The sequence below is a fragment of the Physcomitrium patens genome, chromosome 14, assembly GCF_059467195.1.
Source record: "Physcomitrium patens ecotype Gransden chromosome 14, ASM5946719v1, whole genome shotgun sequence".
Taxonomy (NCBI): domain Eukaryota; kingdom Viridiplantae; phylum Streptophyta; class Bryopsida; order Funariales; family Funariaceae; genus Physcomitrium; species Physcomitrium patens.
In genome coordinates, this window is record NC_143423.1 from 13,815,120 (window position 1) to 13,885,876 (window position 70,757).

Below are 70,757 nucleotides of genomic sequence, written 5' to 3' on the forward strand. Positions count from 1 at the left end.
AGAATACTTTTTGATAGAAGTGCACCTATAAATCCGACTTGAGTAAATCCATCAGATTATTGGAAAGGATGCAACTTTAAATAGAACTTGATGTATTACAAAAATCCTTGAAATTTTGATCTTATTCTATCAAACTTCTTGGACATATTAATCATTGTTTCTATTATACTTGTAGAAGTAAAACTTCCTTGATTTGATTGTGAGATTAATCTACTTGCTTCCTTCTGTACAAATTTTTAATGTAGACTATGAACTTCTTCCATAGGCATAGGAATAGTACCTCCATGATTCATGTTGGGAATATGTGAGATTTCTATTCTTAGAATATTGACAAACTTGTGAAGATGTGCAATAGTTGTAAATCTATTTTTACTTCCATTGAAAGTAGCATCTCTAATCTTTCTTTCTATAGGCAACTCAAAAAAATTCAAAAATTAAATTAAAAGAACATAATCCATAATTTCTAATATCAAATAAAAATTTCTATAAAGAAAGATAATCCTCTTTCTTTAAGAGAAATAAATTAATGTTAAAAAATAAGATTTTTTTTGAAGGTGGATAGTTTGTAATCTTTAAAATATAAAAATAGAAATAAGATAATTCACTCAATTCTAAAACAAGAAAAAAATAATAAATTAGCACTCTTGTCAAACTATCAAAGATATGAATCTTGAAGAAAGAAATTTTTAATATACTCTTGTGTTACTCAAAAATTAGAAAGTCACTCAAAGATAATATGGTATTAAACTAAAATAGCTATTGCCAAAGACAAAAAAACTACAAAGTCTTGAAATAAGAGTAAAGACTAAAAAAGCCTTGATAAGATTGAAGAAGGCTTCACTCTTACTTTTATATATACTCTTAACTAAGAATTACATGTCAATGTCCTATAGGACCTCCAAAACATGTTGACATTGTAAGACACGTATCTTAATTTGTAAGGTAAGTTTTCTATATGTATGCTTCTTTAAAAGATATTATAAAATAAATCAAATTTTATCTATTTTTACTTAATCATATAAGTAAATATTAGAATAAATATGTATATACATGATAGTCTTATAATATTGGCATTTTTGCACAAACACTCTTATTTTCAAATAAATAGTTTTGTAATTCTTCATTGTTATAAGTTATTATAAAATATCTTATTGGAAGAAATTTCTTATTTTTTCTAAACTTTATAATAAGCAAAAGAAAGCAATGTACGTAAGATTTTATAGTATACTATCAATAATACAAAAGAAATTGACAATTTAGACTAAGAATGAATTTAGTCTAACAAAAGCATTCATTCAAAGCACTATTTTTGAGATCTTTAAGATATCAAATGAGTATACTAATATGACTCCAACAGACTTGAAGATGAAGTAATGATACATAGTAAATAACCTAGAAATGGAAAATGCTTTTGCTAACTTGATGTTGCAATATAAGTAAAAAGAAATCTGTTTGTTTGGTCTCTTTATTCAAGCTAAGGCCAAAAAATTTGTCAATTATTTTTCCATTTTCAAAGAAAAATAATTAAAATTTTTTAAAAAATAACTTTAATCCTTTTAAAATTATCACAACTTCAAATCATTTTACATATAAAAAGAAATCACTTTGATAGGTGTGATTGCAATAACTTACAACTTGTTAGTGTCAAGGATATGAATTAAAAGAAGATGCATAAACCTAAAAAATTTGTATTAAAAGAAAATTAATAAAATAGCAATAAAATAAGATGCATATTAAAAAGAAATTGGAATGGTTATCACCAAAAGACAAAAAAATTAAAGATTCTTAAATCTAAAGTAGAAGCAAGAAAGAAATTGATAAGAATGAAGAAGGCTTCACTCTTGCCTCTATATATACTATTTAACTATGACCTACATGGCAATTTTCTATAAGACTTCTAATATGTGTTGACTTTGTAAAATACATGCCTTAGCTTATAAGGCAAGTTTTCTATGTGTGGACTACATAATTAGCTTATTCTTCAAGCTATCAACATGTGTAGCACATAGCTAACTTATTGACCTTATTTTTGACCTAAAAAATTAATTATAGATACCTATAAAGTCAAAATAGTATCTATAAAGCTTCTAGAAAGCATCTATAGAAGATATTTTGGAATTAATCTATTTTTATCTACTTTTATTTAATCATATAGATAATTATTAGTTTACATGTATATGTCCGTGATATTATTCCTCCTTTAAGGGACAAGTTCGACGAGGAATGATTATTATATGTTGAAAAAATCTAAGATACAACAAATTTTATTTGCCACATACTCTGATCTTTATTCTCTTCAAAGATGGTTGATAGGGCCTCTCAACCATTGATAGTGTCTTATACCAAGGTAGGAAGACTACCTAGTTACTTGATTGTTATTGAGGCCTTGATAACTTCCTTCAAATAAAATATTTGGAACTTATCAAGAGTTGTTCCTACCTCTAGTAAAATCACCAAACATCGGGAATCCCTTTCAAGGTCGTGATACCAAATATGTTGTATCTCGCCATCTATTTGAAGAAGAATATATCATTCTTGAGGATCTTCATCTCAATTGCGTTGTCTTGAAGATTGTGACAATTATAATGTCTCATCTAATAAGTCAATAAATGAAGGCTCTTAAGTCAAATCTACTAGTTGTTGGTTCTTCTTTTCTTTAATGTCACAAATATAGAAGAAGAAAGAGGTGGAACTTGTCTTCTTTTTGGTATATTCACAATCTTGTATGATTTAAGAAAAAATATGTGAAAGATAGGATGAATTTATATTAACTCCGATAGATGTAATTGATAAGTAATTGGATTGATTTGTTCACAAATAGGAAAAGGTTCAAGCCTGCAATAGTCCAAATTATTACAAGGACGAGTAGTTTTGATATTACGATGAAGTAATCATACCTTGTCACCTACATTGAATTGTGGTTGTTTCTTTTGATAGGCATCCATGTTGATCTTTTGTCATTCTTGAACTTCCTTTAATTATACCTTCATTGTTGCATGTAGCTCTGACAAATAATTTGCCATATCTTCTACCACAAGATTATCAACTTTTAAAAAGTCAAAAGTATCAAGTTGTAGATGATAACCATAATTGACAAAAAAATATATTTATTGTATAGAAGAATGCATCGTATTTTTATAAGCAAGCTTTGTCAATAGCAAGAAGGTTCTTTAATCGTCTTGTTGATAATTGATGGTATATCTTAAGTATTGTTCTAAAACTTAATTTACATGCTGTGTCTATCCATCAGTTTGAAGGTGAAAAGTTGAAGTTTTATGTCCATCTTAAAATCTTAAAAAGAGTTCTCTCAAATCTTGATACAAATTAAATCCCTCCAATTTGATATAATATCTTTTAGCAATCCATAATATTAATAGATATTATTAAAGAAAATCTTGGCAGTTTCTTTACTTGTGATAGATTTTATGCATAGTACAAAATATACCATTTTGATAAAATGATCTAATATTATGAATATAGAATCAGACGAACTTGAGACTAGAAGATCCATAATAGAATTCATAAAAATAAAAGACCATAATTATTCTAAAATAGGTTTTTGATCTTGAACAAATGTTACATGATTGAACAAAGTCTTTTATAGTCTTTTACAGTCTTTCACATTTGTAGCTATCAAAAATCTTTAGATATTAGTTCCAAAGTCTTGTTATATCCAAAATATCTTGTTGTAAGAAAGTCATGATGAACTTGAAGAATATATAAATATACTTATTTTTTTGGGACATATAGGTATTCTTTGAAATAAAGTAGGTTGTTCTTGAACTCAAACTTAGAAGTATCATAAGACTTAAAAGAAGTATTCTTGATATCATAAACAAGAAGATCAGAGGACATACTTGATTGAATTTATTTGAAAAAAGTTGAATCAATAGTAAATGTTGATTTCACTACTCAAAGATAAAATTGTTCTAGCTTCAATAAAATTATCTTTTATTAATTAAAAGTTGTATTTTTTTCTTTAGGTGCAAGATAATAATATTTAAAAAGTGATTGAAAAAACCTTATTGTTTTTCTAGTCAATAAGTGATATTGAACTCAAAACTTGATAAAAACATGCTCCAACAAGCTTAACAACAATTCAAAATACAAGCTAACATGAAATATTTGAAATTCTTGTGATTTGTATACAAAGTAATTGGATTGGAAGCGACTACTAGATAATGATGCTATTCTTGAAAATAATCCACAATTGCAAGAAGCTCTTTTTTGTGGATTTCATAACTAATCTTAGCTACTAAAATTTTTTTGGAATGAAAAGCTATTGAATGAAGTTTATCATCTATTTCTATTTGTAATAATATAGCACCAAAGCAAAGTTTGATGCATCTATTTCCATAAAAAATGCCTTTGAGAAGTCAATACAATATAACATTGGTATAGAAAGAAAGTTTGTTTTAAAGCTTCAAATGTTGCTTTCGCTTCTTGATTCCATTGAAATTTGTCTTTACAAGTCAAATATGTGAGTGGAGCTCCAACTCAAGAGAAGTCTTTGATAAAGATTTGACAGTAGTTAACAAATCCCAAAAAATATTGGACATCTCATATCATTTTTAGAATCTTTCAATCTATAATAGTTTGAACTTTCTTAGGATCCATCATAATTCCATCGTTTGAAATGATGTAACCTAAGAAGTCAATTTTAGTAGTATGGAATATATACTTTTCTATTTTGGTATAGAGTCCTAGATTTCTTAATTTTTGTAATACATGACAAATATTAAATTCATATTCTTGTATGTTTTTAAAATAAATCAAGATATTTTCTAGATAATAGATAAAAATATCATCCAAACACTCTCAAAAAATATCATTCATAAAATGTTGAAAAGCTGCTATTACATTTGTAAGTCCAAAAGGCATGATATTACATTCAAAATATTCGTACCTAGTTTGAAATATTGTCTTCTATTTATCTCTTTTTTTGATGCATATCAAATTGTATGCTCTTCATAGATCTATTTTTATATAGATCTTAGCTTCATTCAACTAATCAAGAAGTTTAGATATTAAAGGTAGTGAATACCTATTTTTTATGGTGATCTTGTTGAACCCTTAATAATTAATACACATCCGCAATGATCTATCTTTTTTCTTCACAAATATAATTAAGACTACTACTAGAGATTTGGAATAGCATATGAAGTTCTTGGCTAGATTTTCTTCAATATACTCCTTGAGTTTGGCTAATTTATTTTGTAATAAATTGTAGATTGGTCCAAATAATAGTTGTGTGTATTCTTGAAGGTCAATTCAACATTCATAGGGACGATGTTTTCGAAGAGTATCCACATTTTTTTTCAAATATATCTAGAAATTCTTCATATTGGCTTAGAATGCCACTTGAAGTCTTTGCACTATTAGAAAGAGATGTGGTATAATAGATACAAGGTGATCCTTCTTTTGCAGCATGTAAGAAAGCTCTTAAACCTACAAGCATAGATTTAATTGTATCAAACTTTTGATTTTTTACTTAATTAATTATACTCTTAGTTATATTTTTTGAAAAGTTAAGAATATAAGAAATCCAAACAACTTGAGGATTGTATTTTTTAAAACATGATAAATCTAAAATGATTGGATTAAAGTGAGATCTAATGATATTAAACACCACAAAGCTATTATGACTATTAGCTATTACTTCTATAGGAAGGATTTCACGTGTAACATCTCCAAAAGACAAAAGGCAACCATCTATGACTTCTACATCAATAGGTTTAGTTTTCTTTACTAAAGATATGCTGAGGCTCTTAGTAAATTTTTCATCTAAAAAACATGCTAAGGCTCTTGAATCTAATAAGGCAAAGGATTTGTAATGTTTAAATCCTAAAATAATATGTAATGTAAAATAAGAAAAGGATTTTGAGGAGAGAATAGAACCTTCATTAGGTATTGTATAAGGTTCCCGCCGCATGATCCCTATTGTACCTAAATGAACTCATTTTCCAATATATTGTCTTCTTCAACATTTGTACTCCTTATTTTATAATTGTGTCGCTTCTTCAAACAATATTAAGCAGTGTGCTTAGGTTCTCCACAATATAAGTATAATCCTTGCTAATGGCAATGAGTCTTTTTTTGCTCAGTAAGAGGTTTAAAACATACCGCATCAATTTGTATATCTTCTACTTTTGAATGTGTGTATTGAAGAGGTGTTGGTGTTGCTATTGAATTATAGTAATGTTGAGGCCCTTTTATCTGATTTTCTAATCAAAATTCAAAAAGTTAATTGTCACACTTCACAGCAAAGTCAATTACTTCACTCAATGTTTGAGAATTAGTTAAGTTGATCATGAATTTTTTTACCTTATATTATAATCCATAGAGAAATTAGCTAATAAGTGCAACATCATTCCACTTAATATTAATTATAAGTTGTTAAAATTTTAAAGCATATAATATTATGGATTAATTGCTTTGTTGTAAAATATGGATCTTGTTGATTACAATACAAGATATATCATATTCTCCATATATAGATCAAAATTCTACTATAAAAGCTTCTAAATTATCCAATATTAGATCTCGTCATTGAAGAAAAGATGAAAATCATGATAATGTTAAATCTAAAAAAAAATGTATCAATAAATCTAACTTGTGATCTTAGAGTAAGATAGCTTTAGAGTTGAAGTTCAATTACAAGTTGTACTTGATTGATAAATCCTCAAAACTTAGATTTTATGCCATCAAACTTCTCAAGCAAGACAACTCTTGATTCTCTAATACTGGAAGGATGTTCCATTGTAAGAAAAAAAATATGATTGGGTGTAAAAGTTGAAGCAGCTCCAATCATATCTATATCTTTACTTCCTACCATTCTTGTTGCTCCTAGTGGTAGTAAAGTGAGTTGATGCATCACAAGCATTAACTTCCTCAATTGCTCTTGCATTTGTGTCATTGCACTTTTGATTTCAATAAGCTCTGCCATGATAATATTTAGAAAATAAATGTCTAATATTGTTCAAGACAAGTAGAAAAGGAGACTTGAGAACAAAGAAGATATTAAGAATTTTATTAGTTTAGAAGAAGATAATCTGTAACTTCTAATATTCTTAAGTCTTATCAAGAAAAATGGATAATCCACTCTTAATCAAGAGAAGACAAAGCTCTAATATTGTAAGTGTACTCTTGTCAATCTATCAAAGACATGAATTAGAAATAGATGCATAAACCTGAAAAATATGTGTTAAAAGAAAGGTGACAAAATAGCAATAAAATAATATGTATATTAAAAGAAAACTAGAATGGCTATTTCCAAAAGACAAAGAAACTAGAGACTCTTAAATCTAGACTAAAAGCAAGAAAGAAGTTGAGAAGAGTGAAGAGGACTTTATTCTTGGCTCTATATATACTATTTAACTAGGAGCTACGTAGCAATTGTGAGCTAAAATAAACCTCCATTAATTGAAATTTTATTCTAACTTACAATAAGTGAATTAATTATGTGAATTTAAAAATAAAACTATTATTTAAATTCTAATCCACTTATTACTTATTCTTCTTAAAACACCAAGTTACTAATCAAATCCTCTAACATTACTTACATTCACAATGATAATTCACTCCTTAACTTCATACAAAATAATTCTTTCTTCTACTTCTAATTAGATAATTTGATTTAATTTTTTATTTTATTTTATTTTATTTTATTTTTATTATTATAATTTTTTATTTGATTATTTTTATTACTTTTTTTTATTTTATTATTTTATCATTTTTAAAAATATATAAATTTTTACTTATTAAATAACTAATATTAAAAGTAATTAATTAAGTGATTATCCTTAATTCATAGTAATTATAGTTTTTTTAAAGATTGGATTAAAAGTTAAAAGTTAAAAGTAAAGTTTAAAAATTAAAAGTGAAATAAAAAGTAAAATTAAGTAAAGGTTAAAAAAATAAAAAATAAAAGTAAAAAAGAGAAGATTAAAAGTTAAAAATTAAAGCCAAAAGTGAATGTAGAAGTTACAAGTAATTGTAAAAAATAAATAAATAAATAAATAATAAAATAAACAGAGGTACAAGCTGTGAGTGTAAATTTCACCCCTCTATCCAAATTACAAGATGGCCTCAATTAAGAGTTGCTTGTAATGGATAGTGTGAAGTAGAAGATGCAATGAACAAGAACAAAAGAAGAAAACAACACAAACAAGTGAAAGAAATGTATACAAACAAATATACACTCCAAAACTTAGTCACAGTCTGTTCACTGTGTTTTTGCCCAATAAAAAATAAAAAGTAAAAGTAAAAATTATGTTTTTAGATAGTTAATTTTCTTATCTTCCCAATGGTGTAAAAAACATGTAAATCCGAGTTATTATGAGTAAGTTATGAAGGTTTGAAACAACAAGTAAATAAACAAAAAGTTAAGTGAAATTATTTTACCTCAAGGATAATTTGCTTATAGATCAAGGGTTCGAGCCTCACCAAGGCTTACATGTAGTATACAAGGGTCTCTAAGAGAGGTCACGAGGCCATAGTCTTATCCTCCTAACTACCTTCAAGGTGCTACAACCCATATAGGACTTAAGCACCTCCTTTCATACAAGAACTACACTAGCTGCTAGTCCTTCTATTTTCTACTAGGACCAATATTTTTGCAATTTTGACCAAACCATGGTGTTTAAAAACACCCAATTAGCCTAGGAATCTTGCATGGCCTTCAAATCTTACTCCATTTTTTCATAATGGCTTCTCCAATGGTAAAGTCATTTTTACTAAGGTCTTGAAAATTGCTCTAAAAATTCCTAAATTTTTTTAAATATATTCTAAATAAAATTTAAAAAATATTATAATATTTTTTTAATTCTAATATCCATTTAAGGTTATAATTTCCTATATTTATGATTTTTTATAGTAATAAAATCAATTTAAATCCACTATAAATCCTACTTTTTGTATAAATAACTAAAAGGACATGAGGTTTTTTTTGTCATGTTTTTTTTCTTTTTTTTCTAACTACTAACTAATATTTATATTTTTTTATAAGTAATACATATAGATGTAAGATCAATATATATATTGATCTTAGTAACTAATCCTTATTACTTAATAATAAGTAAAAATACTAAACCAACTAAAATAATTACTTCTAAGACTTACTAAGAATCCATTTCTTTTCTACTAATACTATTCTTCTTTTACCTCTTCTAACCACATCTTCACCTATAAATTGTGAATTTTGCACTCTACATACATTCTTTTGACCTAAAAAAACTAGTGAGTCAATTTGATGATTCATCCAAGCGGAAGTACTTTGACAATGCCCAGGGATTGAAAGAAGAACCCCCGTTTTACTCCAAAATTTGCCAAAAATCCAAATTAGCTTCAAATCTAATGATTTTTATTGTATTGAAAATTTAACTTTAAGATGCTTTTTTTTTGCAATTTTCGTGGAAATCTAGTACATAAGCCTTGAGCAATACTTCTTCAAAGTTGGATCATTGGGCCTACTAGTGCAACCGACCTTCCTTCACTCAAATATTTATTAAAAATTAAAAATTACTTCAATTTTATTGAAATATATACCAGTAAAATTTCTGCTTAATTTTCCTTATATTTGCAAAATTTAAAAATGATTTTGTGAAGTGAAATTGAGAAATACCTTTTCAAAGTTGGATTATTAAAACTGCCAAGGCAACCGCCCCCTTTGCACTCAAAAATTCACCAAAAATTCGGTTCAATTCCAAATTGAGCAACCCTTTGCTCATTGGAAAGCTAATAACAAGAAATATGTAATGAAAAATATTTACTTACAAATCATAGAAAACCATAGACTGATTGGGAAAAATCTGAGGCCCCTCAAACCCTTTTGACTATGGAAATAGTTAGTGACTACCAATTGCAAAGGGGTGCCTTTTAAACCACAACAAGTACAACCCACAACATAAAATCAATGATCATATGTTCTTAAAGTTCACAATGAGATCTAAGATCAAGAAAGAAGGAAAAAAATAAGATTAAAGTTAGGATTGAGATCACACGTTGGCATGGCTTCGCTCTCATCAAAAGAGAGAGAGAGAGAGAGAGGCTTGGGAAACCAAACCGCTCTGGTACAACTAAGTGGTGGCTTGTGGAAGGGCAACCACATCTCCACCCTTGATCTCTAAAATCCCTAATGTAGATCAATGGCCTTCCTTCATTCAAGAGCTAATTTTGCGACCAAGGCTAATGGCTCTTGTAAGTGAGAAAAAAAAAAAAAAAAAAAAAAAAACACTTTTTGATAAATTTAACTTAACTATTGTGTTTAAAATATCTTTTTATGCTAAGATTGACTACTCACATGCATCAGTCTATGCTCTTTTGCAAATTTTATGATTTTTTTTTTTTTTACTTACAAGGATTTAGGCAATATTTGTAAAATTCTTCAAAAAATGAGAATTTCATTTCTCTACTTGTACTTTGAAGGAAAAGTTTCTGATCTTATTTTCTTCACTTCACATGGTACATTTAATGCTTCTATTGCATTTGAAAGACTTTCATAAATTATAAAAATCACTTTTACTGTTTGGATTTGTTGAATTTGGAAAAAATCTTCAAACCTATCATAATTAAACCTCACTAAATTTTCTTTTTTCTTTTTTGACACCAAGACTACTTCTTTTGTAATTCCTCTACTACTAGCTAACTAGAAAAATATATTCTTTATAGTTTTTTCTTACTAAATTCTATCTTAGATTGCATGTCCACTATTAACAATCTATTTTTTATTTTTTCCTAAAATTCTAATATTAATTCATAAAATTTATATTTTAAGCATAATAAATATATTTTTATACTAAATATCAAAGTGAGTCAATTCAATCACTCATAGCAATGTTCTATAAGACCTCTAATATGTTTTGACTTTGTATGATACATGCTTTAGCTTACAAGGCAAGTTTTCTACATGTAGGCCATATAGTTAGCTTGTTCTTCAAGCTACCAACATATGTGGCACATAGTTAACTTGTTGACCATGTTTCTAATCTAAAAATTCAATTATAGATACCTATAAAATCAAAGAAGTGTCTATAAAGCTTCTTAGAAGTTTTTGTAGAAGATATTATGGAATTAACCTACTTTTACCTACTTTTATTTAATCATATAGGTAATTATTGGTTTACATGTATATATCCATGACAGCTAGTCATCAAGCACAAAATAAAAAAATATGCTTTACATGATATTTATAATATGAAAAAAATATAAATATTTTATTTTATGGCTCTAAATTATATCATTGCCTCTTGGTAGATTTAGAGAGCAAAAAATAACAAAAATTAATTGATTATAGCCTTGAACAATAATATTGATAATAATGATAAATTAAATTCTTTCTTTATCAACTATGCAAATAAACTAAGGTACTTTAATAAGAAGATTATTATTAAATTTGAATTATATTATTTTAATAATAAAAAAAATATGAATGGCTAGACTTCTTTTTCAAGAATGACTTAAATATATTAATTCCAAAATGAAAGTTACCAACTATAATATTCTTCTCATTTTAGACAATGTATTATTATATATACTAAAAAATGTCATCCTTAAAAATGTTGAAATTCTCTTCTTGTTTCTAAACACCACTTCAAAAATACAATCTATAAATGTTGAAATTATTGCTTACTTGCAAAGGTCCTATAGAAGCCTCTACTTCCAACCTACTATCAATTGTGAGTAAGGTGATAAATCATGCACCATCATCTATAAGATAGACTAACATAATGTAATGAGATGGATTAAGATAGCATAGAATTATATTTCTTCTAATACAATCTTTGATTGTTGGAAAGATACAAATATTTCATTACTTTGCAACCATAAAGATGATCAATCTATTGTAAAAGACATCTTATACAACTTGCCCTATAATCAAGAGAATCTATTTGTTTTTAATTTCCTAAAAAAAAAATTGGCATTAAAAAAAGAATTCATCTACCAAATGTCTATTCTTAGAATAAAGAACCTCATGTCTATTGGACATTGTTGAATCTAGAAAGTGAAATAGAGATTCATTATGAATTCACAAATAAGGGACTTTTTAAGTTGGTTGTTGTTATTGAAAAAGAATTATTAAAAGAGAGAGAAGAAATGAAAGCACATGGGTCCCAACTTAGCTTGGATGTTTAATCTTTGGTGTTGAGAGATGCTGACAAAGTTGTAGAGGAGCAATTGAAAAATGATACAAGGCTTCTTCTAAAAGCATTAAGAATAATATAAAGCTTGATTTGCAAGAAATGTATATTACAGAATAAGATTGCTTAGTTTAATGATTTTTAGGCAACTTCTTTTTTTTCCACCAATCTTAAGTTTTGTTATAAATTAATATAGAAAGCTAAAAAAAAATACAAAAAAAAAAAAAAAAAAAAAAAAAAAGACCTAAAAAAAAACCTAAAAAACCTAAAAAAATTGCACATAAAAAATCATTTTTTTTTAATGTATTTATCAAATATCAAGTATTATAAAATATTGGTTAATAATTAGAAAATCAAGTTAGTAGACTAAAAGTATATTAAATATTGTATCATATTGGATATAATAGCATTGAATTTAATATGTTTGATTGTATAGAAAGATTTTTTAATATATTTCATATTACATTAGAAAGATTGGCAAATAAGAATCACAGAAGAAATTCATATTTACCTTATATTTTATAAAAAATATATTTTTTTTTTTGCTAGACAAGAAATTAAAAAGAATGGCAAGCATATTAGACACCAAATTCAATAAGCAAGGGATTAGAAAAGTATCCAAGCATATCAACAAGCTTTAATATAAGAAGGCCAATTTTTCTATGATGGTTGAAAATAAGATGATCGAAATAATTATCATCTCATCTTTAAATTATTTTATAATATGCATTAGTTTCTTTCCAATAACATAGTAGATAGACCATTTTAATATAGTAGTAGATATTAGAAGAAAGAAGAGATGTATGAGAATTATGATAGAAGAATTTATTACTCCATTGAAGAGTATGAAGTCAAAGGTTCTATATTCAAAGATTGAAAAATTGGTAGAATATCTTAAATCCATCATTAGATTTGTAGAACTTCCAAATAGAGAAGTAGGTTAAATCAAAACTTAAAAAATCCTATTCATTTGTAAAATGAACTCAAAATTAGTATTGGTTAAATTCTTAATATATAAAAATATATACACTTTTATAAAAATTCAAAGACATATTTATAATATGCAACCTTCAAATAGACTCAATTATGTTTTTAAAACTCTCAAAAATTATTCTTTAAAAAAAGTCTTAATACTATAGCCCGAATTAAAGTTGATATCTAAAAACTTGTAGAATAAGTTATTTATAGTATTATAATTGTAGAAAAAAATATAAAAGAAATAAAAGAAAGGACGAAATAAGTCTAATCAAAATCAAAAAACAAAAGACATTCATATAATCTTAAATCCTGAAATCTTAAATCTTAGATTCTAAAATAAATAAAATAAAATAAAAAAATCCAAATAATCTTAAATCTTAAATCTTAATTTCTAAACTTCAAATCTAAAATCTAAAATCTAAAATCCTTAACTCTTCAATTAAAGTCAAAATCCTGAAGTTCAAGTCAAAATTGTTATATCTTACAAATTAAAAACTTATGGAAAAATTTATTTATATCATTGGAATTTTAGAAAGATCTTATCAAAATAAAAATAAGATAGTCAAAAATTTGGATACACCTTAAATTTTAAATCCTAAAAATTAGAACATCTAATTTGCCTTAAATCTTAAACCTTGAATATAAAAATTAATACATCTAGTTTAGACAAAAGTATAAATATTAAATTTAAAATCATAAATTTTTAAATAATTTTTTTTTAATATTTTAACTAAAAGCAAAATTCTAAAGCCTAAATCAAAGTTGTGACATCTTGCAAACTAAAAATTTATAACGCAAGTTATTTATACAATTGGAATTATAAACAACAACAGTGAAAAAAATATGTTAAGTAAATACAAAACAACAAGAGGTTAAAAATTTGGAAACATTTATAATATTTCAAATCCTAAATTATGAATTAAAATAATTATAAAAAATCTAAATCCTATAATAAGGCACACTAATGTAATATTAAACTTTAAACTTCTAAATCATTTATGTCAAAATTTAAAATCCTTTATTCAAAGTCAAAGAAGCTTTATCTTTTAAAATAAGATCTTTCAAAGTAATACATTCATAATATTAAAACTATTACAACCTTCAAAAATAAGAAAGTAAGTCAAACTGAAATTAAAGTAAAGATGTCAAAAAACTAGAAATATCTATGTTATCATAAATCTTTAATTTAACTTTAAAAATTGAATATGTTAGATAATTTGAATATTTTCTAATAATAATATTTTTATATAGACTACTTAATTTTTATCTAAAATTAATCTTTTTTTAATTTATATTTTTTAATTTTTTAATTTTAAATCTATCTTATCTAAAAATTATTTTTTATTTTTTATTAACTTATGAATATTCTATCTATTGATTTTAAACCTATTTTAAAAGTATATTTTTTAAGATTATATTGATTATTTCTTTTGGCATAGATATCAAATTGAATATTCTTCTAAACATAATGTAAATAAAGATGTAAAATTAATTATTTAATTTGGCAATAATTTTAAGCTTAAGTATCTTACTAAATTAAAAGTAGTTAAAGATGTATAGCTCCCTAATTTATTTGGAAATGATATCAAACTTAGATATCTTCGTATATCAAAGACAATCAAAGATATGAAATTTTCCAAGTTATTTGACAATAATGTCAAGCTTGAATACCTCCTCATATAAAAAATAGTCAAAAATCTGAAGTTGTTTAATTGTCAAGCTTATGTGCCTTCTTATATCACAGGCAATCAAAAATGTCATATTGTCTAATTTACTTGACAAAAATGTCAAGCTTGAATACAAACTTATGTCATAATCAGGAAAAAATGTAAAGTTGTTCAATTCATTTGGCAATGACATCAAAATTGAATACCTCCTTATATTAAAGGTAGTCAATAATGTGAGATTATTCAATTCTTTTGGCAATGATGTCAAGTCTAAGCAACTATTTATATTAAGATTTTTTATAGACATAAGATTTTCTATTGATTTTAGTAATAAGTTTAATTTTTTACAACTTAAGAGTCATTGAAATGATTCATTTACAATTTTAGAACAAAAATTACACTTAAAATATTAAAAGAATACACTTTTAGATGAGTTAGTGCAAAAAATCCTAAATGAGTGGGATAATTAGTGCTAGTTGTAGGAATGTAATTATTTGTAGGAATTTTTATTTAAATTTTTATAGTAATTATATTTTTTTACTTCCTTTCTTATCTTTATTACTAATTTTTTTACTTATAGAAAATTATTGATTGGCCAATAAATTAATGAAGAGTATTCATAAAGAAATAAGACCAAGTAGATACCAAAGATTAATTGGAACCGGTAGAAATGACAATTTAAAATTTAAAAATTAGATTGTGGACTTAGAAATTTTAAGCAAGTTTTAATCCTTATTAGATTTATTTTTAATTTCATATTTTTATATCTCGAAGTCCTCCACAGTCTTTTAATTTTTTTTAAAATAATCAATTATTGGCTAAAAAAATTAAAAGATTTCAAAAAAATGAAGAGATTACTTTCTTTAGATACAAAAAATAAAAATGAGAGTGCAATGGAAATTGAAAAAACAAAAAAAGCTTACTAAAAGACTTGAAATTTTGACCTTACAATAAAAAAAAAATTATATTGTGAAATCAAAACAATTAGAAGTGTCAATTAAGAAGTAGCATCTTATGGCAATCCAACAATAATTCAAAATAATGTAAAAAATATTAAATAAGACTTCTCTAATTATTTAAATTCAATGGCTAACATGGCAAGAGTTTCCAAAGACAATGGCTCCTAGTATGGTTTTTTTCAAATGGACTCCTATTAAGTTCATTTTTATTTTTATTTTTTATTTTTTTTCCTTTCTCTCTCTCTCTTTCTCTTGCATTTTAATTCTTGGGATATGTGGAGGCATTATTATGCAACATTCTATGTTTCTTTTCTCCTATAACTATTCTTGTTTCTAATTGAGATCTTATCAGCAAGATATATTGTAACGCTTTAATTATGAATAGTAGTCAATTCCTTGTTATTTGATAGTGTTGTCTTTTTTGGTAGTTGAAAGCATTGTGTACATGTTATGATGTCTTCCCTAGAGTATCGTCTACGCAAGTTGTTGCTCTAATATAGACTCTTTTTTAATTCTTTTGCATTTGTTTTTTACTATTATTCATGTTTTTTTTTTTTTTTTTTTGATTTTTTTCTTTAGCATTTCTGATTATATTTTATTTATTAGTGGCATTGTAGTTAAAGTATTGAGGTGTAATTTTTCTACATTTTTTTTTTTCTTATTGGTCATTATGAGGGGCATTGAAGATGGTGCAATTAGATATACTATAGATTTTGTGGAGTTGCAATTGTTACAAAGATTCTTTGTGTTTATTTTTCTTAAGTGGATTGTAATTGCATTATCCTTAAGCAATGCAATATTTGACAAGGCCCTAGTTATTGGTCAATATTGGCCCTTATTGGTTTGTCCCTTCAAAATGTTGATTAATGTTAGTTCTATCAATAGATTTTAATTAATAGAATTGTTAAAAGTATAATTTTAAGTTATTTAGATACAAAAATATTAGGATTAAAAAATATTAATATTAATAAAGTATTAATTATAATTTTGAAAAGTTTATAAGCTGCAAGAGCCTTATTATGAAAAAATCATAAAATAAAGTCTGAATAAGTCTTAGTAGCAATTATTTACCTAGTTTCGTTTTTTTATTATAAAAATTAGTATTTAATTATTAAAACTAATATCTAAATTGGTCTTTTATCTAGATATATTACTTGTAAAAAAATCTATAAATATTTGTCAGTAAGTAGAAGAAGCAAAAGAAAAAACTCCATGTCTTTTTAGTTATTTATGTGAAAAATAAAAAAATAAAATAATTGATTTAAATTTATTATATTAATAAAAAATAAAAATATAGAAAATAATAGCCTTAAATTAATTTTATTATTATTTTAATATTATGATAATTTTTTAGAATTTATTTAAAATATTTTAGGAATTTTTAGAATAATTTTTCAAGACTTTGGTAATAATAATTTTTATCACTTTGGAAAGCCGATATAGTAAATTAAGAGAAGCTTAAAGGTCTTATAAGATTTCTAAGATAATTTGGTATTTTGAAATATAATAATAAAGTTAAAAATACAAAAGAATGATTTTACTTGTAGAAAATAGGTTACTTAGCAACTAGTATAGTAGTTATAGAAATGAAGGTGCACAAGTCTTATATGAATTATAGCACCTTAGATGTAAATAGGGCAATAAGACTAAGGTCTTGTGACTTCTCTTAAACACTCTCATGTACTACTTGTCAGCCTTAGTGAGGATCAAATCTTTGATATTCTAAACAAATCTTTGATTTCTTATAATAAAATAGAATTACTTAATCTTTTTATATTTTATTCTTTATCTTTAGATTATCAAAACTTATTTATAATAATTTTAATTTTAATTTTTTAATTTCATTAAAAATATTAAAATTTTATTTATCTAACAATATATCTTTTATTTTTTAGAAGTTGAAAATACAATCAACATACTATGATTAGTTTTATATTCTATAATTGCTTGATTGTATTCCTTTTTTTTATTTGTGTATGTTACTTTTTTCTTGTCATATACTTCTCCCACTTTACACTACTAATGACAAGAAATTTTTAATTAAAGCCATCTTATGATTTGGATTGAAAGGTGAATTTTATGTTCACATTCATTTTTCCATATTTTATGTTCCATCAAAACAAAATGTGCTTTTACATCAATTCTTCTTTCCATTGCCTATTCTAATTTATATTATTAGCATACCTATTCATTTAAATCTTATTATCTACAAGAAGCCAAATTACAGCCTATATATACAAATATATACACACATATATATATATATATATATATATATTCATATAATTTTTCTTAATTATCAATAAATTTGGCAAAGATGGTAGTAAAACTTCCATGCATTTAATATCTAATATCTAATATTATATAATCAATGTCCTATCAAAAAAACAAAACAAAAAAGATTATATTTCAAATATGTTCAATTAATATGTTCTACAAATGTCACTCATCTTATACTACCATATACACATTGATACAACCTATAAAGGCACAAGCTATATCCTATCATTTATTATCTACAAAAATTATGGCACCTACATATACAAATATATCTTGATCAACTTCAATCCACCTATTGCAAACTTGATCTTATACATTCATTAATCTTATTAGATTTATTATTATTAAAAATCTTATGCAATTAAATCATCTATGTTTTATTATTACATCAACAACTTGATGCTTCTAAGACTAAATAATCATGCTTATTTCAAGACCTTATAGATTTAAATCTTATATATGTCAATATTCTTCTTTGACTTCTTCTTTAAGCCAATCTTGATCTTTATTTTTAACCTTCTTTACCATCAACTTCTTATCAATCTTTGATTTACCAATCTTTTACTCCTTTCTTGCCTTAGAAGCCATCTCTCCTTAATTTTCTAGAAACTAAAATAAACAACAAAGGAGTAATAGAATAAAAAGAAAATTACAAGAAAACTATTAAGACATGAGTGAGATGGAGTAGAAATGGAGAAGCAAACACAACTTATAGTTAGGCTTTATGCAATTATTAAGAGATATTTTGTTTAAATAATATGTTTATTTATAGCAACTAATAGAAGTTGCAAAGAATAGGGCTAAGATCATGACTACATATCTATAGATGTGTATCTAAGAGAGAAGGAGAAGGTAGTTATTTAGCCAAGAGTGAGCAAAGGTGTGATTTGGGATTATGACAAGAATTGAAGGTTGACTACATTTGCATCAATCAAGTGTCTTCTTATATTAGAGACTTATATTAGGTTGTTCCTTGGCCAATGGAAGAGAGTTTCGAGAGCTATGGCCTATGGATGAATGAGTCATGTATGGATTTGTATATGGCATCTATTCATTAAGAATTGGTTGAGATAGGCCTAGAATCTTTTTTTGGTTACTCTCACACAAAAAGTGATGTTACTTTGATTTTGGTGTTTATATATTGATTAAAATAGATTTGCATTAGCTGGAAGATTGTCTACAAGAAATATTCAAACTTATGTAGTTTTGCCAAGTACATTGTACAAATTGTATTAAGCAACTTAAATTTTTTATTTTGAATGACGGTTTAAGTGAATTTATAACTTTATTACTGCTCAATTGCATAACCACTGCAAACCAAATGGTCTTAAAACGTGCTTGGCTTCAATTTAGGTAAGGTATTCTATTACACAGTATATGTTGGAGCTTTCACATTGCGGTAAAGATCAAAGCTTCCAAAAATAAGTAAATGAAATCAGTCTTGAGTAGTAAGCCTGTTTTTCAGCGTTATTTTACAGCAGCCTTTCATTCTAGAAAAGAAAGTGTCGTAGGAATCCAGTAAAGAAAAGATTGAATCATTCGTGGCATGCTGACCTAAGACCTAAGAAGTAAACTTCTTAAGATGGGAACCCAAAAGCAGCATTCTTTACATTTTTTTATTTTGTTTTACGTTCTCACATTTTATTGGATTTGTATTGAGACGGAACTGTGTTTCATTGCTACTAACTGTACGATGCGTTTCACAATTAAGGATGCTCAAACAATGAAAACACAGAACTTGTGAGCATAGCATGCAAGACAAATCTATTGAACTATCACAGGAGTAATTCAGATTTCAAGGCAGCATAATGACTCGTGTAAGTGACTATTTTGAATGTACATACAACAGAATTGTGAACTGCTAAGTACCAGTGACAACTGTGCTGATGAGCTTCTAGTTAATTTTCGGTTTGGGCCTCCTCCTCCGCAGGAGCAACCACAACACAACCACTACTACTACAACCCCAGCCAACACCTTTGACCAGTCAAAATCCACATCCACTTTCCTCTCCTTCAAGCATTTGATGGGATGCATAGCAGCCACGGTTTCGTTTGCCTCCATGTAAAAGCTACAAAATCACAATGACGTGGTAAGGGCAATGTTTAAATTTGCGAACTAAGGGAAGTAAACAGTACTCGGAAAAAATTTGATTGAATGAATCAGATTATTTTGTAGGAAACTTGAAGCTAGTCGAGAAAGAATCCACGATAGAACTGCAAAACTTACTCTTTTGCATCCCGTTCCAGATAAGTCAGAAGCTTCACCACTTCACCATAGCGAAGAGTTTCAGCCAAACTTGCGATCTGTGACAAAGGCAAGTAACAAATATTCAGATATCATTAAAAACTCTCTCCTCCTTGCTCTGCAACGTGTTGACAACAGCAACTAGTCTAAAACTAGGATTAGAAGGATACACATTTATCAGAGTAAATTTACAATGACAGAGGAGGGGATTGGAGCAAGGCACACCCGTCTCCATAGATGAACAACGGACTGATAATGTCTCAATAATTTCGTTTGACGTGATTTCACCACTGCGAAAGTTTTTTCATCTAAAATAATAAGGTCAAGGCCACAAAGTAAAATCAAATACATAGCAGTATACCATCTTACTCCCAATCTCTTCATCTTCCAAAAACAATCTTGCCAACACCTTTCATTACAAATACTCTTCTCGAATCTCTCATGTCAATTCGAGACAATAATTAAGAACACAAAATAATTCAAGAACAGCAAATAAAAGCAACTTTGATGGATACAAGTTCCCTCCTTGCTTAAAAGACTTATTCCTGCATTTAGTATTTCGATTGACTCATCCAACGCAGTAACCATGTAGCTCCGAGCGATAGCGTCAGTTTGAAAACTTGAAACCTCATAGCCTTTGGCCGTACAGGAAAGTACGTGTGAACCTGCTACCCACGTCCAGTCCTGCCTCCATGCAACATCCATACAATGAGCCAATCCAAAATGGAATGATAAAACTTTTACTAACATGCTATGCTAAACATAAGACCTATGGTGAATGTTTACATACTGAAAATTGGAAGCATCAATCAGGGACGGCGGTCACAGAAAAGTCAGAGTCGGAGCCAATCAAAAGAAGACTCCCAACCATAATATATGATCGCTGACCGTTTTTCATGAAATTAGGTATTACAGCACACTTGAAATGACCTACAGTGTAATACTAGAACAGACCTGAGCAGTATTCTGATGAGCATGACTATAAGTGAGCTGAGTCTCGACCAATCCTGCAAGGTGCTCGGCCACAGCTGCCACAGCTGCCTTTATTGGTCGGCTGCAACAATGAACAAGACCATTAATTGTGCAAGTAAACAAATTACTGAAACTAAACACAATCAATCACTTCGGCTTAATCACGAGTTTTTAGAAGTACATGGTCTTACTTGAGGTCCCAATGTACAACTTTGCTGTTGCACTGCAAGTGACTCTCCCATTTTGATTGGTTAGATTGTACGACGAAAACCATATCCGGCAAGGCCTTCGCCACGTAATGTTTATCTATGAATAATGGCTCCTCACCTGATCGCACAAACCAGAATATAGGTACTTCTAAGGACGCCCGTCCCTGCGTATTGAGGTCTGCAATATAAGATCAATACCCAAATGATTATTATTTTTTTTTATGGCTACATCTACGACGCTTTGCATGCCATCCACTTATCGGGTATAGTGCAACAGAAGTTAAACGAAATTCAACAAGGACATCAATAAACCAATTCAAAACACTGAAAAATGTAGCAACCTAACGCTTCCAAGACATGTAGCCATAAAAGTTGAGATCACAAATATCTTGTCTGTGCTCGGTTGTCAAAATAAGGCTTCTTTTCATCTCTTTTCTTTTATTTCTGCAGATTCTCACCTGAGGTAGTCGCAAACTCATTGAGACGTTGTAACTGCGCTTGAAGAAGAAGAGAATCAAGATATACACGATTTGAAGCCCGATAGGTTCCATCTACCAACAAAACTGGGACTGCAGCAGCACGTCGTGCAACAGAGAAGGCCATAGCCAAAGCAGGATCATCTGAAAGCACTACTCTGTTCCCACATCCACATTGAGAGAATTCTCAGTTTGAGGTGTAACAGCAGTTCCTACACTGTTAATCTTATTACTTGGCAGAAATTTAGTCAGATAAGTTTCAATCTAATTTCTAACCAAACACAGTACAGTAAAAATTTATAAACAGTACCTAAACTAAAGAAGTACTTGATCCCTAAGAGTATTATAGATCGATTCAAACAAAAAATAACTTACTTCTTTACACTGAACGCAACCCTCTGAGGAGGTACAATCAGCTCTTTCAGAGATCCTACAAGCGCTTCAACATCCACTGGCACCGACATTGCGTTCTTCAATTTCTGAAGAAATAACAGCTGCTAGCGTTAATTTCTTAAGCCCAGGACAAGATTTACGTACCACCCATGTACTCAAGTATGCCAGCTACACAGGTGTGACAATGTCCAAATTGCACGCAATGATTACTGGCTATATTCATAAAACTTTAATGCTTTGGACAGCATATACAAAGAATTGCACAAAGTTAAGAATGAAAAGAAAACAAAACTTGCCAAAGATTTTTCCATAATTTCAGAAAGGTACAATCCAGTACTGAAACACAGCAAATTTACTACGATTCATACGCAGCTTCTCTTTAGATATAAAACCCAAAAAAGAAACCTAACATATACCCTCAATCAATGCAGATAAGAAATTCCAGATCAAAAAGTATGAAGACCAACCTCTTGAGTGATAATATAAATCTGGAAAACAATCTTTTCATAATAATGAAATGCACCATCAGCTGTTGACGGGGTGATGAGGTGCTTCATTGATCCAGACAAAGTTGAAGCAAGGTGTGCCAAAAACGTATCTCGTGAAAGCGAGAAGGCTTCAGGCTTCTGCAGTTTACAAGAAGATACAGCAACATTAAATATCAGACAATTTTCTTAGGTAAAATGAATCAAGCTGCGAGACTGTAAACGTACAGAATCGAACTAAATTAGGACACATTTGAAACCAAGATTTTTACTTTTGCACACGAATTATCTCGACTTATGAAGATAAATTCAGAAAACCAGGGACATAGCAGGTGGCAGATGACGATGCATGAAAAATGCATATCTCACTGTTTAAGAGTATAACAGTTCGCACTTCCTCAGAGTGACATACCAAGGTAGGAGCTGAAAACAAGTTCCATTCTTCAATACGCTTCAGTGCAGCAGATGCTTTGGTCCTCTGAGATTCGTCTGGGAGCTCTTCACTGAAGCTTGACAACTCTACTTTAACATCATCCATCCTCTCGCGAAGCTCTACAACGAGATACAGTAAACCAAATATCAACAACTATAGCATCTCAGAATCTGTGAAAATTAGTAAAAGAGCCATATGTTTACACGATATATTTTAGACGTCTCTCCAGCTTCTTACAGACAGAAGATATTACCTTCACACAAGGCAAGGTGGACTTTGCGGCCCTGGCAGTGCTTGAAGTAAAACATTTCATAAACATCGATTTCCGCTAGAAGCATATCGACAGCATGCTGCTGAGGATCCTGAAATCCCAACGTCGACAACACATCATTATGTAATATACCACATTGGTAAATTAAACCCACAAAATTTGTGAAGGAAAGTATTTAGGCGTCCTCGGACATTGAGACCCCGAAACATAAGAAGTGCTATTTTTGCACAAACATAAGAACTCAATAAACCTGATACTTTTATCGACCCCAAACAAACCATTTTAACGTACTAAAGTCCAGTCCTAGTTACAGAACGCCAGAAAACAAACCCTACCTCTTTTTCTTCGAAGACAGTGAAACGGTCATGAACCATGTTCTGCAAATCCTCTTGCACCTGTTCTTCTGTTGCACCTTCAGACTCAGGACATTATTTAAAGTAAGAGACTGGATGGGACAAAAAATCTAAGTGCCCCATAATTTTACAAGCCCATTAAGCACCTGTAGGGTAAACATCACGTACTGTAGACACACAAGCCAATTAATGGGGTCATCCAACATGATTAGGAACATAACACACAGAAGTGTGATGCGTTAATCAGTACCATTGTATTCCGTAGAATGGGGTCCAAAACTTTCATCAACAGACGGCAAGCTGCGTTCCACACGAACTCCTTCTCCGCCAACAGTGGAACCCCAAGTAAAAGGAGCTGCTGTGAGGTCTAAGAAAGCCCACCTGCTTACCGAAACATTAATTAATTAAAAACAAATTTCATTTAAGGTATCAAAATTAAATGAAAGCTGCAAGCAGTAGCTAACAACCTGTTCGCCTTTCAGAGGTATTCCTTCTAACGGAGAGAGCACAGTGAAAACACCATCATCTCAATGACGCAAATCACCGAAACTACCGAGCCAATAGACATGATACCTCCTCCTGTTTACCTTTCCTTTCCCACCCAAGTATTCACTAAACAGTCTGCTTGCAAGTTCGTTGGCTTCGCATCCTTCAGTGCTCGAAAGAGACCATTACCTTCTCCACTCCGTCCAGCCAGTATCTGAGCAGATTCACGAAATGATTCGAGGAAACAGTTCTTCAATTGCCACTCGAGTCATGAACTCAAACAAAATCATTCTCGACAAAAATAGGTACTTTAGTAGCCGTAGTACATCCTGAAATAACCTACAGACAAACCCTACATCAAAGATTATCTACAAGAGCTCACGCTAACCTGAACTTAATCTCTCTGGTCGTAACCTCTTCCTCCAACAACATGGCTAAGAATATACAAGAGTGCAGCTGGAACAGAGAGACTAGAAACGCCGATTTGAATGTAGAGCATAAAGCTGAAAGAAGAGGGAGCGGATTCAGGCACTTCAAATCACACCTTTTGAGCGGTGTGGATCATGGTATCCACAGCTGACTTGCCGTGTAAATCCTTTTCCACCTCAGTAAGAGCGTTATTGTATGCATCCACCCAGTGCCCCTGAAAATCACTAGAAACCTTGTGAAACTATCAAACACAAACCAATCTCAAACATTCCATAACTATTCACTTGATTCCACAACTTCCTCATGGTTATGAGAAAAAAAAGTGAATTTATTTCCCTTTCCCAAATTCTAACATCGGCCTGTGTAAGAAATCGTCGCTCTATTTCTAGTCTTAGTGAAACCACCTACGAGACCTATTCAAAGCGTAAATTGACGCAAACGTACTTTGGTTAAGCCAAATTCAAATCGTGATCCAACTTAAAAGCACAATCCAAACCACAATAAACATAAATTCAAGTGCAGTCCCAGCAATAAACTTAGCACAAATCTTACTTGGTAAAATAAGCTGCTCTCTCCCAGTTCCAGCCAACGAATTTTACCAAATTGGGCAAAGAGACAAAGACAAGGAACAACTGCGGAAAGTAAGATACAAACATACCGTGTCTTTGTAGTCAGCTGTCGTCCATGCAAACTTCATCATAGGGTGTCGTGCATATAGAGGCTTTTGATATCTATCCTTTTCTGCACAACCACTTAGAAAAATGTTATTGTTTAGTGCTAAAAATCAGTACAACTATTCAAAGAACCTAATAAAACACAAAGAATCAATATTGATCATACAGAACAGTCTCAAAACGCTAACCTAGAGGATTAATGACGCGAAGTCCTTTAGACTGAAAAACTTTCATCTTGGCGTCTCCATCCTGCACATGAGACTACTAGTTAGCGTTCGGATACAACGGAAGTCAGACACTTAAAGAGGAAACGTATGAGGGAGGAGAATGTTACATTTTCTAAAAGCCGAAGCTCCTCTTCGGATAGCCCTCGTCTGCACCCAACAAGGTGCGTTAAACACAACATATTAGAAGCCGGTAGCGTCTAGAAGGGTTCATTTCTCAAAGGAATACATTCTCTCACATCTTTAACAGATTCAAAAGCAACCACTACTACTAAACATGGTCACACATATCTCGATTAACAAGTATGCAACCAAACCAGAAAATTCCATATACAATGAGGAAATTGTTATGTAAACCAAAACAAATTGAAAGAAACAACTTCAATTTGAAAATATGTGCATATTCATACCTATAACCATAATTAGCACGTGTTGCATTTCGTTTAGGGTTTAGTATTATGATGTTGTAGGCATCGTCCAGCTGAAGGAAGCTTATGAAACTAGAAAAGATGTGCGACATGCCATCCATATCCACTTGCCACATCACATCCGTGTCATTCCTGCAAGTGTGGAATCCATAAACATGAACACCTTACTATTCGTACCTGATCAACAGAGTAAACGACGTCCAACTTAGAGAGGCAAAAATGTTCCGATACCACATCAGTAGCCAACAGAGTTAAGAATCAGTGAAAGGGATACTCCCGGCCAGTTGACCATAGCAACGAGAAAAGGGAGGGGAATACTTCGTATCGGTTGGATCTTCCCTTCGCGACAGAGCTGCGATCGCCCTCTCAAAGACTTGGGTCACTCCAGCATTCATTTCAATGGAGTGCATCGAGTAGCTGTCAAAAAGATTACGCTCACAGAATGTTCAGTACATCGTTAAATTCGACCCTATCACACGTTCGACTACAGTTCTGTTTGTTGACAACTGAAACTATGTAACCTTTGGAACAACATTGCCATGTGCGGAGCTTACAAGAAATCAAACATGTCAAACATAACCTTAGAGTGAGCAAAGGTTTACTTGTAGTGGACATTGCTAACTAGGGGAAGATGATGCCTTTGTGCCCCATCTCCCTTCAAACGGTAGAAGGGTGTCAACGACTCTCCTAATTGTGGCACACGAGTATGCTCCATCAAGTGATCGAGGTTTGAGAACCACCTCTCCAACTCCGCCTGTCCCAACTTGATGGCTGCAAGCATAAGATAATCACTCAAGTCACAATATGATTATCAAATTTTAAATTGGAAACTTTCTTGCATACAGAAGAGTCTCGTAAAGATCGCAGACGAAACAAAGTCCGGCATGAATCATTAGATCATAGAGAATTTTCCACCTAACTGTCAGAGCGTATTCAATCTCAATTGAAGCACGTAAAGCCTCAAGTACGCTTTGTAACAACTTTCCCAATTATCGACCGTAAGAGATAAAAATAGCAATACCTTGATTTCCGTCGCCATTGAACCCCACAAAAATGAGGTTGACAGGGACAGGAATGTGAAGTGCATCGATTTCTTCCAGATTCAAATAATATCCCAAAAATCCTGCACAGCAGATTCGGTTAGATGCACTCGAAAACGTCAGGGTCTTAGCCAGCTCTACCAAAGATAATGACGTATTATTCTTCAAAGAACAGACAATGAATCGAATTCTTGACACGTAAAGTAAGAACGTATAATCAGTCACCAGTACCTGCCTTGGTGTAATTAGCCTTCGCTTCCCTGCTGATCTCCTTCGAAACTTCCCAATCTTCATTCACTGAGCCCATAGACACGAAATTAAACTTTTAAGAATCGAACAAACAAGTAATAACATATGATGTAGGTCTGTCAACAATGAACATGGTGATTGGGGAATGACTTTCGTCGTGAAGAATACTACGCCAGAAAATTTGAATTACGTAACATTGATGTTGGCAAATGCTACGGCAATTTAATAACATGTTCCTCATCTAAGCTGCATTTACAAACGCTTCCCCGAATTAATCATCAAAAGAACACATGAACCCAATACGTTTCAATCAACTCACCATGGGACATGACATTCTCATTCCAAAATTTGCTTTTGACCTTCATGTTAAAGAGGGACAACACTGACGGAGGCTTGCGGGGTCGTGCCTGCCATCCTTTGTTGCTAATCGTCTTCTCCCCCTGACCTTGCACTCCCACCTGGAGTATTCTCAAAGAAAACCTTGATTAGAATTCTGAACTCGAAGATCACACTGTAAATGAATTTTGGAAGTTACGCCGAGTAGCATAAAGAACCAAGTGGCCAAAACAAAAAAACAAAAAAAAAAAAAAAAAAAAAAAAACAAAACAAAACAAAACAAAACAAAAAAACAAAAAAACAAAACAAAACAAAACAAAACAAAATCCCATCTTCAGCGACTTATTGTAAGATTAAAATTATTGCAACAGGATGGCCAGAAGGTCAGGCCAATGTATAACCCTAAGAGAGCCATCTTCGACTCTATTAATAATTTTAATTAAATAAAAAGATCAGTTTAACAGCTCGCATACTCTATCATCACAGCATGTGGAAACCACGAGAGGTGTAGACGGATCGTCACAGACAGTACAGTAGGAATCAAAGAGGTAGAAACAGCCGATCATCTAAGATAGGCACAATAAAACAACCCGATTTGCACCTTGGTTGTGAGAATCCAAATTACAAACAATGTTTTCTTGCTTAAATACACCAGCACCTATCATTACATCGTGACACTACAAGTAAGAAACATCTAATGTACCCTAAACATGTTCGCTTTCTTGCACAGAGGGTTAAATTGCACATAACCAGCTCATCAAATGGCTTCACATCGGAGTTGGTGTAAAATGGTGTGAATGGAACCCCTATTGAGTATAATGGCTGCATTGATGTCTAGAACAAAACTGGGTCTGACGCTCACCCGACCTAGATTGTGAGAAAATTAATATTCCCAAAAACCACTCCGCTTATTTCCAAAATCTTAATGACCCACGTTCCAAACATCGCAACCCACCACTCAACAAAACATAGTCTCCTGTACGCGATTGCAAAGGGGGGCCCAACTAGACCATCTATCCTTCCAAACTTAATTCTCCACTCACATCACCAAAGAAGAACTATGGTCTGTTCCCCGAGGACTTGTTGAAGATAACCATCAACAAAACTGACAAGGAACAATGAAGACATAAAAAATAAAAATAAAAAAGACAGAACCAACTGATCCAGGTCGAGGTGCCGAAATCACCAAGGTTGCAGCCGCGAGGAGCACCAACACAGAGAGAGCAGCAAAACGGGCCATGACTTCAACACCCTCTCTATACTCCTTGAACCTCAATTCCCCTTCTCTCCGACTCCAATTGACATCATCAAAGCTGCCGATTCTCCTCCTTGAAACGACCTCTACACTGCAAAAAGAAGCTCGCTTATCGCAACTGCGGTGAGGTAGCACAACCCATAAGTTCCTTCACCGCGCCATTGATCCACGGGAAATCGGTGTCAGTGGAGCTTGCACTATGATCCGCAAGTGCTCCATCAAAAACCTAAACCCACCTCAATGAAGCAGGAGGACTGTTCTGAGTGGAATCGACTTCTGAATCCCACGTCAAGCTTCCTTTGCTCCGTATTCATTATTGGTATGTATCATCGTATATGATATTCTTTCGGGTGTATATTGTCGCCCTTTTACTTTCACCTCTGAAGCCTGTTGACCAGTCGTGACAGGCGTGCTTTTAAAGGAAAAGAAAAAGAGAAAGGAAGAACGAGAAAGAGGGTAAACCAACGAAAACGAATGAACGAGCTAACGACGAAATATGGCAACAAACGAACCCACGGACGGGCGTACGTACGTACGGACTGTTGGCTCCTCAGCAAGTCCCCGCTGGCCGTTTCGTCGTGTCGATTGCTGCAGCAGACCAAATATTCGCAAGCAGTGGATCATCAGTTTGTGGGTTGCGTCGCTGCATCTGTTCCACTGCTGCCGCTGCTTTGTTTTCGACCACTACGCTCTGGGTTGCAATCCGTTTCTACATTTCGTGAGTCCTTTTAAGTGTTTTTCTCTTCTTGGGTTTATCCTTGGCGGCCGTCTGTGCCACCACGCCGTTACGGAGGACGCCCTCCTTGCGGTTAAATCCATTGGGGGTTTCCTCGTCGCCCTGGGTGAGGCAGGATTGGTGATGGTGCAAGCTGGAACTGTGCCCTCGCCACCAGCTGCGGATGAGACATGGAGGAGCGTTGCGGTGACTGGGTGGAGATTTCAGTGCACTGCGTGATATTAAGAGATCAGTAGAAGGGCGTCACGCACAGCTTCTGGGTTCCAGAGGTGAGCCGTGGTTGAGGAAATTTTGTGGAAGTTTGTCTGAGAGAGTGAATGTAGGTGGCTGAATCGCGTTGGATTTCGGGGGAACTGGATGGGTGGGGTGTGTTTAGGGTTTTCTTTCTGCTGAATTTCCTTGTCGACCTAAACGTGTTGCGATACGCTGTGTTGAAATTGGTTCAGTATCTCTGGAAGAGTTGTTGTTGAATGTGTGAGGGCTGGTTTTTTCGCTACTCCATGACTTGTTGCTGCATTTGTTAGATGCGAAACGTCGGAAACGGACGTCCTCATTGTATGCACGCTGGAGCATGAGGCGGGTGAAACTGGCAAATTAAAACTCCACTTAATGTGGTTGGTCTTCCTGAGGTGAAAAAAGGAACATAATCCTGATCTTATAATTAACAAATACCCTCGGTTACAGAATCGGTATGTTCGTCGAACTGGAGAAGAGCAACAGGTGAATTTGCCATTTTCGTGTAGACCTAGTGGGAACTTTCTCCATTTACATCTTTTGATTTTGATTCTTTTTTTCTTATTTGTTTGTGCTTTGGTTTAAAAGTTGTATAATCTTCATAGTGATTTCTAGCGATTCCTGCCTTGGGCACTTGCAGGGTTCATGATTTTGGAGGTTTACAATGAGAGAATGATAGGTTAAGTATTTTAAGGACGTAAGACTTGTACGTTGCACTTTTTATTGTCAAGTTGCGCTTAGTTATCATAATCCCTTATAAGTTTAGAAAACGTAAATTAATTACACATCTAGAGTAATTGGAGTAGATAATCTCACAGTTTTGACCATAATAGTCATATCCCGTGATCTGCATGGACTGTGATCAATAAAAATCTTTACATGTAGTTCACACAATTATCTGTGCATCTAACAATGTTTTCAATTTTATATCTTTATACTTTTTATATGAAAAATAAAAATAGAATATGTCAACAAATCATCACTTAAGTTGGTATACATGAAGACAATGTGCACATCATGTTGTATCAAATTAGGGTTCTCAAATCAATAACAAAGTAAGCAAAAGTACTTAGCCATAAATGCAAGTGTTTAGAGTTATTTTATCATTTCATTGCTCACATGTAGTTTTTATATTTATTTGGTTCATTGGTTAGGGTTTGAATCTTCAAGAAAAATCAATGTACTTATTTTTACTACTTTGAAAGGCAAGATCATGATTTACTGTATTTTTTTCTTGCAGTTCATAAGTACATACTTTTAATATTCAGCTTTTATGAGGTAAACTTTCTCATGAAACAGATCAAATAACATATTGCATTGGACCATAAATGTCTTGAAATAGCGATATTTTAAATCTCGATTTTTGAGAACACTGAATTTTTCTTGTATTCCTTTCTACATTATGGTCAGTATACTTGTTTGGCATAAGTTTCAATGCAGATCGTAGTATTTCAAATCACCATTAAATTTTGTACAATAATGTTTTGTGGTACAAATTGTTTGATTTTAACAATGAGATACAGTTTTTACATGATATAATAGTGTATAGTAGTTGTAGATGTTCGATGTTGTACATATTCTCTGATGGGTGTTTTTTCATTTATTTTTAAAGCATGTACCTTCAAGAATGAAAATAACATGTTGATGTAGTTACTGAAAATAGGTCAAACAGGACACCACTATAGATATATATATATAGATATATATATTAACACATGTAGTAAGAATCAATTTGGTTTGATCTACAGCAACTTGTGAGTCATAATTTGGTCAAAACATTGTATGTGTCCTTAATTAATTAAACAACACTACCATGTTAGTATGTTGCAAATAGTGATCACATGTTCTATTTGTTTTCATACTATTTTAGCAATCAAACATAATACAAGATCACTATTAGAAACAGAACAATATTCAGAACACTATCAATTTTCAGAATCAATACAACAGTGGAAAATAAAACACTTTACACCATATTTGAGCCTTGTATTTTACAAATTAAAATACACCAATCAAAAAGGTAGGATTCTTATTTTTATTATTTTTGTATCATATATATATATATAATCAATATTTCAGTAAATGAAACAAAAAAAAAAATGTCAAAATACTCGAGTACCTGTGATATAACTAAAATTTATAATCACTATGCTTTATGCGAGCTTACTTGCTTACGTTTGAGAAATATGTGAATTATTTTCAAATTACTTTTAACTTTCATTGACACGTTACTTTTTGGGTGTAGTACATTTTGAGTTTAAAAGAAAACGAAAGGAATAAGAAAAAAGAAAAATAATTATCACCTTTCATTCAGTCACATTTGTGGCTTTTTATCAACTATGGCTGAATTTTCTTTCCTCGAACTTCACAGAAAGAAATTATAGCAAACTAAACGTGGAGCATGATAGCAAGGAAGGATGACGTCACCATCGTCCAGCTCCCCTGTCTATACGGCCAGGGTTCGATTCCACATCCTAGCTTCCAACGGACTACGAGCGCGGAGAAAGGGAGGGAAAAATGGCGCCAAACCTGTTTCAAAATTTAACCATGCGATCGCAATCGGACGGTCAGCCACCTCGATCTGCGGCGTGCTCACCAAGCGATCCCATTGGCTCGTTCTCATCATCTCGGTATATAAAGCGTGAGCTCAGACGTCAGATCTTCAGCTTCGTTGCTGTCTTGTTTTCCACGACTTCCCTCTCTGTTGAGTGACTCTACTCTTGTTGCGTTTTCGTTTGTGCTGTTGCTTGTCTACGTCAGATAGTGCTATTTGCCTGTCTTTCCTTTTCGCTACCAGGCCGAAATGGCTCCAAAGGCAGGTGAGGAGCAGAAGGCTGGCAAATCGAAGGCCGAAAAGAAGCCCGTGGTGAAGAAGGCGGAGAAGAAGATTAAGGCCGACACCAAGGGCGATGCGAAGAAGAAGAAGTCTAAGAAGAGTGTCGAGACCTACAAGATTTACATCTACAAGGTCTTGAAGCAGGTATATACTTATTCTCTGTAAATTCCGACTAGCTATTCCTTTGCCTGCATTACACCCTATGTTCTCTTCAATGTCGAAGTCATGTCCTGTGAGTTGCTTGTTGTTGAAGGAACACGTATTGGTCATGAAAATACAGCGAACTGCGCAGCGTAGGATGATGCCATCTCTTCTGGCACTGAAGATGCTAGTCTACCTTTTGTTGAATATATTCTATTTTCTCAGGTGCACCCTGATACCGGTATTTCATCGAAGGCGATGGGTATTATGAACTCATTTATTAATGATATTTTCGAGAAGCTGGCCCAAGAGGCTGCTCGTCTGGCACGGTACAATAAGAAGCCAACGATCACTTCTCGCGAGATCCAAACTGCTGTGAGGTTAATATTGCCAGGGGAATTGGCGAAGCACGCCGTGTCAGAAGGTACAAAGGCGGTGACTAAGTTTACTAGCGCATAAGGTGTTTCTGGTCTGAATCCCTTCAATATAATTTGGTGTTTATTAACACCATCATCTGTGATAATTTATGCTCTTGCAACCTGAACTAGTCGTGATCTGAAGGATGTGATCAAACCATACAGCTGGACTAGTTCTGGAAACTTCGCATGTGATTTGGTATGAACACTAGTCCTATCTTTGATGAGGTAGTACCAACAGCATGGGAGAGACACGTGGTAGAAACTTTTTGGATGATAGAAACGCCTCGATTCCAGCAACAAATCGCCTCGCTTCTCTCTTAGAGGTAACGAGACGGCGGACTTGTTGTCTAGAAAATCTTGCATGGAATAATTATTCCGCTATTTCTAAGATTGGGTGCTAGCATTCTGCATGAACTGTAAGCCGTTTCTATAAAGAAAATACACTCACTAATTGGGTCGGCGGTAAATTTCAGTAGCCCGCTAGCCTCGTCTCCGCATCACACGCTAGTCGGTACTGCAGATTAACAGGAGGCCATGTTGGCACGTAATAGTTGTGGGTCTCAGCTCACTTGCGCACGTCCTGAAAGTAGTGCCCGCCCGGATGATAAGTTCATCTCACTGAAATGAGTTTGTAATCAACTTTGTCTCTGCGAGCCCTGCTTGAATATCAGAGCTGATGGCATGTGTCCCAACAGCAAGCCAGTGAAATCAGGACACAGTCCTTTGGGGAAGAACACTTGTCAATAATTGTGATACTTTCAAATACAATTTCATCGTCTGATCTAACTACCATTTGCAGTCTGAACCATAAGAGACTACTCTCTCCCATTTTACAACGCCCATTGTTAACAATGACAATCAGAAGTGGATATTGTTCCCCTTGCCGAAAGGTAATGTGACTTGCAGCTGGATGGTGAACAATTGATCTACATAATACCCACTTCTGGACTATCGGTCTGGCGTTTACAAGGTGCAATGATTACGATGAAGCGGTAAGAAGCCATGGTTTGATGGATTCCCTCTCCTAAACTTCGGAAAATGGACGCGGTCATTAAACATGTCAATGAAAAGTCCGCTGAGACATTTTCACAGTGTGAATCATTAACGTCTGTGTAGATGAGGTAAACACAGTATTTCCATGCTAATCTAAAAGTATCACACAAGGTCACAATATCACATGTGTAAGAAACATATGTTAACTGTCACTACGTTGTGTATACGTGAAACATATCAATTTCCCTACAATATACAGCGGAGATAAGCAAATTGAAAATTCCAAAAATAATTAATACTTAACTGTGAACAGAAAACGAATCATGAAATCGATTTGATAAACATTCATACTAATTTCCAACTTGAATAATTGAGAAACATTAAAACAGCAATTTCACAATAGGATCCCTGGTTCATGGTTTCAACAAAATCACACACACGTATTCTTATCTGCAGATATATGTATATACAGATGTATAGGAATTATACGACATTGTAGAAAGAAAAGTTACATGTCAGCATGATTGAAGCTCACCTGAATGCTCGGTAGAATAATTCGTCGTCGAAGAAATTATCTGTGTATTGGAGGTATTCAAGGAGCAGTTTTCTTAATTTGCTCAGGAAAACATAATTCGTCGGGAGGGAATGTCCAGTGGAATCCAAGGCACACGCTGAAACGGGAAAGCATAAGGAAAATATGGGATGCACAGACTTGGAAGGAAGGAAGGAAGCCAGCCACACTACTCTACTCGGTGGAACAACGCGCAGCCCCCGTTCACCCGCCTGCCTCGTTCGCAGCCTTCCTCGTTCACTGCCCCGGCGGCGCCCTCCACCACGACCACGACCACGCCACTGACGCTGACGCTGGTGACCCAGTGTTGCTGTGCGCTAGTGTGGTTGCGGCGCATGCTGCCATCACGCGCGTGGAGAGAACCAGCGAGGGACACAGCCAGCGAGAGAGAGAGAGAGAGAGAGAGAGAGAGAGGGTGTTGCAAGTATGCATTAGCATCGTTGCCTGTCCCCTAATTCTGGCTTTCGCCCAGTCTCCCTGTCAGGCGTGGTCACCTCCATCGCCAGCGCCGGCGTTATTCCCTCCCGCTGCCTTTACTCTTCTCGCAGCATTGACTGGCAGGACCTTGGGGTGCTGGAGGGAGAATTTGCTCCTGAGAGGTAGAGTTTGTGGTTTGGCGTCGTCGGTACTGCCCCCCCTGAGGTGTTGCGACAGCGGGTTGGATATTGAGGAGCTTGCCACCGGCGTCCTTGAGGATTCTTCGTTTTGCATCAGGTTTGTGAGCTTTGGCTAGAAGCTCTGCAGGGTTTGGCTGCCTTGAAGCTTTTGAATCGGGGAGGTTCGGGGCGGAGAATTCGATTGCTGCCAGATGCTGCTGGAATCTTCTGGATGTTGCTTGATTGGGTGGGAGGTGTATACCGCGTTTTTACCATTGCTGTAACTACGATTTTTTTTTTTTTTTTTTTTTTTTTTTGTGATTTTTTAGGTTAGCTCTGGAATTGGGTGGTTGCTTGGATCGCCTGCAGTGAAACGAATAGGGAGGGTACTTGGTGTGTTAGTGCAGGGAAGCTTGGATTTGTTGAAATTGGTTCTGAGGGTTTTGGAGTCCCATTGGATTGCGGGATGACTTGTGGATTTGGGTCAAGGGCATGCCTGCACGGTGGAAACAACGATTACGTGGGGCAATTTACCGATAGCTTTCCGGAGCTTGGAGGTACGGTACATGATGTCCATTTCCTTGAGATGAACAGTGGCACTATTGCCGGATATTTTTCTTGATGCGGCTTATCGTGGCGGTGGTTTGAGGCGACGTACAAGTGCAGTAGCTCCTCGAAAGCCAGCATTTCAGGAGAGCGTGGTTCTAGGTCAGGCATTCTAACAGTGTGCGGATAGAACAGCAAGAGAACTAGAGATGGTTTTTAAGTTCAAGCGCGTGATGCAGCGCGGGACCAAGGGTAAAACCGATGATAAAACCGATGCATCCGCTTCGGCACCCGATGTCGTAAGTCAGGCAGCGGGCAGCAGAGTTGGTAACTATGCCGTGGGAGCTCCAGCATCAGCTGGGGTCCCTGCTAGCAGTAAGGTTGGTGGTGCTGCAGCAGCTGTGCATCCGGTGGGGAAATTTGGAGCAGTGGTGAAGCAGCCGACCCCAAGCTTCGAGACCCTGCCGTCGTTCAGAGATGTGCCGACGTCGGATAGACAGAATTTGTTCGTTCGAAAGCTGGCTCTGTGCTGCCGCACGTTCGATTTCACGGATCCGACGATGGATGTGAAGGAGAAAGAAATCAAGCGGCAGATGCTGCTGGAGCTGGTGGACTACGTGACCTCTGGGTCGGGGAAGTTCACGGAAGCGGTCTTCGAGGACATCACGAGGATGCTGGCAGCCAATTTGTTCCGAACCCTGCCTCCGTCCTCCCACGAGAATAAGGGTTCGGAGAGTTTTGACGCGGAGGAGGAAGAGCCGACTATGGAGCCGGCGTGGCCACACCTGCAGATCGTGTACGAATTTCTGTTGCGGTACGTGGTGTCGAGTGAGACGGACGCGAAGCTGGCGAAGAGATACATTGATCATTCGTTCGTGCTGAGACTGCTGGACCTGTTCGACAGCGAGGATCCTCGGGAGAGGGAATACCTGAAGACGATATTGCACCGGATATACGGGAAGTTCATGGTGCACCGGCCCTTCATACGAAAGGCCATCAACAACATATTTTACAGGTTAATATTTGAGACGGAGAAGCACAACGGGATCGCGGAGCTTTTGGAGATACTGGGGAGCATCATCAATGGGTTCGCGCTGCCCCTGAAGGAGGAGCACAAGGTATTTTTGGTGCGGGCGCTGATCCCGCTGCACAAGCCAAAGTGTGTGTCGATGTACCATCAGCAGCTGTCGTACTGCATTATCCAGTTCGTGGAGAAGGACTTCAAGCTGGGGGATGTGGTGATAAGGGGGCTGCTGCGGTACTGGCCGATGACGAACAGTCAGAAAGAGGTGCTGTTTCTGGGGGAGTTGGAAGAGGTGTTGGAGGCGACACAGAGCGCAGAGTTTCAGAAGTGCATAGTCCCGCTGTTTCGACAGATCGGTCGGTGTCTGAACAGTTCGCATTTTCAGGTATGCGTTGTGATGTGCGCTTGAAATCTGAGATAGTTTGTAAGGGGATTTGGACTTCGGGGCGTTGTTGACGCAGTCCTTGGAAGTGGAATTATGCCTGTGGTTGTTGAACTTGCACATTATTATTTATATGCGGATGGAGCTGGAATGTACCAAAGTAGTGTGGACCAGAAAAAGATAGTCGAAATATTGCCCCGAGGATTATGAGTGATTGTACATTAACTGTTGTTTAATTGTTGAGGCGTACGTTTTAAGCGGTTTAAAAGTTATAGTAGCGATTTGAAAGGTCTATGCTAAGTACCCTCAGTGGAAGACTTTGACAATGAATTGCGACCTGCGAGCTGATGTATTTTGGTTCTTCTTGATAGCGTGCTGTGTGCTTGGAAAGTGTATTCGTAGTTGCACTGCCGAGGGGTTACTGCATGTGGTTAAAAGTATCAATGGTGTACCCTCTCTCGCCCTAGGCGTAGCGGTAATACTTTCTCACGAGCTAATTCCTGCCATGATTACGAAATTCAGGTTGCAGAGCGTGCGCTGTTTTTGTGGAATAATGATCACATTGTGAGCCTAGTGGCCCAGAATCGACAGGTGGTGCTACCAATCATCTTTCCTGCTCTAGAGAGGAACACACGAAGCCACTGGAATCAGGCCGTACACGGGTTGACGCTGAACGTGCGCAAAATGTTTGTGGAGATGGATCAGGAGCTATTCCAAGAATGCCAACGCAAGTATGAGGAAGATGAAGCCAAGGCCAAAGGAGTGGGAGAAATGCGGGATTTAACATGGAAACGACTGGAGATTGCCGGGAACCCGCGTAGTAATGTTGGTAGTCAACACACTTTTGCATCGTCGCATGATGTGCCAAATTCAACCACAGTCCCAAAGAATGCAGCAGCAGGGACCAGAGCCTCAGTAGCGGCTTAGGGTATTGCTCGAATTGTGGAGAAGTAGCGTTATTTCCTCTAGCGTGAAGCGGGCTATTGCCAAGATGCAGGTTAAGCTTGCATTTTCTCTCTTCTGCTCCTTCGGAAAGGGGTTGTCTGCCTCCCCAGTGATCCTGACGAGGGTGCTTCTTCGTTTCGGTTGCAAGTGAGTAAAGGTGTCAGGGTTGCAGCAGACCGGGAGTGGTGCTAACACAATGGCAAAGTCGGACTGGGCAAGGGTCTGAAGGGTAGGATTGAGTTTTGTTGAAACTCAGGGTAAAAGCAGGATCAGGGAACGTCTGTGCTAAGAGACGTGCAGATTGCATATGCGGTAATATCCAAGTTCTATCTTATCATCTTCCAACATTTTTGTTATTTGCTCGTGATATAATTAGGGTGCATCAGGGGATTAAAATGAGGTAAGATTGTACGATTAGTAGGTGTTTGTTTTTGAGCAGGGCATCTGCTTTTATTGTTTTTTGTATAGAAAACTTAGGAACATACCCTTAGGAGCTTGAATAGCTGTGCCCAAGTGCATGATGGCATTTGTTACTTGTGATGGTTGGTGAGTGAGTCAAAAAGTTGTGGAGATTTGGCAAGTAACCGGATTTTTTTCTCTTATTGGAAGTATGTAGGGAGGGGAGGGGTCGTTGAGAGATTTGTACGCAGGTTAAACTTAAAATGCAATGTTGAGCATTTCAGTACACGAAGATTGATAACTTGCGTGAGAAAGCATTCCAGCTGTGGAGAGGTGCATTGTTTACCCAGAGCTTTAGTGATCAGTTTCCTTTTTTACTGATCAATTACCTTGTGGCGACTTGAGAGTGTTTGTCATCAGTAGATGCACAAATCTCGCTTTTGTGAACAAATGATTATATTGTTAGATTCTTTTGTGAACGCTTGGCTTAGTCCGAATAGCTTAACTTAATGTATAATTTACTGTTTTAGTAGGTTAGCGAGCATATGATAGATATTCTTGCATTCTCTGGAAAGCTGCGTAAACGTGACTTCCCTATTTTGAGGTTGGATGGACCAACACATGGTCAATTCTTCGTTGAGGATCGAGACCAAAGTTCTTTCAACGCCAGCGATGAAGAAGATTGACATCTATGTTGGCTTTTCCTGATTAATATGCGAGTGATAAATAAGCTTTATTGCCATTTCATCATACTTCGCATTTCATCCCATACAATTTGTACAAGTTACTCATTATCTATCTTGAGAATGAAGGGTTTTATAATAGAAGTGTGGGGAGGAGTTTCACTAGTTTTACAGCGTATAAATAGCAGGCTGTACAATGGGTTGTAAAACTACCTCCACACTTGTACGTAAGGAAGATGAATGTCCAAAATCGCGTTTTATCTAATTTAATAATCTGGGCAGGTCTGAACTTGTTTTGCATGCGTGCTTATCTTGTGAGTCTGAAGGTGACGAGGGCGATGAACCCGAGTAAACACACTTTATCTCAAAGCAATATAACTCATCTGGTAAATAGTAGCAATTGAATGAATGTCTAATCTGGAACTAGAATCTACTTTGGGGCACTATTATAGCTGGCGGAACAACCCACAGCCTGGAAGTAAATTATGGGTGGCATTGCTGCTGGGAGAATGCACCAATTCTAAAAGCACAGCTAGTCTCTGCGAAGTCACTGCCAACAGGCTCATTCAAACGGATATCCGGCGAACCCTTTGAGGACATGAAGAAGCTCATGGAGCTTGGTCGTGGATTTCAAGAATCGTGGGTGGTAGATTTCGGGGCAGGAGGAGGAGTGTGAAAACCTGTGCGTGTCTGGGAGCGTGCCTTCCCTCGCGTCGGCGTCCTCCAATCACTAGTTTCTGTCTCGATACACGCTTGTGCGTTTGCGCCACGCTTTCTGTCCTCACCCCACTTGTTTCTCTTCTCGTAGAGGCTTTCTGTGGAGTCTCTGAAGCAGTGATTTGGTTCTGTATGTGCTACGAAGTTGATCGTTGCAGTTGACGAGGTTTCGGCGGAATTTGTAGCGATTAAGAGGCTGTTGCGGTTGATACCGGAAGGCCCTAGGGACGTATTGGAGTTTGTTGGCATTTCTTGTGCTATCAGGTAGCTGATCGGTTCTATTTCTCGGATTGTTTGTTTATTCCTTAACTCGTTTTTGGTGTTTTCCACTTTAGGACGGGGAAACTGTGACATGTGCTTGTTTGTGGAGCGATTAGTGTAGTGGGAGATTGATGAGGCTTTTGTTTCACTGGACCTCGTGACGTGAAAGCTGATGTTGAAATTCTGCTCTTGTTGAGCTTTTTTGTAGAGCATTACACGCATCGGTCACGAGGGGTTTTAGAAGAGTTGGAAGGGTTTGTGAGAACTCTTCCTCGTACTGAATTAAGTAGAGATTTTCGAAATATGTTCACGTAAAAGTGTGACTTGTCCATTGTGCGATCTGGATGTAATGTCTGAGCACGCGGTGTGTAACTGGTTGTGGCCATTTTTCGAGGAACTTCACAATCTCATACACGATTGGCATGGATGGAAGAGGACTTATTTGCGAGCTCCTGTGCTTCATTATGTTCTATTAATGTAATAACCGTATTTTCTTTCTTATTATTGTGTGAAGTGCACTAGGAAAACGTAGCTCTTAGCGTCATCCTGGATCCAGTGATGGTATGAATTAAACATAGAAACAGTATTGTTTTGATGCAAAGCAAGGTATACTCTTATTCTCATTCTTATTCTTGTTATCCGCTACGTTCAGACCATGTAGTCCTTAGATCACATCTTTATTTTAATTTTTTACTTACTTTCTTTGGTCGGGATTTTACACAGACCCTCCGAAGGTATTGTTTTAATCCTTCACAATCACTTTTCATTTCAGCTGTGGTATCGGTGCTTGATCATGTTGTATCGTTTGCCTTACTTCGCAGTTACCTCTGAATTTTGGGTAAGTTTGAGGCAACTAAGTTCCTTCTACAGTGTATGTCCAAAACCAACGAAATCAGTAAACAAATGCATATGCTTACTAGGGGAGCTCGGGCTTTCTGAAGCATACGACCTTATGCTATTCCTATCTTTATCACGTTTCAGCCCACGTGAGCAGTCCCCTTTTTTGCATGTCGATCTTCAAACTGTGCCAATACAAGTCAAAATGTCGATCGTGTGCTGGAGTACTGCTAATATGTCATGGATAACTATTGCAGGGAAAGCATGCCGCATGCAGACGCTCAAGGGCGCGATCGAAAGATCGCAATCGCAGTTGATTTGAGTGATGAGAGTGCCTATGCGGTGAAATGGGCAGTGGCCAACTACCTTCGCCCTGGGGACAACGTAATCATACTCCATGTGCGGCCCACGAGTGTTCTTTTTGGAGCGGATTGGGGTGCAACAGATCAAGTTCTTGAAGCTGATGACAAGGAGTCTCAGCAAAAAATGGAAGATGATTTTGCCATTTTCACTGAAACTAAAAGCGCCGACCTTGCCAAACCATTGTTGGACGCTGGCATACCTTACAAGATTCACATCGTGAAAGATCATGACATGAAAGAGCGAATCTGCTTGGAGGTTGAGCGTCTTGGAGTCAGTGCAATGATCATGGGTAGCCGAGGTAGGAGCATCCCAACTTCTTGTTTCGCTGTCCTTGAGGGGCAGTATTGTTGTCCCACACTTTGCTTATGAAGATCCTAATCATATAGCATTCCCTTTTTTTTTTGTGAATTCTCTAAACCATTCAAATATCTGAGCAACACGCACGAACGAAGTTATGATTGTTTCTTTGAGCTGTAAGAGTAGAATTCTACGATGCATAGTGCGGTGTGAGAAATTAACTTCTAAGTTGTTGAAAAACGTGAGAGCAACGATTATTGCATCTGCACTTGATGCAGTATGAATCTATCATCATGTGTCTCAGAATACGTTTTTTTTATTTTTTATTCCTGGGTGCAAGCGTTCACGCACGCTCTGAGCCAACTGTGGGTTTTCTTCTGCTCCTACAGGTGTAGGTGCCACTAGACGCTCTCGAAAATCCCGCCTTGGAAGTGTCAGTGACTACTGTCTTTACCATTGTGAGTGCCCTGTGATCGTTGTGAGGTTCCCAGAAGATCAAAATGGCCAAACTATTGTGCACCGGTCGAATTCCAGGCCCAGAACTCCAAGCCCACATGCATCTCCGAGCCCAACTCCCAAGGTTCCAGTTCAAACCGGTGAGGAAATGCCTGTTTGAGACGTGCTGATTGACGCTGCACCTGCTTCATGGCAACACGAGAGCATCCTCGGGTACCTCAACAGCGTCGGCAACAAAGGATTATGCTGAATAGTTGGAGAAGACTCATCACTTCATCATCAAGCAGGAAACTAGTTTGTGATGGCTTGGAATGACTCTTGTCTACGTTATGTTGCATTGTAACTTGGCAATGGGCTACAGTATTCAACCACATCATTCCTACTGTATAGAGAGACTTCTAAAGCATTCGAGCAGGTTGTGATGAGGTTTTGTTTTACAAATTCGATGTGACCCTCCTGGCTGTTGTGAGAAGTTTGTTTTGGTGATTTCCTGCTGAAAGTGTGTTATCAGTCGTTCTAGTTGTTGACCCAAAGTGGCAAAACTTAGTTACAGCAACAGACATGTTGCTATATTAATGTAGTGTTTTGACCCGTTCTCGTTCTCGGTGTTTAACTGATTTGTGCTTGCTTTCCAGCGTAGTGTTTCATTTTAATTAACGAACAGATTTTAATCAGTAATTTTAATTATTTCAGAATACATTACTTGCATGCCTAATGAAAGTGCATCAACATATAAATAATTGATATATATTTGTGTATATCATAGACAAAAGACAATACCAATAAGTTAATGATATTCTTGGAGAGGCAACAAAAAGAAACTGAATTACACAACTGATAATATCTTGTTTATTATTGTCATATAATTTATGTATTAAGTTGTACATGTTTCTTTATTGTTTCTCTTCTAAATGACTGAAGGTAATTGAGATTAAATTTTGGCAAACAATGGTTGTAGTAGTAAAGGTAGTGCATGAGACTATACTGGACAACATAATGCTAACAATGAATTCTTCAACCTTGTCTTATTACCATGATATTTAAATGTGCCTAAATGTTCTTGAATGAACCAAATTGATTATATATATATATATATATATATATATATCTTACAACACAACATATATTTTAAAAAAGATGCATGTAATACTAAACAAAAGACATGGTAATAATATTTGATTGGTCTAATTTAAAACAAAATATACTTTAAAGTATCTAGTAGAATATGTTATATACATGTAATGATCTTTCTTATCCATCAATGTATTCACCAAAAAATGTTCAAAAAATAATTAAAGGTAAAGGTGCCAATTGAAATTTTAATATATATTTACAAACTTGTTTGTTTTTTCTTTAAAATTTAGTTAAATTTAGTATTATACACCAAATTATTTTTTGTATCTAAGTTAAACTTAAAAGAAATTAAAATTATATTATTTAGTATTTGCTTTTAGAATAAGTAATAATAATAGTTTTTTAAAAATTTATTAAAAAATCTAAGTTATGTTAATGATATAATCATTGTCTTCTTAATTAAATAACATAATAGTAAATACTTTTGGAGATCTTTTGCAATGTATATTAAATTTTAAAGTTTAATATATTCTATTTCATATAAAAATAGTATCTTTAAGCTATAAGATAGCACTTTAAAAAAACCAATTATTATTATAAAGAATACAAATTAATATATAATATAAATAAAATTATACTTTTGCTACTAGAAGCACCTTATTTAAGGAGTAAAAGTTAATTTTGAAGCTTGAGTTCATAATAATAGATAAATTTTGTGGTACAAATTTATAGTTGAAAAAAATATATATATTATTAGGTTTATACATAGAGAAATGTTAAATAGACCAAAGTTTTACTAAATCTGTTGAAGGAAAGAACTCATTTAGTTGTTGCTAATGGTCAATAGAGTATATGAGTAATGAGGGATATCCTACAAGGTTAGTTGCTGGTCTATAGTGCCTTAGAATACAAGGAGAGGGCTGGTCCTAAGAGATATCCCATATGGGTTGTAACACATGGTACCTTGGTACTAGTATATAAGAAAAGGGTTGGCATGGGAAGAATCATCTCATACCACATTCTATTTGTGAAGTGCAACCTTGCTGGTCCTAACTTGCTTGTGTGGAGTTTGCTTTCTATGTTTCAATAGGTTATGGGCCCACACTCTCTTACCAAGTAAGTTGTTCTTGCATTATTTTCTTTGTTGCTTACTTTGGTGGTTGGGATCTTATGGTAGAATGGTGCTAGTGTGTTGTTGAAGTCATTGCTCCTGGATTTGTGAGTATATGAGTTTTGTGCAAGACCTTGATAGTGTCTTTGCTGAAGTAACACTAGTGTTTGAAAGTTTCATGAGATAGTGAGTCATTTTGAGTGGAGTGACGTGAGGGAGACTTATGAGAGCCATAGAATTACTTTACAATTCATTCCCCACCATTTAGACGTGATTTGGACTCATAATTTACAAAAAGTTGCAAAACAGCGAATTCTGGGTTTGTGGTTCAGCGATCTTTGAGTAGTGATATCTTCTCCATTACAACTCCAAATCAAGAGTTTTTTGGACCTACGTGTAGCTTGAGATGGCATCTTTTGAGGGTGATAGCTTGAGAATGGTTGAAAAGTTCAAAGGTGACAACTTTCACCACTGGAAGGCCAAAATGGAGCTACTTTTGGCGTCATTGGATCTTTGGGAGATTGTATGTGAGGACGAAGAGGCACCTGGGGTAGAGGCAAGTATCAAGGAGCATAAGGAGTTCAAAAGACGAGAAAAGAAGGCTTTTGGCATAATTGCCACCAATTTAGATGAGAGCAACTTTGCTCATGTCATTTCTTGCAAAGGGGCAGCAGAGGCATGGAAGACTCTTTGCAACGTCTATGAGAGTAGAAATCTCTCCAATGTACTATGGTCAAGGCAAAAATTCTTCACCGTGAAGATGGAAGAAGGTGAAGATCTCATGGCTCATGTGAATAAGGTAAAAGCACTTGCAAACCAACTTGCTGTTATTGACAAGCCTTTACCTGAAGAAGATGTTGTGATGACATTGCTCTCAAGCCTTCCGGACTCCTATTCCTCCCTCATTGTGGCATTGGAGTCAATTTCAAGAAAAGATCTTACTTTGGACTATGTCACGGCAAGACTAGCCCATGAAGTGACCAAAAGAAAGCAAAAGGAGTCTATTGGAGAGCAATCAGCACTATTCACGAGACCAAGTAAGGCAAGTACTTCCATTCAACGTAATCTTCCCAAAACTTGTTATATTTGTGGAAAACCAGGGCATTTTGCTAGGAATTGTTTCAAGGCAAAGAGAGGAGAAAGAGAGAATGCCAATAATGCTTTTCATGACCATGGAGGTGATGACTTTGCATTCATGGCAAAACAAACTTCTTCCATGCTTGATATGAGCAAATGGATCGTGGATTCTGGATGTACCAAACACATGACTCCATACAAGTGTTCATTTAACACTTATCAACCAATTCCAGCAACTAAGGTTTGGTTAGGTGATAATGGTATGGTACAAGCCATTGGAATGGGCACCATTGTAGTGGAAGTAGTGGTGAAGGGCATAAGCAAGAGGATCACACTCAAGGATGTGTTGCATGAGCCAAAGATGAAGAAGAACCTCCTTTCGGTGAGTAAACTTGTAAGTCATGGGTGCAAAGTGCAATTCAATATGAATGGATGTTTTGTGAGAACCATGGAAGGCAAAGAAGTAGCAAAAGGGATTAGAGATGGCAATCTCTATATTATCAATTGCAAGCGCATCAATGGAGTAGAGGTTGCTGCTTTTGCTGAATTTCCATCAAATGAAGATAAGGTGGACATTTGGCATCAAAGACTTGGACATTTGAATGCCAAAAGCATGAAGGAGCTTCAATCCATGGTAAGTGGCTTAGACCTTGGCCATTCTACTATGAATCTATCTTGTGAAGGTTGCATTCAAGGCAAACAACATAGGACACCATTTCCTAGTGGAATTGCAACAAGAGCAAATCAATTGCTGGAGCTTGTGCATTCGGATGTTTGTGGACCCATGAAAACAGCATCTATGAGTGGAGCAAGATATTTTGTCACATTTATTGATGACTTTTCAAGGAAGGTATGGATTTATATCATCAAGGCCAAAAGTGAGTGTTTTGTTAAGTTTAAGGAGTAGAAAGCACTTGTGGAGAAGCAATGTGAGCACAAGATTAAGGTGCTGCGATCGGACAATGGAGGTGAGTATTTGTCCAAAGACTTTGATGAGTTATTGAAGCATGAAGGCATTGCAAGACAAACCTCCACTCCCTATACCCCACAACAAAATGGAGTTGCTGAAAGAGCAAATCGCACCATTGTGGAGATGGCAAGGAGTATGATTCATGCTCAAAAGCTTGGATATGAGTATTGGGCGGAAGCTGTGGTAAATGCCGTATATACAAGAAATAGGTGTCCCACAAGTGCACTTGAAGGAATGACTCCCGAAGAAGCTTGGACTGGTAAGAAACCTTGTTTATCTCATATGAGGATTTTTGGATGCATTGCATATGCTAAAGTTCCAGATAGTATGAGAGGCAAACTTGATGCAAAGGGCACAAGATGTGCATTCCTTGGATATTGTGAAGGCACCAAGGCATATAGGCTCATGTGTTTAGACACCAAAAAGATCATCAAAAGTCGTGATGTAGAGTTCTTGGAGTATAAGAGTGCAAGTGAAAAGTGGGAGATGTGTCCAAGTGGGAGTAGTGGTGTGTTTGTGGACACATCTTCAATTTCAGCAAACAAAGAAGAAGATGAAGAAGAGCATTCTCAAAGTGAAGATGGAAATGAAGATATCATTGAAGAAGAGCCCAACTCTATAAAGACTTCAATTCCAGCAAGATACAACAAGGACAATGAAGAGAATGAAGATGAAGAATATCAACCAATGAATGAGAGAAGGAAGTGTATGAGCCATAGAAGGCAGCAAGAGGTGCATGAAGGCTCATCTTCTTTGCATGAAAGAAGATATCCAACACGTGAAAGAAGACCACAAGGTGAATGGTGGAAGAACCACATCTTTCCACAAGTAAGTGAAGATCAGGCCAATGTTGCTCTTCTTGATGATCCATTGACTTTGTGTGATGCAATGAGGTGTGGTGATGCAATAAAGTGAGAGATTGCTATGCAAGAAGAGTACAAATCTCTTATGGACAACAAGACATGGGAGTTGACTCCACTTCCACCAAATCGTTCAGCAATTGGATGTAAGTGGGTGTTTAGAATCAAGAGAGATGCTATAGGCAATGTTGTGAGGTACAAAGCAAGATTGGTTGCCAAAGGCTACTCACAAGTTGCTGGAGTAGATTTTAATGAGACATTTGCTCCAGTGGCCAAATTCACTACCATTAGAACTATAGTAGCAATTGGAGCATCAATAGACTTGGAGATGCATCAAATGGACGTCAAGACAGCCTTCTTAAATGGAGAATTGGAAGAAGACATCTACATGGAGCAACCTCAAGGATTTATTGATCAAGACAAACCCAACCTTGTATGCAAGTTGAAGAAGTCATTGTATGGACTCAAGCAATCACCAAGAGCATGGTATCAACGCATTGACTCATTCTTTGTGAAGGAAGGTTTTATAAGAAGTGAAGCTGACCATTCTTTGTATGTGTTGCAAGCCAAGGACTTCTTGCTGGTTGTGATCCTCTATGTAGATGATTTAATCATCTTAAGCAACACCATGGTAAAATTAGATTGGTTGAAGAAGAAATTGGAGAAAGAGTTTGAAATGAGTGATTTGGGAGAGCTTCATTATTGTTTGGGTGTGGAATTTACAAGGAATAGAGTATCAAAGACCATCACATTGAGTCAAAGCAAGTACATTGAAGAAGTATTGAAACGATTCAATATGCAAGATTGCAAGCCCATTGGAACTCCATGGGAAGCCAACTTGAAGTTGATGAAGCTCACGGATGAGGAATATGCTGAAGTTGAGCATCAAATGCAAGGCATACCATACAAGGCAGCAGTAGGCTCACTCATGTATGCAATGGTGGGTACAAGGATGGATCTTGCATTTGCAGTAAGTGTTGTAAGTCAACACATGGCAAAACCAGGTCCTATGCATTGGGCAACCATCAAAAGAATCATGAGGTACTTGAAAGGCTCTTTGAACCATAAACTATGTCTTGGAGGAAATAACATTGCATTACATGGATATTGTGATGCGGATTGGGCTGGAGATACAAATGATAGAAGATCAACAACGGGCTATGTATTCTTTGTTGGAATGGGAGCCATATCTTGGAATTGTAAGAGACAACCAACCATTGCAAGGTCCACAATGGAGGCGGAGTATATGGCAGCAAGTCATGGAGCAATGGAGGCAATTTGGTTGAGGTTGTTGTTGGAAGACATTGGACTTGTGCAATTGGAAGCCACTCCATTGAGATGTGACAATCAAGGATGTTTGGCTTTTGCAAAGAATCCAAAGCATCATGCAAGAACCAAGCACATTGATATTCAACACCACTTTATAAGAGAGAAGATAGAGATGGGAGTTATTGATATGATGTATTGTGAAACCAAATACATGTTGGCTGATTTGCTAACAAAAGCCTTGGTGAAAGAGAGACACAACATATTGAGTAAGGCATTAGGATTGATAGCTAATTGACCAGTAGCAAAGTGGGAGTGTTGAAGGAAAGAACTCATTTAGTTGTTGCTAATGGTCAATAGAGTATATGAGTAATGAGGGATATCCTACAAGGTTAGTTGCTGGTCTATAGTGCCTTAGAATACAAGGAGAGGGCTGGTCCTAAGAGATATCCCATATGGGTTGTAACACATGGTACCTTGGTACTAGTATATAAGAAAAGGGTTGGCATGGGAAGAATCATCTCATACCACATTCTATTTGTGAAGTGCAACCTTGCTGGTCCTAACTTGCTTGTGTGGAGTTTGCTTTCTATGTTTCAATAAAATCAACCCACCCATCCAAACCATCATAAAAAAATAAAAAAAATAAAAAACAAACAAACCAACAAATAACATCTAGATTTACTTCTCCACTATTGGATTTGCAACCAATAATAACCATCTACATTCATTGTGATTACCGTATTTTTTTTTAAAACAAAAGTGGCTCTATTTAGTAAAAGCATGGGTCTATTTAACAATCCCATATATATATATATATATATATATATATATATATTTCTTTTAAATATATTATATTAGAATGTTATTTGATTATTTGTACAAATAATCAAATAAATATAAATTGATTTTATATTTTTGTAAAATAAGATAAGACAAATTATTGGTCATTTAGCCAAAGAATTTGACATGCAATTTTTAAGAGTAAAAAACCATAAAGATTTAAGTAAACCTATTTAAATTTTAAATTAGTCAAAATTGTCCAAAATTGTATACAATAATAAACAAATTTAGTATAAGATACATTAGGTTTTTGTTATTTTGATATTTGACCAAGCTTTTAATTTGCTATAGTATTTCAAATTTTTTAATCTGAATATTAGAAAATATATTAAAGTTGCACATGTAAAACTTTTAAGAAATATTGCAAATAGATTAATCTATTTATTTAAATAATTAAAAATTAATTCTAAAATAACATGCAAAAAAGGAATATTTGTACTTGATATTTGATTCTATATATATATAAAATCTATAAAATCATTTTAATACTAAGATTGTGTTTAAGTTTACATACCATAAATCATTTAGTTGTAAAATGACAATTTAATTAAAGATCTGAACAAACTTATCAAAGAGGATTAAGTAGAATTAAAACTAGAAAAGTACTGCAATAGCTATGATGGATAAATTCTATTTATTAAAGGATTAATTTTTCTGAAAGAACTTTAAAAATATTAATTTTAACATTAAAAAATTTAATAGATATTTAAGTACAATTAAGATTTCATTTTTTTGTTTATTTTAGTAGATCTAAGTTTTGAAGATTGTTGGATGTTTTAGAAATGCAAGATAGTGCTAATAATGCAAAAATTTGACAATTTAATGTTAGTTAATGAATGTGGTAGGTCGTGGGTGTCAACATTGATCACATTTAAATATATTCAACAACATGCAATAGTATAAGAATTATAATTTATGTTTTTAGAAGAATATCTATGTTATTCAAAAAATTATAATAAATTCTTAACTATAGGATAAAATTTGAAATAAAAATTTACTTTAATATAATATGATAGTTTAATAAAATAAAATACTAAAAAAGTAAAAAAAATTAAGATCTTAAATGTCTATAAATATTAGAGGGTTGATTGCATGTTTATTGCTCTACTTAGAGTTAAAATACAAAAAAATTCTATATATTCTTTACAAAATAATATACAAAATATTTATATCAAAACTTTAAAATAATTCTTACATAAAAGTGAAAATTTAATACTATTATTTTTATGAATTGATTATTTATTGATCTATATATTTTTAATGCAAATACCATTTGATTCTTATATATATATATATATATATATATATATACATGATTAAATATTTGATGTAGCAAATTATTTTTTTTAATGGGATTTGATTTATTACTTATTTATTTATAAATATGTATTTGTGTAAGTATATAATTGTATAAATAAATAATTATCTAAATATATATAATGTAAATATATATATATATATATATATATATATATGTATTTTAAAATATAGAAACTATGAAGTTAGAAATTAGTTTTGTAGCTTTATTACCTTATAAATATATATATATATATATATATATATATATTTTAAACTTAATTTGTAAATATGAATTTATATGTATATAAGCATATAATAATGATAATAATAATAAAGTCAAATTTGTAAAATCATGCATAAGCCAAATATAATTATTACTTTTTTTATTTTAAGATAAATTGAAATAAAATAAATGTAACATTCATGTGTGTATTAAATAATATGTTTTTTTTATCACTTTTTTATTTTTTAAATATTACACATGATTATATTTATTTTTTTGAAAAAGAATGAAATAATAAAAAAATTACATCATATCAAATTTTGTGATATTTTTGTCCATTAAGTTAGTAATAAAAAATTCTTTAATAGATATAAATAAATTATATATATATATATATATATATATTAAGAATGTAATTATTTAATGTATTATAGATATAAAACATGTATGCTAATTAAACTTTAATATTTTATGTAATGAAGACATTATATATATATATATATATATAGGGAATGTGTCTAATCCAACCACATTCATTATGATTACCATATTCTTCATTATATATAGGTCAATTTTATAAAAACTTGGGTCTATTTAACATTTCTCTCTCTCTCTCTCTCTCTCTCTCTCTATATATATATATATATATATATACATATATATTTGTATATAAGAAAGTTCACACATCTTTTAGTCTTATGTCTTAATAATCATCTATTTTTTATCACCTAGTTTTGTTTGTCTATACTATAAAATATAATTTTATATTCTAAACCCTAAAATACTAATCAATAAAAGTCTTTCAGACTAAAAAGTAAAATACACATACACTCAATAAAACTCTTTCAGACTAAAAAGTTTTGCAATAAATATACTGTAAAAACCTCTCCAAATAAAATTAGTAAGATTTTAAAAGTAAATGAAAGAATTACATAAAATGTGTTATGAAATTATGTTAAACTTAATGAATATAAATATAAATATATATATAAATATATATATATATATATATATATATATATATGTCATGCACAATTGTACACAAATCTTATTTTGTAAACTTCTTCTAAAACGTGCTAGCATAAATAAGAGTTTTATTGGTGAGTATATAATTAGTATATAATATAAATTCTATTTCTAAATTTATTCTTTCAGATTGCACTAACTAATCGTATTCTTTAAACGTTCCATTTAGGCAGGTCAGGACTTACTGAGGTAAGGAAAATGAAAAGTAGAAAGTACTAACCTCCTGGTGATACGGTCATGAACCCCTTCAACAACTCCCAATAAAGCCAAGGACAAGGACAAGGAAACCACCAGAAAATGCTAGTTGAAATCAAGAAGTAACCCAATTACTTCATGACCGCTAAACTCAGACCCAACTGTTGTACACATAATCTGTTAAGCGTCCAGCTACAGAACCTGCACATAAAAACTTAAAAAACAAGCTTCTGGGAGGTTCTACACCAAGGTTGAAGGCTTTTCATTCACTAACAATCTACTTGTTGCGCTACACTGCATGTTTGGGATCATACTTGCTCCCAGACAACGATCACCAAACTTGACTAATCTGGAAGCTCCTTCATCGTTGCTTTACGGTGGATGCGACCTGAGCTCCAAAGCAGGCATAGACAGCATCTATTGGTTCAAGTTCCCAGCTTGCAGAACCTATCAGTAAGAGCCATTCCCAAACCAATACCAAAATAATTGGTCACATCATATCAAGGCATACTGCTTCCAATGCCCCAAACACAAAGGTGTATATCTGTCCACCCCACGTAGCTCACTCTGAAGATTTTAATCTCCATAACTAGGTAAGTAAATGAGAAATCCCTACAAGGGACCGAGAACGAATGCTGGAAGTACAATAGAGGGCAGAAAAGATGTGCATGAAGGCAGAAGAATAGCAACAAGTGTGGGGCAAGATCCAACAACAAAGACCAAGACGACTTCCAAAAGAGTCCTGGGGCACAATATGGTACTATCGGATCAGATATAGTTTCTTCGAATTGGATAGCCAGTGAATATTCTCCCTCGTGAACAGAAAAACACAAATGTGTGCACAAGTCCCTGTTCCCTTCTAAAACTATAAACAGAACCTCTCTCTCACCCAGTAGGAGAGTTTCCCAAACCCAGTTGCAAATCTAGTACATTGTTAGGCGCCCCACCTCCACTAAATGGCCGCTGTTCATGTGTCTGTAAGGCCCCAGGCGCCTGAGCTAGCGGTCTGGGGCGTACGAGGTTCTCCGTTCTCATACCGTCCATTCCTTTCACCAGAAACCTTCCCGATGGCATACCACCCTGCTGTAATTGAGAATGAGACCATGGCTGAGATGAGTGCATCCCTTGTGGAAGTACTGCAAACATGCTGGGGAATTCCGCATATCGCATATGTTCCCCGTACATAGATCCAAAGGTTGGTCTAGACCCTGGAAGGCTCATTCCTAGAAGACCATAGTAGAAAAAATAAGGCGACGGGGGACACTGCATACCCCGCGTCATTGGATGAGGGAACGTGTGGTTTGGAACACCACCATTCATCAATGACATGCTATGGGCCATTGGAGCCATGCCCTCGTATGTACTCATGCTCGCAGGAGCATGCGGAGGCATCAGCTGCGCACCGTGCGAACCATGGTTTCCAGAAAGCTGTGACGAGTGGGGAATTACTAACCGGGAAACATGGGGTGTAACGAGCTGCTGCCCACCGTGGTACTGTCGAATGCCATATCCCCCCCTCCCACCCCATACAGTGCTTCTATCCGAATTGGCTGCAGCTAACCTATTAGCTTGCAACTGGGCACGCTTGGCCTCTTGCCGCTCTCTCTTGTGCGCATTCTGATGGCCACCCAGAGCCTGAGAGCTAGCGAATTCCCTCCCGCAAAATTGGCATTCGTATTTCCGATTCTCCCATAAAGGAGCGGTCGAATCTGAACAATCGGTGTGTCCCCTGGAAAGGTGTAAAGAGCTACCACCAGCACATTCCGCAACATCGTCATCACACTGCTCCACAGCTGCGTCATCGACAGAGGAGTTCTGGGCAGCGTCAGCATCCTTTGCTATGAACCGAAAGACAACCGACTGCGACTCATTTGCCTCACATGGAACCTGATCTATCAAGGATGGGTCCTCAACATTTTTCAGCGGAGTGCTCAAGCTACTCTCTCCACTGTTCTTCTCTGCAGATGGTGGATGCTTAATATCGAAGCCAAATAGCTTCACCGCTGTCCCTGACCTGTCCCAATTTCCAGCCCCGTCGAGAACCCTAGGACTGGGAGTGTCTTGACTGTTACCTACGCTGGCAGCTGAAGTTCCTACCCCAGCCTCAACCTGTGCATCCACGGTTGTATGCCCTCCACTCGTCGGGGACACTGAATCGGAGCATCCCCGATCAGAAGCAGCGCTGCCGGGTCGTGAGCTCGGACCTGCAGATGTAATGCCCGGACTCTGAGCATCCAATTCCACTTCTTTGTCCCTGCCTCCATTGGACATGGAGAGTCTGTAAGGAGATGCCTGTGCACCACTTTGATTACTATCTTTCGTCATTACATACTTTGATTACTATCTTTCGTTGCAGTCCCTAATCAACATCGCAGTCTTTACGCCCGCCTCAGATTCAACTTCTCCATTGGAATCACCAGATACGTCTATTTCTCTTCCAACCTGCACCTTGTTCAGCCCAACGCAATAAGTGAGAAGAATTACAATTGCTTGCTGCCTAAAGACCACCACGAAACATCACATCATCACAGCTCTAACACGGAGCTGCATCAAAAGCAGTGATATTGGTGGGGACCTACTGCAAGTTTTGACGTAGAAAACTAATTGGACATACTAGACATGGCATGCAGAGCATGTGCTGGCACTTGCTGAATCTGGAAGAGTCAATGCACAAACTGTTCACAGCTAGAGCTTGCCTGTGGCTCAACTAGGTGTTTCCGAAGCTTGAGAATTCGTGATGGGATTATGCAGTTTGAGAACCTGTAACCTTGTCACCCGAACAAGTGCTAAAGCCATCCTCTCCCTCATGCCCTCTCTACCTAGCTACAAAAATAATAACAAAAATAATAACAAAAATAAAGAATCATCATCATCAAGCCGCTCCCGCTGTCTCGTTCGAAAATTTGATCCTAACTTCCGATCAATCCCTCTATGTACATAACCAGCGGCAAGCATGCCCGTGTTTACATCCCGTACTTAAAACCATTCGCCAATTGCAACTCTCCCGACTCGTGCTCACCACCACGGCAGGCCCCCTCCGTGGAGGAACGACACCACCTGAGCCTGATCCCTAACAACCCTCACCCCATCACAGGTTCTCAAAATGCACAACTCGCCTCTCATCACTCTCGTCCAAAGCGCCCTGGGCTCCGACCTCCGCAGCAGCACCGCTTCCAAACATCTAATTGACAGCCCCGCCCTCTGCTCTCATTGGCCACAGAGCCATGCCAAGCAGCAACAACACCACAACAACCACACGGCCTCAACACTACTCCCATCACGGCCGCGGCATCGTCATCTTCCTCACCATCCTCGACCACCCTCACTTCCTTCCTGCCCATGCCCTACCACCCCGACCCCCAAACACATGTGAGACAGCGCCAGGGATTCTCCCACTCACTCTCCCCACCCACTCACTCACTCCCTCTCTCCCTCTCTCTCCCTCCCCTGCCTCCCTCACAAACCTCAACTGACGCCTAATTCCACCAACACCGGAACGCACGGCTCAACATCAGGCCCGTGAAGCCACGCCGCCCCAAGTTCGAAGTTTCCAGGGCTCCGAAGAAGAAAACGCAACGTTACGCTAGGAAACGCTACATAAGTGCACCTTCCTCTGCCTCCTTTCCCTTGCCTTCTCTTGGTCGCTAAGCTGTGCCCCCCCCCCCCCCCCCCCACCCTCCCGCAGTCCAGCTCTTCCCATTCCATCCCTCTCTCTCTCGCTCTGTGTCCCTTTCTCTGCTCCCGGGCCCTGCCCAGCCCGGCGAGGGTCTCTTCCTTGATCCTCCCTCTGGAGCAACCCCCGCCCGACCTCCCCGAGCGCGACCTAGGCCACCCTACCAGGCACGTCCGCCCGCCCGCCCCCGCTACATCCATCCATGTGTTCGTTCGTTCGTTGGTTTGCAGGGGGGGGGATGTTCATGCGTGACTTCTTCCTCGTCGAACATGCCAAGCAAGTGTTCATGGTCGTCGTTCATAGTGCACCTTCCTTGTAGACTGGGCTTTGCCAGTTGTGTTGTGTTGTTAATAGCAAACCCCCCACTCCCACCCCTTTTTGGTTGCATTGGTTGGGTTTGGACGTGTTTGGACTTTCAACCACTGTAGAGTTTTTCTTTTTCTTTTTTTCTTTTTTTCTTTTATCTTTTTTCAATCATTGGAAAATCATCTCTTTCATCCTCAATCAATTGTGTGCTCCTTTTTGCCTTTCTTTTATCACACTGAAAGATCCTGATTTTGACCTCCCCCCTCCCCTTCTTTCATTTTTTCCCTTTGCATTACGCACTCTTTTATGTTGCGTTTTGTGTTTCTTTTTTCTTTTTTTCTTTCTATAGGAAACTAATCTAAATAAACAAATAAAAATAAAAATACACGCACCTATGTCTGATTTTTCTGTTACTTTTACATACATTCTTTTATATTTGATTGTATACAATATGCGTGTGTATAGAAATGAATAAAATTATGAAATAAAATTTTTATACTGTAATACACAGGATGTGCCAAGTTTTTTTCTCATATATATATATATATTTATATATATATAGGATACAATTGCTCTATTTTATAGTTGTTAAATATCAGATACCTAAATGTTCTAAAATTAAAATAAATAAAATAGATAATTTTATTTTTACATAATAATATAAAAGAAATATAATGTCATATAAGTTTTAAATGCTTTTAATCTTAAAAGATAAAAAATTGGTGATCATAATTAAATATTATATATATAATATAAATTATAATATATGTAGAGAAAGATGTATTATAGATATTGTATTTAAAACATATTAAATAAGTTATTTTATTAAAAGTATAATAAATTAACTTTTTAACCTCTAAAACTCTTATTGGAAGGACATAAATCTATGTAGACTTGCAAAAAGACAATAGATTAATAAACAACTAAGAAAGAAGACCAAAAAAAAAATACTTATAAAGTAGGAAGATATAAGAATAGCTGTTTCTAAATATAAATAAACTAGAAGGTCTTAAATCAAAACTTAAATATAAATATATTATTGACAAAGTTTTAAACAATTTTAATCTTGCTTCTATATATATATTAGCTTCTGAAATAATTATGTAGATTTTTTAGGTACAAAATAATTGTGTAATTCTTGTGATGATTATGAATGATATATTACAAATATTAATACAGCATTTAATTTAAATGTTTAATTTGATATTTTGAAGCTAAAACTTTGAGAGTATTATATTTTTTAATTTTTTAATTTTAAGGAATATATTTAAGAACTTTAAATCAATTGGGATCTTTAATCAAATGGAATGTCAAGTAAAAGTTCACAATCAACATGTATCATTTAATAAATAACTCCTTTATTTGTTTGTATGTAATGGTTTTAATACAAAATATAAAATCTATAATTTTAGATAGGCAATACAACATCATTGGAATAAAATCTTTATTGTTAAAAGTTAATAGATTTATATGAAAATTCATTAAAATAATAGTCATAATCATTATAAAATAATTAATGGTTGAAGAAGTCCATAAAAGTTGTCATAAATTATTCTTTTGACTTCTACTTGTTCCTTTTGGATCTTTATTAAAAACTATGTATTTTTTAATGTCAAACTTATAAGTCTAAAATTATTCAATTACATTTAATAAATATCTATTTATGATTAGAAAAGTCCATGAAATGATAATTATTTTTAATTAATACTAAAATCATTCAATCTATGGTATTAATACTTTTAAATAATATTTTTAGATTTTTTATTTGATTTATTGTATTCCAAAAATTCAACTTGGTTTATTTAAAGTAAAAATATTTTTGTATTGGCACATGACTTAAGATTGTGAAGTATATACAAATGTATTAGCCCTTGGATTGTGAGGGTCAAAAACACGACACAAAATACCTAGAATTATTTCTAAGATTTATTGATACATCCAAAGAGCTATATAATATCCTTGAATTAATATAGAATACTTTACAAAAACATAATGGCACCAAGTTATACAAATTCCTAAGCTGATCAACTACTTTTTTATTACTTCAATGATAATTATTTGTAGTTATATGTATAATTTGAGTGCCTGCCAAGACTATATGTAACTAATGGTATTATAGTGCAACATCACAAACTTCCTATGACCAACAATGAAGAGAGTCTAATAAGTTCTTCATTCTTTAATAGATATGAATATACTTAGATAATAAAATGTAATAGAAAGACTTACTTAAGATAATTGTTTTTAAAAAGCTTGTTCAATGCATATCATTATAACTAATTATTAGTAGTAACAATAATAAATTTGATTCATTTGAAGTACAAATATATATATATATATATATATATATATATATATATATATATATATATATTATCAAATTAAAGATAGATATAAAAAAAAATTAAAATGTCTATTTCCAAATACAAAGAGACTAGAGATTCTTGAGCAAAGATAATATCATTAAAATGGCGTTGATAAGAGTGAAGAAGGCCTTATTTTTAGCTCCATGTATATTATCTAATCAAGGAGCTATGTGGTGATGTTTTATAAGTTATCTGACATGTCTCCAACTTGCAAGACATATATCTAACTGATAAAACAAGATTGTCATATGTGTTTTGATATAACCAACTTATAACACAAGTAGCCAATATGTGCAACATGTAGTCAACATGTAAAACAAGTGATCAAAAATTTATCCAACAAGTTGATCTATTAATTATCTACAAACACTTATAAAGTCAAATTTGTATTTGAATAGCGTCTTAAAAGCTACTCCACAAGACGTTATTAAATTTTTTTATTTTTATTTTTAGTTAATTCTTCTTATTTTTCTTAATTATTAATATTAATATTAATATTTGTGACAATATGCTCTTTTAATGAAAAAATTGTATAATGTTGTATGATATATTGTCTTGCTTGAGAATGCATGGGATACTTAGTTGTAAAAGATAAACTTATATTTTTGCAACAAACAAAGAATCTAATAATCCTAATAAAATCCTAAATAAATTTGATTTGAATTTTAATAATTATGATTAAATGTTACTAAAATCCTAAATAAATTTTAAAGAAATCCTAAAAGAATTCTAAAGAAATCTTAAAGATTTTTTAAAAAAAAATCTTAAATAAATATTCTAATAAATTTTTTAATAATTTTTAAATAAGCCTTAAAATCCTAATAAAATTGAAAGATATCCTAATAAAATCTTAAATAAATATTAACAAAATTCTAAATAAATCTTTATAAATCCTAATAAAATTCTAAAAAAAAAAACCTAATAAATATTTACAAAATTCTATTAGAATCCTAGCTAATTCTCACTAATTTCTAGCTAATTCTCAATAATTATTAATCCTAGCTAATTCTCACTAATTAATCCATTGATTTTGCTTCAAAATTTACTCATATTTTAATTTACAAATCAACAAAAAAAAATATGCAAAATTTAAGAAAAGATTATATGTACCAATTGAGATAAAAAGCTTATAATTTGGTTAGACATTATTTTTCCTCCTTTTCTAACCTTAATGCCAATTTTTCAACAACAATAGATTTTCTTTAAACTATTTAATTTCCTTTAAAATTGGAAAAAATATTTAAAATTAATTTCATTATTTGATTACAGGAAATTCTTTCAATTCAACCAAAAAAGAATTTAAGGTCAAAAAAACTCTTATTAATTTTTGAAATCAAATTAAAATACTCTTGTCCAATTAAATTTTATTAATCTTAAATCTAATTGATTCATTGATTTTAAGTTTATAAAACACATTCACAACAACTAGATTCACAACTCCATACATTTTTATCCATCAATCTGATATAATATTTATAAAAATCTTTAAAAATTAAAATTTATTTTATTCTTCAAAACCTCAAGTCATTAAAAATAACTCTAATTTTGCAAATATTTTGCAAATTTAATATCAATTCTATCATTTCAAACTAGTATTTATATAATTCCATCTAATTTGCTTTATTATATTGTATTCCAATCAACCAAAAATCTTATAATTATTATAGATGCATAATTTTATGTCTCAAGTCTATTTTTGATTCATGTTTACAATTGGTTCTTTCTAGATAACAATATCTTATTTATTTTTTTTGGCAATTTTTGCTAAAATCTATTATTTGATTCTATCTAAAGATGTTTATAATATATTTTTTCTAATTTAATTTGTTTTGTCTTGTTTATGGTCGTACAAAGAAAATAAAAGTCCTTTCTATAAAAAATAGCATTAATACTAAATATTTTTATAAACTCACTTCTTTTTACTTGTGAATTGCTATTATATTTTTTAATTTAGCTCTCCTTAAATATAATAAATATTTATGTCTTTTAACCAATAGTTGTATTTTTAATATATAATGAATCAAAAAATTGTTTCAATGTTGACATATTTTAGAAAGAATGGTATATTACAGATGAATTGTAGTGAATAATGACACATGGTTTGTATAACAAATAAAGTACTCCTTTACAGCTACCAAATGAACCTAGGTTGAAAAGAACTCATTAGATAATTGTGGAGCTATGACCAATCTAATTTGAAGTACTGTTGAAACAATTTTTTGAGTGTGGTGTCTAATTTTTAGGTTCTATTAAGTACTCAACATTATAGCATTCTAACATTATCAAATTTACTATGAAAATTTTATTACTAATCTAATGATATCATTAATACTTATTAGCAGCTATAAAAGCACTATTTTTAATCACAATTCCTAACACAGACATATTCCAAATTATCACATTTTAGGACCTTCTAGAATTTTTTGCAAATTTCTAGAACCTTCTAGATACTTGTATAATCTTCCACAATCTTTTAGAAAGTTCCATAGGCTTCTAAAAGTCTCTTTAGACTTCTCAAAACTTCTATAGAAAGTACCATAGACTTTTGTAACCTTCATTATAGTATAAATAGGAGTCTTTGGAACTATAATTCATCCATTATACACCATTCTTTCCAAAATATGTCAACATTGAAACAATTTTTTGAGTCACTATAACAACAAAGAATCATAATCACAAGTTGAAGAAATTCAAGATGTAACAAAATATATTCGATATATACTTTGATCTTTATTCTTTTTGAAGGTAGATAATAAGTCTTCTCAATCATTGATAGTATCTCATATCAAGGTGGGAAGACCACTCTATTATTTAGTCATTGTTGATGCTTTTTTAACTTCTTTTAAATAATACACTTAAAACATTATTAGAAGTAGTTCCTACCTTCAAGAATTTCACCAAACATTAAAAGTCCCTTTAAAGATTTTGATACCTAATGCATTGCATCTTGTCATTTAATCAATAAAGAAAATTTTTTGTTTTTTCTTTGGGATTCATCATCTTTGTTATGACATCTTGAAGGTTGTAACAATCTCAAAGTCTTATTTGATAACTCAAAAAAGAATAGTTCTTGATTTGAATCTATTTTTATCTTCTTAATACCACAAATATATAAATAAAGAATTTAAAAATTCTTTTATTATAAGATTATTAATTTTTTAAAAATTCAAAAATATCAAGTTATAGATTATAACTATAATTAGCATAAAAAAGTGATTATTGAATAGAAAAATATATTATATTGTTATAAAAAATCTCTATTAATTACAAAAGAATTGATTAATCATTTTAATGGTAGTTAATAGAATATCTTAAATATTACTCAAATATTTGGTTTAAATATTATTGTTATCCATTGAAATTAGGATAAAAGGCTAAAGATAGTATTATATCTATCTTCATAATGTTAAAAAGAAATTTTAAAAATATAAATAGAAATTAAATTCTTTTATTTGATATAAGAATTTTTGACAATCTATGAAAGCAATAAATATTATTAAGAAAAAAATAGATTTTTTTTTACTTGTGATATTTTTATTTACATGATAAAAAATGTATGAGCTTAATGAAATAATCTACTATCAAAAATATAAGAATTTTAAGATTAAAAGATTAGTTTTAAAGTCTATAGATACAAATGACTATAGTTGTTTTGGAATGGGTAGTATTTAAAAGACTCTATAAAACCAATAATGACGAGTTTTTTATCTTAAAAAAATATTATATGATTTTACAAATTTTTTAATTGTCTTCTATGTTTGAGACCACCAAATTTTTTTTAGTATTAATTCTAATATCTTGTTGTATCTAAAATGTACTTCAATTGAAAAATTATAACAAACTTGTTACAATTGTAAAGGCTTTATATGTTCTAGTAGGCAAATTTATTACAATTTAGAAATAGTTATAAAGTTTTTTTTTTTTTTTAATAAGAAATTATCAAATTTATATATTTTTACTTCTTCATAATTCCTTTTATCTTTGTAATTACAAATCTTAATGTTTATATTTGTGGCCCTCGTAAGTAAATAAAGAAGAAGAAGGAAAATCTATAAGAAGAAAATCAAAAAGAAAAAAAAGTGTTAAAATAGTTTTTTTGTACAAAAAAATTAATAAGTCTTGAATTAAAACTAATATAAAAGATAAAATAATAATAATACAAATAATACTATTAATCTTTCTTCCATATAAACTAACTAATAAAAAAGTTATTTATAAGCTTTTAAAAGTTTATAAGGCATATAAACCAAATATTGGATGATGCTTCTATAGTAATTTCCTAAATGCATGAATTTTTGTAAAGAAATATTTTAGCCATACTGGCATTTGTAAATTGTTTTTTTTTTTTATTTTTTATTTTAAATATTTTTTAAAAAATTCCTTAAATAAAATTTCATCTACTTAACATACTTCTACTTTATATTAGTTATTTTTACTTACTTTTTTACTACAAATATTAGTATTTATTAATATTAAGTCTTAAATGATTATATTCGTCATCAATATTATTCATATAACACACATTTAATTATGATATTCTATCATTTTTTGAATTTATAAACTCTTATTTGATATTTCATAAAATAATTATATTTTAATTACTAATTGTAAAATTTAAGCTAAATATAAGTTTATTTGTGTATTATATATATTATTTTTATTTTTATTGTAAGCTAATTATACTTAAATAAGTAATTGCACTACTGTTCATCCAAATAAGTGTTTAAATAAAAAAAATCAATGAATTTGTGTTTATGGCTATTTTATTGGTCATAAAAATAAAACTGTTCATTAATTTTTATCTCTGTATGAATTATAAAATATTAATACAATCAATCAGTATATTTACAAGTCTTCAAAAACTGTTAGTAGTAAAAATTCACTACTAATAAAATTTATTTAAAATTTCTTTAATATATTGTAGATTTAAGAAGAAACAAAAAAATAATATGTTTTTTATTGTATCCTCTAAAACTTTTATATTAAATTTTATGAATATTATTTTAAAATAAAATTCTAATATATCAAATATTTATATTTATTTAAATATATTTTTACATTTGATTATATATTATAATTTATTTTATTATTTTTTATTAGTATTTGGATGCCAATTATGATTTTACTTATTTAAGGATTTAGAAAACAAAAAGATTTGTATGTTTTTTCTTACTATTATCTTTGATTAAATAGAGTCATTTTAATGGAAAACTAACATGAAATTTTGAATATTTCGTTTTATAGATAAGAATTAAATTACTAAGAAAAAATAATTATTGCTTGTCTTTCATCTTGCTTCAAGATTTCTGTCCTCTTTGACATGCTGCAATCTATTTGTGCATATCACTATACATAAAATAGAATATGTATTTTTGAAAACATATTTTATAATTATATAAAAATTTAAATCATGAAAAAAGACAATTGAATTAATTTAAAAATAATAATACATACAAACTATAAAATTTGATTTTACTCATATGTATTTTGATTCAATTATAAGTTGGATTTCTTTAATCTATTTTTCTTATAAGATATTCATAAACTAATTGGACAAGATAAATAAGAAAAATATAAATTTAAATAATCTAGGTATATAAATTTTATTACTATTACAACAAGTAAACTAAGTAGTTATTTAAAATATATATATCTTCTATTATGTAAATAATCATTTAATTTTTTTTTTCAAATACTTTCTCTTTGAATAAGAACTTCAAAAAGATTTAAAATAAAACATGCAATTTATTATTGAAGATATGAAAAATTTGTAAAAATCTTAGAGATTCTATAATAAAAAATTAAAATTAAAAAATATAAAAAAATAAATTTAAATTAATATTAGTTTTTTTATTAATATTTTACAATATTACTATACCAAAAAATCTACAAATATATTCCTTCGACTTTTTGTCATTATTATATTTGAAGCTAGTTTTTTCATATTTTTTTAAAATACTATTATTTTTTTTATTCTTTTTTAAATTTATGAAGTTTTTAATAAATTATTCTTTGTAAAGTTTAGATAATTATCTTAAATAATTAAACCATAAATATTTAATTCTTAATAAACAAATTTGAATATATTTAATTAAATTTTGTGTTTTATTTTACATATTTAAGTATATATATATATATATATATATATATATATACACATATGTGAATTATTAAATTTCTTTAAATTTTTTATAAAATTTTACTTCTTATTTTGTAGGATTATATCTCATACAATTTTTTTTTTGAATGATTATAAATCTATTATATAATTTGTTACAAGTATATTAATGTAATAATGTATAAATTTTATTTTATAAATATATATATATATATATATATATATATATATAGCCTTTGATTCATCTTTTTTTTAGTCTTAATCTATTATTTTTAGGAAAAAATTTAAAAGTTACTTAAAATTAATCAATTTATATATAATTTACTATGGAAAGATTTTAGAATTTTAATTATTACTAAACTTATTTTGAACACTTTGGGTAAATAATCACTTTATCATTTGCATGATAAATTTTACTACATTTGTTTTTATTAACTGCTACTAAATTTTGTGCATGAAATATAGTCATTAGAAAAAAAAAATTATTTTAATGATTTTGTAAATATTTGAATAAAACATTTAAGATTGTAATATACATAAGGAGTTTTTAAAGCCACATTCCTATTTTGTAATGCCACACCTTTTTTGCCATTTCATAATTCATCCACTCTATCATATGTCCCATATTTTCAAGTCTTACTCATCTCTTGTCTCAACACATCCCTCCATGCTTTCTCCTAGGAAAAAAATGTAATATGGATTAAGACAATAAAGCTTTTTTTTTTCTTGTATATATATGTATATATTTATTTATTTATTTATTTAAGATTTTATTTATTTTTAATTTTGTATTTGCTTCAAATTCTATTTCTTATTGTATTTTTTCAAGTTGAAGATAAAACTAAATAAAACTAGATAAAATCAAATCTAGAATTTGTTTAAAATAGTTTATATAAAAAATTCATAAATCAATCAATAAAATAATAAATTTAAATAAAAAATACTTTGTTATATAGGCATATTTTTGGATGATTTATTAATCTAAATTCCCACAATGGAAAAAATAAATTAAGTTCTTATTTTGCAAGTTCTTCATTCTTACAGGAATCAATATTATATATAAAAATATCTCATTGACTTGAAATGTATACTCCAATTATTAATGGGAGGGAAGAAAAGGGGGGTTGAGAACAAGAGATTGAGGATGGAAAACATAGGACATGGAACAAAGAATGGAAATGGGGATTAAGAACATGAAATAGAATGGATGAATTATGAAATGGTAAGGAGGTGTGTGGCATTAACACAATGAGGATGTGGCTTTAACAACTCCCTATATATATATATATATATACACATACATATATGTGTGTGTGTATATATATATATATATATATATATATATATCTATTTTTAAATATGCAATTTAAAGTGATTTATAAAGGATATATTTTTAAATTTTCTATTTAATACAATAGATATGTTTAATTATTTTTGTAGATAAAATTTAAATATAATTATTATTTTTATATTAGATTCTATGTATATATATATATATATATATATATATATATATTAAATTAAAATATTTTATATATAATTATTTTACTATAGTCAAGTATTAAAATAATTATTCTCTTGCATATTTAATTAACTAAAGTTTTTCAAATATTATAATTTACAGCATATCATTTTATAATTATTTTATTAAAAAAATTAAATACTTAATATTATTGGCTTATTTGAATATTCCAATATTACATGTATATATTATATATATTTCTTATAAATTAATAATTTAAATTATATTTTATTTTGTAGGAAATTCATAAGTATAGAAAAATTATATTGGAAATTTCATAATAATAACATTATGCTATTAATTTACTTCTTATTTTTCTTAAAGTGAAATTAAAAAGATACATTTGTGTAAATTAATTTAAAACTAAATGTTTTATTTTTTTTAGTTTTAACTCTTTTATTTAATTTGATTTTTTCTAAAAGTCTTATGCCAAAATTATTGTACTTTCTCACAAGCCTTAAATCTTTGATTGTGAATAATTTTCTCTGAAGAAATAGGATTTTGTACTTAATATTTTAAGTATGTTAAAATTTAAAATAGATATAATATAAAATTTAGATTTTGAACGATATATATATATATATATATATATATACATGTATATATATTTATTTATTAATGGACTTCTTCAATAGTAGTATTTCTTTGGAAGAGGATTTTTCTTTGTTCTTTGTAAATCCTTTTACACTATAATATTTCTATCTTCTTAAAAGTATAAATAATATAAACATGTTCTCAGACATATAATACATTTGAGAATGATTGATAAATTTTTATTTAATCATATATTCTTACAATTTTGATACAATAAGATGATAATTTGAAGTAGTTTGGGTCTTCCCTTTAACCTAAAAGAAAAGCCATGTTAAGTTGGATGATTGAATTAAAAGTCCAAAAATATATATATATATATATATATATATATCAGATTTAGTATTGATTTTTTATTTTATTTTATAAGTTGATATTAATTAAAAAGAAATTTATTTTCTTACTTGTTGTAAAACCATGTGGTCCTTTTAAACTTATGCTAAAGTCTTGTGGATCTTTTATTAATTCAAAAGATTCTTCAAACATTGTAAAACAGATTTATTTTATTTTATAAAAATAGTACAACTATTGGTTTTATTTTAAACCAATAGTCATTTGAAAATTTAACAAAGACATAACACAAATTTTCTAAACCTTGATTCAATCCTTCTTTTGAAGAACATCTTCGTAGTATACACACTTGGCTACAAGAGCTTGTACTTTGTTGCCTCTACTCAAATAGTGGCTGGTAAGAATACACAACCACAACAAACAACAACAATAATAATAATAGTAATAAAGAGTTGGTCCAATTCTACAAACAAGTTAAAAAAACAAACACAAGGATCCAAAAGGGGGGTGTAATATAGCGGCAATAGATTTTTAGGCAAAGACAAAGCCCCCCCTTGAGAGAGGGCACTTTGAGCCATGACATAAATAAGGGCCCCCACGAGGGGATGCGAATAGTCAGATGTTATGGCCTTCGCTGAGTTGTTCAGGACCAATCGAACCCCCCCACGGAAGCACATTGAAGTCTTCTAGAAGGTGTCCGATACCCGACCCGGGCATCCAAAATACTGACCCTATTCCAGTTACCCGGATTGAGATTCTTACTTGTTCGAATCAACTACAAACATTCCGGATACGCTGCTCAATCATTCGCAAGGTTGCGAACGCGTGGTCATATCATCCGAACACGTTCCCTTATAGAGGGCTCGATGCCGCGCGGCAATGAGGCCGTTGGACAAGCATCGCTAAGTTGTTTTTGTTGGGGTCGAATTTGTGTGTGTGTGTGTTTTTTTTTGTTGGAGTAGAGTATTGCTTAGAGTACCTCAGGTCAGAATTTGAAGTCGGAGCCCTGTTTTGTAAAGGATCGATTTATGTGGGGGGAGTCGAAGGGTCAGAATTCGTTGCGTCGTCAGTTTTGGCGGCACAACTGCGGGATGGTTTGAATCCCGGCCCTGATTCGTTTCAGGTAACGATTTTCAAACGCTCATGGGGTAGCAGCAGAGAGTGATGGATTCAGCTCGTCTCGAACATGTAGAATTAACCGCGTGGTTGGGGTCTTCGATCGTTATGTGGGGCAATTTGGTCGGGGATAGTGTTGGATGACGGATATACGTAATGTCGCCTGGTTTCAGTGCTTCAGTGGAAAGATCGCTGCGTTTTGGGTGCGTAATTGCGCGGAACTGGTTTCGGTTGTGTTGTTGTTGTTGATGGGCTGTGGATACTTGAGCTGCACAGACCTTTGTGTTGTTTTTAAATGAGGAATTCGAATTTTGAGTTTGGAATGTTTGCGTTGTGACGTTTGTTGTTGGGTTTAGGGGTTTTGGAATGTTTGGATACGGGGTTTCGATCATTGTTTTATGTGGAAATAGTGCCTCATGACCGGTTAGACTGACTTGAAGTGTTGATGTCTCGAAAGCAGACTTTCCTGAAGAAAGCGTCGATGAGGTTTTTTCCATGCCGAGATCTTCACGTCTCCTGTTTCATGACTAGAGATGCTTTCCGGATCTTGGCTTGGATGATTTTAGCCCATAATTGATGTGCCTTCGATTGGGTGCGTCAAGTCTCATCACATCACTATCTTCAGCTGCCGGAAGAGAAGATTGCGAGTACGTTGTCACACCAGATGGCGGAGTTCGACAATAAAACGTGCACCCGACTTGAGGTCCAAGAGTGCATTGAGAACAGGAATTTGAACAAGTCGTTGTTTGTGAAAAGTGAATGGAAGCCGACGAGGCTCGACCCGATGAGCTTCTTTCTTTTCGTCTCTGATGGACAGCGAGCTTGGACGTTTGATGGTATGCCCTTCCCCAATCTTCTGTTTCTCCTTCAAGTCGAATTTCAGTTAGAGGCGTATTGCGTTTTTTTTTTTTCCCCCACTGTTTGTCTTACTCTCATGCTCTTGCATTTTGAGCGCTGCGAAGGCTCCGAGTCGTTTGTGAAGGAGAGGGCTGAAGCTTGGGACAAGAAGCCCCGTTGGGTGATGGAGAAGATCCAATTTTATCTCAGTGTGGCACAACCTGGCGTAAATTATCGGTTTACTAAAATTCGAGACCTTCACAGAAAGGTTTTTCATAACCCTTTTATTGAGTTTATTCTTTAGCATTGTATTTTTTCTTGCTTACATGAAAATTTCTGCAGTGATTAGCCATGAGGATGTCATCCTTTACCTCCAGTCGATTTTCTCGGTCTGACCCTGAAGTTTTTGGTTTATTTCTGCAGTTGTCTTTTGATGTCCAAGACAAGGAATCAGATCTTTACCTAACAGCTAATTTATCAATGCTGAGTGCGTCGGATCCCGAACGCATCACCTGCGACTTGCTGGAGTTTCTACACGACAGTAATTGCCGACTGACGGTATTTCCTGTTCACCTTTTAGAAGTCTATTTGTCAATCGAGATGGGTAGTCTTAGCTCTACCTTTTAAGTGTAATTATGTTGTGTTACATTGTTTCTTTTTAAAAATTCTTCCACATTTTTCACAGCAGAACCTCATCTGATGGTCGTAATTTTATAAAAATTGGTTACAGGAGAGCTTTCTAAAGAAGTGCAGGGATTATGATAGGCTGCGAAGTGAAAGCGAAGTCCTCGTGGAACAAAATAAGCGCTTTAAAGATTTGAAAAGTCAGACTCAAGAAGTCATGTACAAGAAGGTACCCATTCCACATCTGTATTAAATAGCTTTTATTTATTTATATTCATAATTACGTAGAGATTTCTGTGGTTGAAATGTGCTTTTCTTTAGTTTGTGGCAGTCTTGAACAGCAAAAAGGCAAAATTGAAGGAGCTGAAGAAGGAGCTTGAACATTGTAAAGACAAGCAGAATGTCAATGAAAACAATGATAGAGGCGACACCACTAGTTCCAGCGACGACGAAGAAGACGAAAGCGACCACCAACTGCCATCACCATCAGAAAGGTTCGAGGTAGGTATTGCTGACTGACTCTGTTTACAAGTGTTTTAATTTTCCCAAGTTAATTGTCACACTTACCAATAATTCCATAATTGATTGGTGTGAAGCAGGGTGGTGAGAGATCTGGTGAAAGGTTAATCAGTTTGGACGCACGCAAACAATGCCCCATTGCCACCTCCGCTGCAAATGTGGTTCATGCTGATCCAGACGCAACTCAACCCATTTTGGACGAAATTGAAAACGATTTTCTGATTCCTGATTTGCCACCGAAGGACGATGGTCGCAGCAGTGCGGTATCGGCCTTGCTTCAAGACACACCCTACACGGGCTTACCTAGGAAACGGCGTCGAAATTGATGCCTTCTTGTGGATAACTTCATGAGAAATCACAGGACCTTCATCTCACGAATAGAAGCTGAAGATATTCTTTGTAGGGTTTGGTAGGTCCAAGTGCTCCAGGGTACTC

The 70,757-nt window shown here is 33.2% G+C and overlaps 8 protein-coding genes across 18 annotated transcripts in view; 6 read left to right on the top strand and 2 right to left on the bottom strand.

Annotated features, from left to right (window-relative positions):
• Window positions 1-19,814: 19,814 nt before the first annotated feature.
• LOC112291681 (uncharacterized) lies at window positions 19,815-29,257 on the bottom strand. The gene is made up of 25 exons (XM_024539465.3): window positions 28,911-29,257; window positions 27,708-27,846; window positions 27,371-27,436; window positions 27,121-27,222; window positions 26,702-26,870; window positions 26,418-26,516; window positions 26,082-26,231; window positions 25,782-25,821; window positions 25,636-25,696; window positions 25,432-25,514; window positions 24,889-24,987; window positions 24,446-24,558; window positions 24,109-24,239; window positions 23,841-23,917; window positions 23,488-23,596; window positions 23,214-23,353; window positions 22,784-22,942; window positions 22,299-22,402; window positions 21,906-22,081; window positions 21,430-21,625; window positions 21,221-21,320; window positions 20,782-20,950; window positions 20,492-20,574; window positions 20,249-20,325; window positions 19,815-20,090 (listed from the first exon to the last, which is right to left on the bottom strand). The coding sequence occupies exons 1-25, from the start codon at window positions 28,962-28,964 to the stop codon at window positions 19,916-19,918; spliced, it is 2,871 nt and encodes a 956-aa protein (XP_024395233.1). The 5' UTR covers window positions 28,965-29,257; the 3' UTR covers window positions 19,815-19,915.
• Window positions 29,258-29,442: 185 nt separating this feature from the next.
• LOC112291438 (uncharacterized) lies at window positions 29,443-30,843 on the top strand. Of its 2 annotated transcripts, XM_073538901.2 has the most exons (3): window positions 29,443-29,984; window positions 30,240-30,435; window positions 30,590-30,843. In XM_073538901.2, exon 1 carries the CDS (start codon window positions 29,476-29,478, stop codon window positions 29,932-29,934), a length of 459 nt encoding a protein of 152 aa, XP_073395002.1. In that variant the 5' UTR covers window positions 29,443-29,475; the 3' UTR covers window positions 29,935-29,984; window positions 30,240-30,435; window positions 30,590-30,843. The 2 variants fall into 2 exon arrangements, with proteins under 2 accessions (XP_073395002.1, XP_073395001.1); XM_073538900.2 differs by having other exon boundaries at window positions 30,240-30,843.
• Window positions 30,844-32,625: 1,782 nt separating this feature from the next.
• On the top strand, window positions 32,626-33,733 carry LOC112291437 (histone H2B.11). Of its 2 annotated transcripts, none has more exons than XM_090255961.1 (2): window positions 32,626-32,929; window positions 33,039-33,733. In XM_090255961.1, exons 1-2 carry the CDS (start codon window positions 32,753-32,755, stop codon window positions 33,195-33,197), a joined length of 336 nt encoding a protein of 111 aa, XP_090112087.1. In that variant the 5' UTR covers window positions 32,626-32,752; the 3' UTR covers window positions 33,198-33,733. The 2 variants fall into 2 exon arrangements, with proteins under 2 accessions (XP_090112087.1, XP_024394594.1); XM_024538826.3 differs by having other exon boundaries at window positions 33,152-33,733.
• Window positions 33,734-34,877: 1,144 nt separating this feature from the next.
• Window positions 34,878-36,226, top strand: LOC141046213 (uncharacterized). Its single transcript, XM_073538884.2, has 2 exons — window positions 34,878-35,623; window positions 35,908-36,226. Exons 1-2 carry the CDS (start codon window positions 34,878-34,880, stop codon window positions 36,125-36,127), a joined length of 966 nt encoding a protein of 321 aa, XP_073394985.1. The 3' UTR covers window positions 36,128-36,226.
• On the top strand, window positions 35,835-39,553 carry LOC112291434 (serine/threonine protein phosphatase 2A 57 kDa regulatory subunit B' theta isoform). 2 transcript variants are annotated; one of them, XR_002972436.3, is made up of 3 exons: window positions 35,835-37,460; window positions 37,980-38,714; window positions 39,019-39,553. XR_002972436.3 is itself a non-coding variant. In XM_024538818.3 (2 exons), the coding sequence occupies exons 1-2, from the start codon at window positions 36,261-36,263 to the stop codon at window positions 38,382-38,384; spliced, it is 1,605 nt and encodes a 534-aa protein (XP_024394586.1). In that variant the 5' UTR covers window positions 35,835-36,260; the 3' UTR covers window positions 38,385-39,553. The 2 variants fall into 2 exon arrangements, 1 of the variants encoding a protein (XP_024394586.1); XM_024538818.3 differs by having other exon boundaries at window positions 37,980-39,553.
• Window positions 39,554-40,204: 651 nt separating this feature from the next.
• On the top strand, window positions 40,205-43,016 carry LOC112291436 (universal stress protein PHOS32). 6 transcript variants are annotated; one of them, XM_024538820.3, is made up of 5 exons: window positions 40,205-40,465; window positions 40,671-40,939; window positions 41,186-41,196; window positions 41,557-41,960; window positions 42,349-43,016. In XM_024538820.3, exons 2-5 carry the CDS (start codon window positions 40,889-40,891, stop codon window positions 42,573-42,575), a joined length of 693 nt encoding a protein of 230 aa, XP_024394588.1. In that variant the 5' UTR covers window positions 40,205-40,465; window positions 40,671-40,888; the 3' UTR covers window positions 42,576-43,016. The 6 variants fall into 6 exon arrangements, with proteins under 6 accessions (XP_024394588.1, XP_024394590.1, XP_024394587.1 ...); XM_024538822.3 differs by lacking the exon at window positions 40,671-40,939 and adding an exon at window positions 40,977-41,068; XM_024538819.3 differs by lacking the exon at window positions 41,186-41,196.
• A 10,098-nt stretch (window positions 43,017-53,114) lies between these two features.
• Window positions 53,115-55,973, bottom strand: LOC112291664 (uncharacterized). The gene is made up of 2 exons (XM_024539424.3): window positions 55,056-55,973; window positions 53,115-54,801 (listed from the first exon to the last, which is right to left on the bottom strand). Exon 2 carries the CDS (start codon window positions 54,682-54,684, stop codon window positions 53,245-53,247), a length of 1,440 nt encoding a protein of 479 aa, XP_024395192.1. The 5' UTR covers window positions 54,685-54,801; window positions 55,056-55,973; the 3' UTR covers window positions 53,115-53,244.
• Window positions 55,974-68,120: 12,147 nt separating this feature from the next.
• LOC112291661 (DNA repair protein XRCC4) overlaps window positions 68,121-70,757 on the top strand; it is a 2,750-nt gene continuing 113 nt past the window's right edge. The window contains exons 1-7 of one of the 3 annotated variants that reach the window (XM_024539417.3): window positions 68,121-68,349; window positions 68,803-69,178; window positions 69,305-69,447; window positions 69,603-69,737; window positions 69,910-70,032; window positions 70,125-70,304; window positions 70,403-70,757. The exon at window positions 70,403-70,757 is cut by the window's right edge and continues 113 nt beyond it. In XM_024539417.3, the coding sequence (XP_024395185.1) occupies window positions 69,007-69,178; window positions 69,305-69,447; window positions 69,603-69,737; window positions 69,910-70,032; window positions 70,125-70,304; window positions 70,403-70,648 (999 nt within the window). In that variant the 5' untranslated portion in view covers window positions 68,121-68,349; window positions 68,803-69,006 and the 3' untranslated portion in view covers window positions 70,649-70,757. Of the gene's footprint in view, window positions 68,546-68,799; window positions 69,179-69,304; window positions 69,448-69,602; window positions 69,738-69,909; window positions 70,033-70,124; window positions 70,305-70,402 lie in introns of all 3 variants that reach the window. The other 2 variants (XM_090255962.1, XM_090255963.1) reach the window with 2 other exon arrangements.

Coding starts and splice junctions, on each gene's coding strand:
- LOC112291681 (XM_024539465.3), bottom strand. CDS start 28,964: ATGGCCCGTTTTGCTGCTCTCTCTGTGTTGGTGCTCCTCGCGGCTGCA. Junction 27,437..27,707: donor TGAGAATGTCATGTCCCATG/GTGAGTTGATTG, acceptor CTATGGGCTCAG/TGAATGAAGATTGGGAAGTT. Junction 24,559..24,888: donor TGATCCACACCGCTCAAAAG/GTGTGATTTGAA, acceptor GAATCTGCTCAG/ATACTGGCTGGACGGAGTGG.
- LOC112291438 (XM_073538900.2), top strand. CDS start 29,476: ATGGCAACAAACGAACCCACGGACGGGCGTACGTACGTACGGACTGTT.
- LOC112291437 (XM_024538826.3), top strand. CDS start 32,753: ATGGCTCCAAAGGCAGGTGAGGAGCAGAAGGCTGGCAAATCGAAGGCC. Junction 32,930..33,151: donor TCTACAAGGTCTTGAAGCAG/GTATATACTTAT, acceptor CTATTTTCTCAG/GTGCACCCTGATACCGGTAT.
- LOC141046213 (XM_073538884.2), top strand. CDS start 34,878: ATGCTCGGTAGAATAATTCGTCGTCGAAGAAATTATCTGTGTATTGGA. Junction 35,624..35,907: donor GATTCTTCGTTTTGCATCAG/GTTTGTGAGCTT, acceptor TTGGTGTGTTAG/TGCAGGGAAGCTTGGATTTG.
- LOC112291434 (XM_024538818.3), top strand. CDS start 36,261: ATGGTTTTTAAGTTCAAGCGCGTGATGCAGCGCGGGACCAAGGGTAAA. Junction 37,461..37,979: donor TGAACAGTTCGCATTTTCAG/GTATGCGTTGTG, acceptor TACGAAATTCAG/GTTGCAGAGCGTGCGCTGTT.
- LOC112291436 (XM_024538819.3), top strand. CDS start 40,812: ATGTCTGAGCACGCGGTGTGTAACTGGTTGTGGCCATTTTTCGAGGAA. Junction 40,940..41,556: donor CTTCATTATGTTCTATTAAT/GTAATAACCGTA, acceptor TAACTATTGCAG/GGAAAGCATGCCGCATGCAG. Junction 41,961..42,348: donor AATGATCATGGGTAGCCGAG/GTAGGAGCATCC, acceptor CTGCTCCTACAG/GTGTAGGTGCCACTAGACGC.
- LOC112291664 (XM_024539424.3), bottom strand. CDS start 54,684: ATGACGAAAGATAGTAATCAAAGTGGTGCACAGGCATCTCCTTACAGA.